The 63,405-nt window shown below is 32.5% G+C and overlaps 1 protein-coding gene across 1 annotated transcript; it reads right to left on the bottom strand.

Moving 5' to 3' along the window:
- Positions 1-23,886: 23,886 nt before the first annotated feature.
- LOC131078776 (germin-like protein subfamily 1 member 16) lies at positions 23,887-25,018 on the bottom strand. The gene is made up of 4 exons (XM_058016540.2): positions 24,770-25,018; positions 24,547-24,683; positions 24,326-24,462; positions 23,887-24,238 (listed from the first exon to the last, which is right to left on the bottom strand). The coding sequence occupies exons 1-4, from the start codon at positions 24,985-24,987 to the stop codon at positions 24,065-24,067; spliced, it is 666 nt and encodes a 221-aa protein (XP_057872523.2). The 5' UTR covers positions 24,988-25,018; the 3' UTR covers positions 23,887-24,064.
- Between the last annotated feature and the right edge of the window lie 38,387 nt (positions 25,019-63,405).

Genomic DNA, 63,405 nt, shown 5'->3' with positions numbered 1-63,405 from the left:
ACAGAGGTGCCATTAGTAAGTTGGCTCGAGTTAACAAAGAAACCGATGCACTTGGGTTCATTATATCAAAGTAAGAATTCAAATATCAGCAACTTGTAGCACTTTCAGAAGTCACCAATGGAGTGAAGGTGTGAAGGATAAGTGACGTATATGAGCAAGTTTGTTTATTTGTGGAAATTACCGAAAGAACGGGCCGGCTATGACAATTCATATTTTGGCAACTTGGTCAAGTTGCGTGACTTGCCGATGCATTTACATATTAGTTAATATAACTAAGTTTGAAATGGATAAAAATACTCATGTTGGCTATTTCGCTAAGTTTCACAAATTTAAAGAGTCTGAATAACTTATGGCTCTCACCAAGTATGTCGATAATCAAACTATATATGAATCGGCTTTGTCAGCTAGTTAGGAAAGAAGCCAAAGTTGCCAATGAATGAACACTCTATAAGTTTTCAATGTGAAATAAAAGGGTGAAAGACAAATTTAGTTATATAACCAACTCATTATAAGGATAAGGAAACTTCTCATGGATACCATTTCATCTTCCCTCTCTGCAAGATGAGAACTTTAGAACTAGTCATGGGCATCCATTAAAATTCATGATATGCATGAGATAGATTTGCTATAAAAAATTTAATAACTTTGAATCAAATGAAAGATGAATGCAAAGTGAGAGAACAGTATTCAAGGCATATGAACTATTTTCGCACAACTCGACCTCATAAATGTGAATGAATGCAAGATTTGCAAAAATCGATTTGTTGAAGATGATTTATAATTTTTCGAGCATTTGCAATTGGTAGGTGCAATGCTAAACCTCTTCTCCTCATGCACCATATTCTCCTCATTAGGATAAATGTGAAAGGATTCATTAAAGGTTATGGGCATCCATGAAAGCACAATAAGAGAGATTTTTGTAAGATTTTATAGCTGGAAATGTTGAAAAAGGCATGCACACAAAATGTGGAATCATAAAGAACAATACACATAAATTGTTTGATGAATGCCTTTAGAGATGTCATATCATGGAATTTAACGATTGTAACGCATGCTTAGAACAAAACTATCGAAGATGCCTCAGGTGGATGTATCACATGGAACGTGAGTGATTTGTCGAAATGCCTTGAGGGAGAAGAGTATTGTGTCAAGGAAAGAAATGAGGTGATTGTAGAGTCTGTATGAAATGAACTGATTGGAAATGTTCAATAAAATGTATATATCTCACAACCTCTACCGACACTTTATTTATTGGGGATGCACTTTCTTGGTGCATATAGAAGAGAGTTAATTATTGCATCCTAGAGAAGACATGTATATTTGACAGACTCCTTCAAATAGACACCAACTCATCAATAGATGATCATGAGAGATGTTCGAATTAAGATATAATTGGATGTGGTGCACATGTGGACATTCTCTCCTAGTGCATTCAAATTTTACATGAATATGAACGGATGATGTTGAAAAAGATTTCAAAACCTTCATGGAAGAAGATTTGTTAAGCGTAAAGCTCATTCTACAGCCTATGTCAACATACTTGGAACCCATGGTAAAGTGGAGTATTGATATCCAACAAACAATGAAAGTGTGTCTACAAGATAGACTCTATGAAAGGAGATCCAAAATATTTCATACGAATGTGCAGATAATGAGTGTAAAGCTATCTTGTCTAACATGTTCCAACATCTTCTCACACTAGAATGAGTACCTACAAACATTAGCGATATTACAATACCATGTGTAAGCAGAGAGTTGATGATGAAATAGTTACAAAGACAAAAGATTCATATGAAGACATGGAGGCCACCTCAACAAAATTGACATCAAGATCTTCCTTCAATGTAATGGGTTTTCAAATTGCCTTTTGCAAAGGTGACTTATGTCACTTTTTGTAATTAAAGTTATAATTGAGCTTTTCTTTTGTGAAAGTTAGGTTAATCCTAACTTGTCTTTGTAAATGGTATTTATTCTAAGTGTTTATTTAGGTAGTTATCCTAAGTGGTTAGACTAAGTAGTTGGGAGGTAGTTATTTTAAGAGCCAAAGTTGGGTAGATACTCTAAGTAACTATTTTTCTAAAAAGAAAGTTAGTTGTTTCAAGATGGTGCACTTAAAGAGTTAGTTATTCTAAATAGTTATAAAAGTGGTTAAGCTAGTTACCTTAAGAGGTTACTAGCCTCACTTATATATAGCTCTTTTTAATTCAATCATGGAGGAGACTCTTACAAAGGGGAGACTATGGAGAAATTCTTAGAGAAGTAGTTTGATGAATTTTGTGTTTGTACTTTATGCAAAAGAGTTCTTGAGATTGTATAATTTCATGAGATAATAAAGGATGTATTTATCGTGTATGTACTAGACGTGCTTCTTGAGTTATTATTACTAATTTTTCATGTGTCAAATTAGTGATATCTTTTGTCTATGTGTAAATCATCTATCATCTATTGAAATGCTTATAATTCATACAATTGATGTAATGGAACACAATCAAGCTTTGGTATCTTGAGTTGGATGTGCTAGAGTTATCCATCTCTTTGTATGTTGAGATATGTCACCCTTCTTTCATCATCACTGTAAGTTAAAACTTGTTTTTTTCTTAAACCCCCTTTGTATCTGTCATCATTTGTGGAATCTCAGTGTCTATTCATATGTCTTCCATTGGGGTTTCTGTTATCTACTTTCATTAGCTTTTTGTTTTCCTTCCATTTTATAATTTCAAGTAAAAAGTACACAAAAATCTTAAAACCCCCATCATACGAGGAAGCTGCCCCTCTCAAATGCAAAGAAAGATTGCAGTTTGATTGCAATCTTTCCAACTGTTTGAATGGTTGTCACTGCTCTTCGGGTGAACATGGTCCATTTTGAAGGAGAATTCATAGTGACAAACTTGTTTACCAACAGGAAAAAAGTGATATCAATTGAATCAATTTTGATGCAATCTACCTATAACCAAACCATGAAACTAATCATATCAACCTCCAGTCTGAAACCACATCAACCCATAGTCCCATAGATTCTCAACACTGTATCCAATAAAAAAAATGTCTGGACCACACTATTTGACATCAATGAAAATCAAAACACATGTTTGTAATAGGATGAGGTGTGTTGAACAAGGTGTATAAGGAAAAGATAAGGAATTGGTGCAAGTGGTGGAAACAGATGGTGATAGATATAGGTTAAGATAACAAGTTATGATGGACAGGAATGAAAGTTTAATATGTCACAATTGGAGTTATATTCATGAGGCAATAGAAAAAAAAGAAATGGTTAGCCTGGTTGAATGCTAAATACAAAGAAGGTTGATATGCATTGGTGGAGGGTGTGGTGAAGGAATCAATCAATTTATGATTAAACGGGTTGCACAAAGATGGAAATGAGGTAGATTTACCAACTAAGTAATTTGATGAAGAAGAATGGAATGTGTAGGTGTTACATTGTTTAGGAGTAGGATGGAATGTGGAGGAGGATAGATGGAGGGATGGAAAATGATGGAAGTGAACTTAAGTAATCAAATAATGGTATAGTGAATTTAGGGATGAACAGGGAGGATGATAGAGGTGAGGTGAGGGTGGATGGATTATTATGGGTCCAAGGATAAAATGTTAGGGTGGGATTGAATTTTTCCCCTAGCCAAGATATGAGTTGTAGATTCATTTTTTGATAATGTTGATAGCATTTCTATGAGAAGAACAATGCGAGGAAAAAAACATCAATGATAAGAAAGACATGAGGATTTAGGAATAATATATTTTGATGAAATTGGCATGGTTGGTTTAGAATTAAATATAAATTATAGAAAGGAAATGAACAAAGCGTATACAATCATTTGAAAATATGTGAAATGTTGGTGTAACCTCAATTAAATTAGAAATTACTATATATGGGAAAAATTTGTCGAGGAGCATGCTTCCAGTTTTCATTGCTCTTTGACAATCATTTTCTTTTCATTTTTATCTCAATGGTAGAACCAATAGTAAGGGGAGAAACAAAAATCAAGGCACAAGGATACTAGTTAATGTGACAGCATGGTAGAGGGATTGGGAGTCAACCAAGGTGAATGTGAGAAGTATTGGCTTAGGAATTTAAGTGGAGATATATAAGGACTAAATAAGGAATGAATGTGAGAATCATTAGCTGGGATATTTAAGTGGAGGTGTCCAAACACTATGCCACATAGTAACAACATGCCCCTATTTGATGCAAATTACTTATGATTATGTTGTGTCATCCTTACATAGGGAGCACAAGATCTAGTATGAGTATTGATAAGAAATTGAATATTACGAAGATGTCCTCAAGTTAAAATAATTAATAGTTTTGCTTGAGCAATAGTGAATAAACATATCATAAATTTTGTCAAAATATCCTTAAGTTGGTCAAAATTTTAATTTAATGATGAAGGAGGTCCTTCCATCTAGGAGTCATTCCAAAAATAAATTCTTTTGTGAATCCCTATGCACTATTTGATTCCTTTTCCAAGGATTTCTTTTATCTTGGGGATATTTTTCCACATCATAGAACCTTTGGGGAGATATTGATTGTAAAGGAGATAACTCTAATCAAAGTTTTTCATATTTATTTGCCTTGATTATAGTCGCATAATCCATATTTTCCCCTTCAGTAGGTACTTACTGAAAGTTTGAAGTTTTTTGATACCAAGACCCTCAATCCTTTTGAGGGTAAACACAATCTCCCAATTAGCTAGAGCCATCCCAAAATGTTCTTCAGTCCCTATTCAAAGAGATTTTCTCTAGATTTGTTCATTTGTTTTAGCGATAAAAGTAGAAATCTTGAAAAGGGACAAATAGTTGACAAGGATATTTGAAGAGTGGCTTTGAGAAGCATCATATTATCTTCATGATTAAGAATATTTTGTTTTCACCCTCATAATTTCTTATGGAACCTTTCAACTTTACTTACCCAAAAAGAGTTAAGAGGAATTTTAGAGATAAAAGTTAGGCCAAGGTAACAATTTATCTTTGACATAGTTCTCAATGTTGAAAATATATAATTTTCTATTATTGTAAACTATATATTTCCCTGAAGATTTGGCATAATCTTCAAGAGTGGACTTTTGATGCTTACCTTCTATGACAAAATCATTTACAAAAAGGATAGTAATATCATTGCATTATTGATAAGTATACGGGGACAAGGATCAAGTAGCTATAAAACATTTAAGAATCCTTAAATTAAGCTTACTTTGAAAGTTTCTTCCCAAAACCTCAACAATAGCAATGAAAAGGTAAGGGAACAAGGGGTCTCTATGTCTTACATTTACCATAACAGAAGTTACCTCTTGGGAATCCATTGACCAAGATGAAGAGCTTAATCATAGAGACATAAGCTTTGATTAGGTTGATAACTTTGACCTTTCAAGTCAAACTTCTATAAAAATGCAAACAAAAAAGGCCAAGAAACCTTATCATACACTTTAGATATATACAACGTCAAGGCCATTCCTAGTTTTTTGTTATATTCTATAGAGAATAATTTCATGAATTGTCAAGGTAGCATGAAATATTTTGTGACCTTTAAGAAACCCCTTTGTAGTTAGGGGATATAATATAATTGAGAACATATTTTAATCTATTGACTAGGACCTTAGAGAAGATCTTTTAGGTGGTGTTATAGAGGCTAATAGGTCTATAGTCCTACAAAGAGAAAGATTCATCCTTTTTTATGAATAAGGACTATAAAGTTGAGTCTAATTTGTTGAGAAACCTCTTACATCTAAAAAAATCTCTTACAATATAATGGTAATCGTTAGCAATAATTTCCCAAAATTCATTAAAAAATGTTAGGGGAGTCAATTGAAGCTTTGAAGGAAGCAAAGAAGAAAACAACATATATTACCTCTATCAACGAAATATAATTTTACAATTTCTTGAGATCATTTTCATTCAACATATCTATAATAACTTCCACAAATTCACTAAAACTAGACAAATCCCGGTTTGGGTTAGTTAGAGTTTCTTTGAAAAAATAAATAACATATTAAGTTATACCACCTTCACTTGTAAAGATGTTTTTCTAAAATATTTTACTATTAACTCATGTGGAAAATCCTTGGATTGATAAATGTGATTTTGGTGAATGATATGGGAAGCTAGTTAATTTAAAATATTTTGAGATAGTATAAAATTGTCATAGAAAAGTTTTTATCTTCTACCTTTTTCAAATGAAGAATAGAGAAGAAACAATCTTTAGTAATATAAACTCTTGATGCAAATATCTAATCTTAAGATAAGCATAAGAAATTATTTTTTGAACTATGAGGATATAATAAAAATATTAAATATGCCTAATTTTGTTACCTTAAGATCATTGATGTAATGCCTATTATAATAATTATCTTTTCATGATTCAAGTGTTGTTATGTAGCCATTGAAAAATTGATTTCTATATAAGAAAAAAAAACTAATATTTTGAAGGTTAGAAGGCTATAGAGGTAACGGGGGATTTTTTCAATTTTCTTTTTTTTTTACTTTTCAAAGTGTAAGGTCAAATTTTCATATAATTTAAAGCATTTAGTTCATGAATATTAGTTGAATTTGTTGTGTTTCATATCACTAGTGTCATATTGACACTATGAATCTTTATGTAGTCATCGCAAACTCTTCCCAACCAATTGTGGGAGTTCTTCTTAAATATATGCTAAGATTCAAGTAGACTATGCAATAGGGCTCATGGTTAGTTTTTGTTTGGAGACTTCACTTTCTTGCATACTCAAAATGCTTCTTCAGACAAATAAAAATATACTTTTACATTTTTTTCTATTCATTCAATGATACATGAGATGTGAAAAATAGATTTAGATTATTATATTAATTTTTCTCTAAAATCTTATATATTTCTATGAGATTATTTTCTAATCTAAGTAAGATAAATTTTTTTATGAATTATACTTACAATTTTCTATTATAAGCTTGAAATCTCACAATTTGAGCTTGACTTTTTTTAGTTTATGATATAAAAAATGATGACATTTAATAGCTATAAATATTTGAATCAGCGTGTGCATGAATGCTTAAGTCTAGAATATTTCTTATACTTTTGCATATAACCAAAAGATTATGGAAAGTTTTTGAAACACCACAAGCCCCTTGACTTGGAATAGCAAAATACATATCACTAATTACTAGACAAATAACTTAGTCGTGGTTCCATAAACCTTGGATTTGTTGATCGTATGCCTTGAGATTGATCACAATTCAAGAAGAGTGAGGTACACCTTCTATTTAACCCATTTTTTTAGAGTGTCAAACCTCTTATTAACAACTTTAAGTGCTACGACATTATTTTTTTCCTAGAGCTCCTATCTATTTTATATCTAGGATCACTATAAATGATAAATGGTCATATTCTTACTATTTTAGTAAAATAAATATATGATATGAAGTTTTTAAAACAATAAAAAATTTCTTGGTAATAACAATTACATAAATATCATTAATTTTGTCATTGATTGACTATTTTTATATAGATATCTAATATAGGATAGTAGTAACCTCTAATGATCAAACAATTGAAAATTTTACATCTCATCTACAACAAAAATTGACAAATATCTAGTAATCAAAATACATCTTAACCATTCAATTAAATGATATTTAAAATTCACAGAAAGATAACACCATTCCTTTATTCTATTATTCCATACCAGCCAAAATGAGAGAATTTGTGGCCTCGTATCATTGTATTCTCTAAGTCAGCTCATTTTGATAGGAGTAACGGACGCTCTTGCTATACACCTGGCGCACGGAACTATATTTGTCACTGAAATATATCTGTGACTGAATTTAACAGTCATTCATCACTTTGCTTGAAATCTTTTCTTCTGCGGAGGAAATTCCAGTTCAGTTCAGTTCGTTGAGTCTGCCAATGTCTAACTTAATCTTAGAGACTTTCTATCCCAGAGGACGCCTTTCACATTAGAGAGAGTCCATAAGTAATCGTTGAGGCATCACTTGCTAGAAGAACTCATTGTCATTATCATATCATTAATTTTTGGCATAAATAAAGCTTAGGTTATATCAAGAAAGTTTTGGTTATAACATAGGACAGTACAATAGTTTCAGGGTAGGAAAATTTTTTATCATTTTTTATTAATATTGATTTCTTTATGCTAGCTATTTTACAGTTGATGTTTGATTAATATTATAACTCTGTTTTTCTTTTTTCGATCAGGGCCGTTTTCCTGCTTATCTAATAAAAAACATCTAAAGAAAAGATTTTCATATCGATTATATAAAGATTTGATTTACAAATCTCTAAAAAAGAGATTACCATGTTATTGAGTAAATAGTTTTATTAAAAATAAGATAAATCACAAATGACAAAACAATTTAAACATTGAGTGCCGTTCCCAATGGATGCCATTTATTTGTGGGGGAGTGGCAGTTAACATATTTTTAAAAATTCTACACTTTTGGGTGTTTTCTTCAGTCCCATTCCACGTAAATTTTTTTTCAATTATATTGACTTTCATCAAATAATATGTTTAATCAAAAGTGGCAATGTCATAATATATAAATTCAATTGTAATTCTTACAAAAGTTAAATAAAACATTTTAAATTACAATATATGAAATATAAATACTTTTGAAATTTCAACAATTCAATTAATTGAGAACACCACAAGAGAAGTCTATAAATAATAGATGTTGTTTTATTAATATTTATAATCATATAAGATTTATTGTAAATTATGACTAGATTATATTTTTTAATATTTTTGAACTGTCAATGATTTCACTTTATTAGTATATATTAATTGTGATGATATCTATATCATTGTTGTAATTGATCACTTCCTTTGATAATAATTTACAATTCACATTATTTAATTTCAAAATCTCTTGAGAATTCTAAAAGCTTAATAGATACACCACACCATATGTACCTAGTAAGAACTCTTTTGTTCCCATTATTCTCAAAACTTAATTTTATATTCATGTTGAACTCGTTAAAGACAATTTCAATTCAATGACCTCTAGACTTGGATGCTAACAAATTGCGCATAATTGTGTGAGATGAGATCATATAGACAACTACCATGTATATTTTTTGAAGATGACAATATTTGTTCAAAGTGGCTAAGGTGGGGGTAATATAGATATCACTCATAGAGGTAGATTATTTTAGTAATGTCAAGTTTTATTTATAATAGCTTATTAATGATTCATAATGTAATTAGTAGGTTTTATCTTTTATATTCACAAGTCATCAAAAGCATAGAATATTCAATAGATTTTTTATTAGTTTTTCTAGTTCATATTAAATGCATACAATCTATACTAGCTTCAAGTTTAGGTCCCATCCATATTAAAAAAATGATGAATAATCATAGTAAAACTATACCAAACTTCAAAAACCTTATAGACATCTTAGTAGTACTTTATATGAATGCACATACAATAACTTTATACCTTGGGCTAGTATGTAAAGTTCAATAACACGATTTGTATTTTATGTGTAATTCATTATGTTATCACAAACTGCAATTTAGGACCCAAAACATCTTTGTGTTCCACATGAAAATTATTTCATAAATAATTGTGCTTGATGAATCCTATCCACATAAAGTTTCATCCCTTTAGAGGACTAAATCTCAAAACTGAACTACCATGCTTTTGCAAGGTTAATTGGTTTTTGACACAAACCATTTCATCTTCTCCTCTTAATTCGTATTCACATTATATACATAGCTGTTTTACTTTTCATATTATGTTGATTGATAAAATAGTATACAAAAACTAGTTATTTGTGTGACCTCATTTTAGATGAGGCTATATTCTTTCCAAGAATTGATATTTATAACCTTTAATTATACATTTTTCATTTATGTTTGAATAAAAGTAATGCAATATTACTTAAAGTCTCCTTAATTATATTTCGTATTTTTATTAACATAATCTAAAAATTCATCTTCCTTCAAGATTGTTTTTTGCGTAAAATCTCCTTAACACCACAATCTTGAGCCAGCCAGCAATTATTACATACATCCCAAAAGTAAATACAATTATTAATACAAAATAACCCAATGAGTCAGACTAAATTTACACCTGATGTTTCCCATTTCTCTCCTAAATAACTATTGTGCAGTTACGTGTACTTCTTTCTTAACGTTTGCGTGAAGCTATGTTCAGAAATTTTACACACGCAAGCCTTCCAGATTTATATGAAGCCTACCTGCTGTATTTATTTATTCCAAATAAAACTGAGATAAAATATTAAGATCGTGACATCACAACCAAAAACAATTGTTAATGCAGTGGGTAATACGAAGGCAGGTATGGCTGCTAGACAAAGATAACATTTTCATATATTATACTGAGATATGAAATACAAATCCCTGAAAAAGAGGTAAAAGTTCGACACAGCACCTTAGTAGTTGGCAGTAATATCTTTTCCCTCGAACACAACCGCTATAGGTTTGTATTTCTTTACTAACAGTGTGATAATATGTAGGTCTGTTGGAGTCTTTGTTCTGATCTTCATTTTCCAACTTCTCGTTTCTTTGATTGGCAACTGAGCAGCACCATTGTAAAAGTGCCAACAACAATAATAATATTGTTCCATATAATTATTTGAAGATAAGATTGTAATATCCCACAGGCAAACGTATGATTGTAATACGTCAAATATGGAAACAAATCTATCCGGGTCCCTAAAAAATCTTGTGGACTCTCCGTGCCGATCGTCAACTTGACGTCGTCTCCAGATATTCAACTTTATTTCCCCATTCGTAGACCATTTCAATAGTTTTTTTTCTCTACGCCTTTACTACTTTAAAGGAAATAAAAGCATCTAATATGCACCATATGATATTCATATGTTATATAATTGAAATTTTGATTTTCTATTGGTGAAGACTATTGTTATGAGATGATAGTATAGTGAACAAACTGCAAACAATCCTCAAAAATTTCAATTATGTAGCATCTAGTTATGAATACCATCATGCATCTTGATGATTGGATAGCCATTTTTGAAATAAGGTAGCTATTTTCAGAAAACTGAAAAACATTTTTGATGGTATATATTAACTGTTTTGTTGTTATTATTTTAAATTTTGAATAATCGTGCAATGTTGTATAATTAAATTTATACTTTGAGAGTGAGTTTTTCAAATTGAATAAATAATTTAATAACTATGAACATTTTATAACTCACATAACCAACTTAGTTGAATATTTTGAAAAAGTGGGCCTCCTATTTGAGCTGCAAATAATGAGTGAGTTGTAATAATAAAACAAAAAAGTCTCAAATAGAAAAGAATACTTGAGATTGGGAAACAATTAAGCCAAAAAACAAATAATGCAAAGCATCAAACCATAAAGCTAGTGGAGTGTGCAAGAAAGAACCAACACAATAGGAATGGTAAGAAAAATGTTGTGCAAAGTGATGTTTTTTCACTAATATTTTTGTGATAGCATTTCTAGTGATTGTTGTGTGAGCATTTCAATGTACTACTCTGTGAGGATTAGTGTTCGATTATAGATGTTGGTGTAAATAATTATTCATCTTGGATATTATTACACCTTACTTAAGTTTACTTAGGAAATGCATTACATAGTAGTTTGGGTATGAGACACTTGGGTGTTTGTGCCACATTGGGATAGTGCGTGTAGGAGAATTTCCACATTTTATGGTGTGATCTTGTTGTTACACTCCACATTCAGTGGGTGATCCACCTCATGTGGACTATTATATTGTTTCTCCTACCTAGCCACACCTATTTCCTACCTACCCTTGTTTCTTATTGAGCCACATGTCATGTTTGTGTGCTCACATATCCATATAGCCTTGCTTATATAAGAAAGCTCATATTCATTGTATGTAACAATGATTGATGATCTAGTTGATTAGTATTTTCTCTTGATAGAATACAATTTATTTCTATCATCTATTTTATCTCTCTTACTTGTGTTTTCCATTGCTTCTTGATCTTGGCAAAATCTCACATGGTATCAGAGCTGGTCCATGTCTCACATGGTATCAGAGCCATTAGAGTGGCATTGGTTTGCTAATTGAGAGAAATTTGATGCTATTTTGGGGTTGTGTATTTTGGAGTTTTCGATTGCATGTTATTATTGAAGCTTGATGGGTTAAATATGAGGTTACCATTGGATTGAGGAGGACCAAGAAAGTCAGTTTTGCCTTTTCTTTCATCTAAATCGGACTTCAGAGGCCAAATCTAGAGGCATTTGAAGTTTGACGCTGCGGCGGAAATTTTCTAGAAATTATAATTTTGCAAGCATTTTTCAAAGCACAATATCTCACTCATCCGGACAAGTTTTTTTGAGAATTTTTTTTTGTTTTGGGGTAGAATTTAGTGACCTATACAGTGGTGGAGGATTTTTTTGATTTTTGGATACATGTTTTTTGGAAATCATGAAATCTCAATATTTACAACTTTGGAGGCTTCGTTTGGGTTCATATGGACTCCTTTTCAGGTGCATATTTTTTCATCGACATTCATAATATACCATCTGTTTGTAGTGATTTTAAGTAGAAATTGTACTTTCAGTATTTGGCCATTTTTGACATATTTGGTACTTGCATTTGGCTTGGATCTCAGTTTAGATCACTAGCAGTATTTGTTGAAGTCTCTTAGATCTCATTTTGAGAAGTTGTAAATTGAAATCAGAAGTCCACTTTGCCTTGTTTTGCAAGTGGCCCATTGTATACGCACTAAGTATAAAGTGCCAAAATCACCATTTTGGGGGGATTTCTTGATTGAGTATTTTGGGGGGGTGTCTTGTGTGATTGTGCCTCTCTCTATCTTGTGTTTTTTCATTTTGGTGCTATGGGTTCTCCTAAATTTCCACTTTAACTCCTCACAATTATGCATCATAGAAAATTAAGGCATGGAGTAAACTAATGGAAAAAGGACTCATTCACTATGTAAATGAAACTATTACATCACCACCTAATCCTAAGGTTGATCCTAATGCTCAAATTAAATGGCTTACTAAGAATGCTATGGCACTTGGAACACTTAGAAAGTATGTATCAGATGACCTCATTTTTCACATTGATAAGTGTACAACAATTAAAGAGGCTTGGGATATTTTTAAGAAATTGTATGGTCAAGTTGATGAGATTAAGGGCTACAAGCTTGATAGTGAACTCACAACTTTGGATCCCAAGGATTTTGATACAATCCAAGATTATGTCACAAAAGCAACTGAGCTAAGAGCAAAGCTAAAGGATTGTGGAATTGACAAAAAGGATGCTAAATTGGTTTATAACTTGTTGGAGAAGCTTCCTTCAGATTATGTAGCCTTTGTATCTAGCTTTCACACCCATAGGTTAGCTCAAGGTTCCTCATACACTTCTCCCTCATTTGATTCATTCACGGAGATGTTGATACTTGAGCAATATAAGTTGACCACGATGGGGATTCTCAAATCTTCAAAGTCACAAGCTTTGGTGGCTAACAAAGGGAATCAAAGTAAACAAGGAAAAGGCAAGAATCAAAAGCAACCTAAGTCTAAACCACAACAAGATGGAGCACAATCTTCCTCTCCGCAACAAGGTGATTCACCATTCTCACCTAAGAGGAAATCATATAAGGACAATTTTTTTTGTGGATATTACAAGAAGTTAGGACATGATGAACATCATTGTTATAAGAAGGATATTGATGAGTTGAAGAATCTTCTTGAAAAGAATAGAATCAACCTACCTTCTAGAATGTCTACATCGGCTTCTTCTTCCAAGGATAAAGGAAAGGATCACTCTTTTGGGATAGATAAAGGAAAGGGACAAGCTCTTTGTGCTACTACAAGTCATGATTCAGGGAGATGGCTTCTAGATTCAAGGGCTTCTCATCATATGGCATCTTTGCAGTCTATGTTTTCTACATTTGAGCCTTGCCACATGCCGCTGATTTTGATGGGCAATCATACATACATAGATGTGATTGGGAAAGGATCTATTACCATTGGGGATAACTCCTTCAATGATGTGTTGTGTGTACCCCACTTGACAAATAATCTTCTTTCCATCTATCAAATTACACATGGGGCAACTAAGAAAATTGTGGATTTCACACATGATTCAGTTATCATTAGAGACTTGGAGAGTGGAGCTATCATTGCGACTGGAGTGGTTGATCATGCATCTCGGTTGTACTCTTTTTTAGATTTTGGTCCTATTGATAAGGTTGGTTTTTCCTATGTTGATGATTCAGATTTTGAGGGGAACTTTGGGCATTTGAACTTGGGGATTCTCACATGTGACCCTATTCTTGAGCCTTGCATTTCATCTCCTTCTATTGATATCACACCACCTATTGCCCCTGATGATGTAGCTAGTGAGACAGTTTTGCCTTCTTATGATTCAGTGCAGCAGGATATTTCATGTCTTCCAGCTTCAGTTGATTGGAATGCCTACTTGACAGAAATTGCAGGTTTTTTTGTGGACTCCTACATTGCAAAATTGGGAGACACCATTCATGACATCCATCTTCTCTTTGATGAATATGATCCTTCTTTTATTGTTGTGAGGGATAACTCTGACCCTCTTGTGCATTCTCTACATGATCAATCTATAGAGGTTGACATGATTGTGGATATTTTTGTACAACACTTGGAGGAGGTCTCTTTATCTTTTGAGGAGACATATGAGTCTTTGGATATTCTTCTACATTCATCTCCACTAGATCTTGGAGTGCCTTTTTCAGCAGTGTGGCACAGTTTACCACCTTTGGAGGGGGTACCTTTCAACATCAACATGGGGACACTTGAGTAGTTTTCAAAGATTCCTTTCATCATGAGTATTTTTGCTTCATCTTCCCTTCATGGTTGGGGAGACTTCATGGATACACCTTTGGTTTTGTTTCTTTCTAAGGGTAGGAATGTTGTTCGACGTTCATGGAGTAGTTTCTTCATTCATCTTCAAACTTCTATCATTGGTGCAGATTCCAGATTGAGGGGGGACTTCCTAGTCTCTCTTCTTCTTCTCTCATATGGGGGGGACTTTTTCCTCACATGGGGTTTTGTCCTTCACATACTTCTATGAGAGTTCTTTGTATCTAGTTTTCATCTCTCTTTTGGGGGAGGGTTTTTTCCCATTGGGTTTTTCTCTCTTTCCCCGATTTGTGAGAGATTTTCCTTGCATTGGTTTTCATGCATTTGCATTTGTACATGGGTACCTAACATGGCATCATAGCCGAGACCCATCTTGTGTTGCTTAGTTGCATTGTAGACTTAAGTGCATTCCCCTAAGTTGCACTTAAGGGGGGGTGTTGGTGTAAATAATTATTCATCTTGGATATTATTACACCTTACTTAAGTTTACTTAGGAAATGCATTACACAGTAGTTTGGGTATGAGACACTTGGGTGTTTGTGCCACATTGGGATAGTGTGTGTAGGAGAATTTCCACCTTTTATGGTGTGATCTTGTTGTTACACTCCACATTCAGTAGGTGATCCACCTCATGTGGACTATTATATTGTTTCTCCTACCTACCCACACCTATTTCCTACCTGCCCTTATTTCTTATTGAGCCACATGTCATGTTTGTGTGCTCACATATCCATAGAGCCTTCCCTATATAAGAAAGCTCATATTCATTGTATGTAACAACGATTGATGATCTAGTTGATCGGTATTTTCATATTGATGAGAATACAATTTGTTCTTGTCATTCTTTTGTCTCTATTTTAATACTTTTCATTCTGCCCTTGATCTTGGCAAAATCTCACAATAGAAAACTAATTGGATATAATGAAATTGATTGATCACATCATTAGGAGAAGATGATGTATTGTATTATATGTTCATATATAAGAGAAATCGATGCTTAAAATGGTCATAGAGTTTAAATCATGATATTTTGCCAATCAAAACTACAACAGTTAAATATTTATGAATTTAACATTCATAATTGTTACTTTTTCATTGTTATGAACTTGCAATGGATAGATATTTAGGTGTGGAGGTTTATTTGAAGTCCATGCTAACTGGGACCTTCATTCATGTCTCATTAATTCAATAACAATAGAGGTTTATATGCATGTTCCTGAGAGTTTCTAAAGCCATATTATGCACATGTCGTGATCATGGCATCCTACAACTGAAAGGAAGCTAAGAAATTGGGAATTCATAATAACGTGTATTTTTTTTTAATATCTAAAACATTTGCATTGAAGTGATAAGGGAAAAGAGTGCAACATGTTATCTTTTTCGAGTGATAAGGATTGCATTTTCTTGCATATTTCAATGGAGATTCCAATAGATGAATTCTTTTATTCAATTTTCATACTTGAAGAATGAAAAAACAATTGCAAATAATGAATAAAAATTTATGAAAAACAATAAGTGGAAAAGAAAAGACAACTATGGATTTCAATCAAATAATTTAGATAAATCATCTAAATTTTTTTTGAGTAATTTGAATAAATGATTTGGACCAAAAGAAATTAATGCAAAATTCTCTCTAAAACATCAATTGTTTAGGTCCAAAAGAGAATATAGAATTCCAATGTCTAATCCAATGTGTAATTTGAGACCTCTCATTAGGCAACTAGCGGAAGTTAAGGCTTCAGTAGATGACAAATATGTTAAAGATATCTCAATGAATGGTTTTCCATCAAAATATAATAATGTTATTTTTACACCCAATGAAATAACTTCACAACCTTTAGAAGATATGGTTTTAGCCCTTCTAGCACTAAATTATGGTCCTCAAGAGGAGAAAACACTAAATTCATAGAGCAATGATAAATGTTTAGGTAACAACAAAATAGTAAATGAATGATTTTACTATAAGAAAAAGTGTTACACACTATAGTTTTGTATAATTCGAGCCAATGATCTTCTTACATGAAATATCAAAGATCAACTAGATGAATGTAACTTAGCTTGCATTGAGTATGAGGATTCATTGAATAATGAAACTTGTATGAATGATTAATTTTATCGCTCTAACCAAAAAATTTTACTTTGAGCTTCCACACGTTGAGGTTGGTGGCACTAAAGGATAGAGGAATTTCCATCATTCTAAGCTAGCTTCTTGCTTTGAGATGGTACTTTGCATGAGAAGCATTTTTTGGCTTTTCTTCCTTGCTTTTCTTTTCCTCTTTTTTATGCTGATAACTTTTTAAGAATACATGTAGTCTAGAGTTTTATTTTTGGCGACAAGTAAGGGATTTTATGTACAAATTAGTATGGATGGTTACCGAGGAGTTCACGAGATTGTGATTGATAATTATCATCATTACAAGAGTCAAAGACAAAATGAAGGAGCCTTATGTGTGAGGAGATTAATATGGATTATTGTTGAGAATAATTTGGTGTTTTTCAATTAAGAGTTAAACACAAAGAGCTTAAGAATTCATCTCAAATCTATGCCTTTATGAGGGTCAAATTTTTGGGTCATGACACAACTTAATGGAATTCTACCTAATTGAATATTTGTTTCTTCAAGAATTTTTTTTCTAAAAAATGTACATTCATATTATGTAATTAGCAAGTTTTTTTATGTAAGCCTTAAGGGTGGTCCATTGGTACCTTTTTAGGGGCAATGTAATAAGGGGGTCAACACTAGCGTAACTATTACACTGGTTACTTAACTTTTTATTGTGTAATATTACTCCTAGTATTTATTACTCTCATAAATGTTCTTTGTTTCACCTAAATTAATAAATTGAAACATTTTCTTTGCTTTCCTTCAATACTCTCCAACTGTTGTCATTTGCTAATGTTAAGTCCATATCCCATTTCCTAGGTCTTGATACTCTACCACCACATTCTCTACTTCTTGATTGACATGATTAGGGAGCCCAACAACCTAGTTCCTACAAAAGGGGTCCAAATTGAATTATGTGTGAGTTTAAGTTGAATCCATCATTTGGGATCTAATCTAATATTTTCATTTCACCACTAGATGTTGATCTAAACTCATAAATACCTTATAAGCCCTGTATAATGAAAAAAAAAATCATTCTTAAGCTAGATAAGAAACTCCAAGAGCAAGTATTCATCAGTTCTAGAGAAAATCTAAGTATAAGGATGAACAAGCTACAACAATGTATCTTTAATTATGATTTAATGATGGATTATTGGACTAGTCTAAAAAGCATTGCATCATCACCTTTCTGTATTCTCCATGAGAGGGTTTCATACCTAAGGTGTAATCATTTCATTTCATCATTTCAATTATTACAAGAACTCTTTTTACATTATTATTATTGTGAATGGGGCAACACTAATGTGTGGTGTGAATTGGACAAACCCCTATACAACACAACTACTTTTCATAGTTGTTGTGTGTACATGTTTAGATCTAATAAAAAAGGAGGTTACATGAGTAAAAAGAAAACTAAGAAAGATAATACCATATTTCAAATAGGGAAAAACCTCTACATTAAGTTTCTATGTTCCCATGTTTGGCACTTTTTATATTTTTTTTTGGAGAGAAATATCTAGAGAGTCTTATGAACTAGAATCTTTAACCTTCTATTGACGAAGAATCCCTCATACTAGGAAATCCCACTCTTTGGCTCAACATATTCAACTTTATATTGTAGCTACTAGCTCCTTGTTCATTCTCATTCACAAATTTGGCTTACTATGTTTATTTTTAGTTTTAAATGTATTTTATTGTTTATTATGAAAGTCATAATTTGTTTATAATTTAAACTAGTCTATTTATATACTTTGTAATACCAAATCCATTGTAAAAAATGAATCATAAACCACAAGTGTTCATCTCTCCTATTAGGACTATATATAAACCTACTTATGATTCTAATGATATGCCATGGGGATTTGAGATATTAATTTGTATACATAGGCTAGGACCTCATTTTCTAAATGTCACTTAAAAAAGGGTTGTACCATATAGGGGCATTCCCCAAGTCAAATTATGTTAGTGTGCTCATTTCCATAATTCTAATGATGTCATCCGATGTGTACCCTCACAAGAACATATGCTAAAGAAATGATAAAATATTATAATTAAAGTTTTTGACCTATTCATGGAATCTAACACAAGGTTTTATGTGATTCTGATAAAGTCAAACAACATATTAATGCATTCTTACAATATGATATTACTTAGCATACTTGATCATGATTGTTGTTATAGAATTGAATGCTTAAATACTTTATTGCTTTCTAGAATCATAGTGAAATAAGAAAAGGAGTTGCATTTATATGAAAGTTACACCCTTCCAAATTAACTCACATAAATTCCATAGCAAACTTCTATCCCCTCAAAACTTCAATCCATTTTGTTGGGACAATGGAACTAGGCATCCTTGTATTTGCAAAATGTGCAAGCAAAAAGGTTATAATAAAGTAATAAACCAATTATTCCAAAACAAACTTTAAATTAGGAAAATTCATTCATAAATCAAGCACATATGCCAAAATGAATTTTACACCTAGTGTGATATTGTTAAAGTCAACAATTTACGACACTACAAATATATAGTCTTTATAACCTCACATATGCAACAAACTCCTTGGTGTATAAATTTTTAGAGGATATTCTCTTCTTTCTTATCCATATATTATTAAATGAAATTATATTTGATGGTTGTAGAAGTATATTTATTATTACTTTAAAAGAGATGAGGTATAGAATCTTCGTGTGTCTTCTATGTCACCTTAGATAAGAACAATATTTTTTACATATAAGGGTGAATTTCAAACATATTATAGCTAATGTGGAATAAAAAAACTGCTACTCAAATTAGGGAAGAGTTGTATTTTAAACTTTTACTATTCATACATGTGTGAACACTTGTACTTGAAGTCAAATAAGGGAGTAAACTGGTCTTGAAATTAGATAAAAAATTGAAAGGGCCTTACAAATTTTTCCATCTTCTACTTCTTTCGAATTGAAAGACGAAAAGAGAAACTTTTCTAAAAACATAGAGTCTCCTAGATAGGCTCAATACTAAGAAATACATAAGGTAGTACTTATCCAAATAAGAGAATATGATACAAATATTAAATATGTCTAATTTTGTGATGTCATGATCATTTAAATTTGAACAATTGATACAATGCCAATATTTAATATTATTCTTATCATTCAAGAGTTATTATGTAGCCATTATAAGATTGATTTCCATATAATAATAATAAATTAATATTTTATGAGATGTACACCTATAGAAATGAATGCATTTCTTTGAATTTTGTTTTGGTCATTTTAAAACTCTAAGCTCAAATTTTCCTTCATTTTCAAACATTTAGTAAATGAATAATTGATGAAATTTTTATGTGTTCCATATCATTGATGTCTTGTTCATGCTAAGCTAACCTATGTAATTAATTTAAACACTTCAAAAATCAATTATTCAATGGATGTGGTGTAAAATATGGACTTTTTTTTCTAATTATTTAGTCATGTTTTCCTCTAAAATATAATAATTTTTTTTATTATAATTTTCTAATCTAAGAATAACAAGGTTAGTATTAGGAATCACAAATGAAATTTTCTATGACAAGGTTGAGATCTAGTCTTTCAAGTTGATTTTTTCTAGTTTATGAAATCAATGGTGACATTTCATATCTATAAAAATTTGAATTAGCCTGTGCATGTATAACTAAATCTATAACATTGATCATATTTTTGCATCTAACCACTTGATCATTAGAATTTTTTTAAAACACATGAGCCCCTTGATTGGGAATAGTAATATACATATAATTGAATCATCCTTCCATAGTTAACATATGCTTACATAGACCTTAGAGTTTGTTATCTTATTCCACAAGATTGATTACCATTGAAGAGGAGTGAGGTACACCTTATACTTAACCAAAATCTTTAAGAGTGTCAAAATATTTATTAATAAAACTATGTCACGTTTCAGGCTAACTTATCAACACAAGTAAATTTAAGTAATTCTAACTAAAAATTAATTTTAGTCAAACATATGGTCTATATAGATTCATTATAGCTAAGTTATATATGGGCCACAAATTTTCCAATTGGAAGTGTCTACTAAATGTATATTTAATACTACTTTTGGTCTAACTACAAAAAAAAAAAAAAAAACTTGATGTTTCAACAACTCCTACTCTTATGTAAAAATACCCTTTTATAGATCTATAAGTGAATTTTCCAAAATATATATCTTTTAATATTCTAGTTAGTTTTTATATTTTAAATTGATTTTCTATTAAAAGCAAGTCATCAGCACTAAAATACAAGGTTGATTATCTTGTCAAGGGAAAATACAAAAATTTATTAAAAAAAAATAAAAAAAATATGATGCAGTAGAGAAAAGAATCTTCCTCAAGATGATATAATTCTATTCTAATTTGGATAAATAATTAAGAAAAAAAGGTGGTGGGAATTGGAAAGAGTTATATTTCAGCACACGCAACTTTTCAAATTTATTGAAAAATATATATTTATAAAAAATAGTTAAAAATATATCCATGCCCTAAAGTTTTAATTTATAAATATAAAAAAGAGAAAATCAAGAAAAAATGTAAAAATTACTAAATAAAGTGTGGTGGCTTCTGTAACTTCAATTTCAACATTTTTTCAGCAGCTAAATTATAGTGTTTACTTTATAAAAAACTATATTCAAATAATTTTAAATTTTTTTATTAAAATTACAAACATAAAATAGACATAAGAATATAAATTTTATTAGTTTACATCATTTAAAAATTCAAAACATATATTTCACTTTCTATTGATTTAATTTAAAAATTTGAATCAGCATTGACCATTTCCTTTATAAAAGTGTGACACAACTTTGTACTTTTACCCAACATTGAGTTCTAGAACACTATCTTTATCCTTCAAGACTTAACATTGAGTTCTAGAACACTATCTTTTTCCTTCAAGACTTATCTATTTTATGCATATGAGAAACTAAATTGCTGACGATTATATTCCTAATATTTTTGTATAACAAATTCATTATCTAAGATTTATAAAATTATAAACATTTTCTTTATGTTCTCAATTATAGAAATATCCTTCACTTGTTCATTGCACGAATATTTATCTAAAGATATATAAAGTAGGGCAGCACTAATTCAATTATATATTATTGAAAATGTTTAATATAAATATGTAAATAACACCCTTACCTTGTTTCATTATTTCATGCAAACCAAAATGAGATAGTTTCTAGTTTCCTATCATTGCATACTCTAAGACAACACATTTTGATGAATAACATATATTCATTCTACATGTGTGGCACATAAACTATTTGTCATTGAATGCAACAATGTATGTAACAAAGACATCCTCACACAAGGAATGATTTAGATATTATAGAAAGTTTAGAACAATTCATAAGTAATCAACGAGGTGTTTCTCTCTAGAACAACTTTCTATAATCATAATAAATAAGTATTTTGTGTTGGAGAAACTTAAATGTCTGTTTTGTGATATTTTTAGTATGCAAATGTGTTGTATTTTATAGTCCCAATAAAATTTTGCTTAAACTATATGATAGCACAACACTACCACAAAGTAAACAACAACAACAATTATTTACGTAATTGACTATGTGTGGGCTAAAGAAAATATTTTCATACCCAACTATATTAAGATATGGTTTACAAATCTTTGACTAATTTTGCTACAAATAGTTCATGCTAAGATAAGCATATCAAGATACTTTTTCAACATAGGGTGTACTAATACTATTAAATATTTCCAGTTTGATGACCATAGGACAATATATGTAATGTCAACATTTTTATATCTTTCTCATGATTTAAGACCTATAATGGAGCTGTTGTAAAGTTGATTTCGAAACAAGAATAACAAATTAATATCCTAAAGATTGGAAATCTATAGAATTGAAGAAAATTCTAAATTTCTTTATTTTCCTTAGTTTACAAATTCTCAGTTCAATTATTTTATTTTAAAGCATTTAGTTCATTAATATTTTATGAATTTGTTGCATATTTTATATCACTAGTGTCTTGTTCATGCTAAGAAATATTATGAAATCAACGTAAACACTTTCAAATCAAATGTGAGAACAAGTCTTTAATCTATGCTAAGAGTCAAGTGGTTGTAGTAGCCCTCATGGTTGTTATTTTCTTTGGAGATAGCATCCTATTGAACATTGGTAGTTATTTCTTGAATCAAGTTAAAAAAAAAAAAAATTAAATATAATTTTTTAGTCAATGAATTCTATGTAAAATGTGCAAAATAGGTTTAGATTATTTAATTATTTTTTATCTAGAATTTTAAATATCTATTAATGATTATTTAATAATTTGAATATAATAGAATTTGCTTTTAATAAATAAAATTGCAATTTGTATTGTAAGATTGAAATTGGATTATTGTGAAATCAATGATAAAACTTTATAACTATAATGTATTTAGTTAACTTGTACATGTCGATTATATCAAGAACGTTAATTATATTTGTGCATATAACCGCTTGATTATCGAAAAGTTTATTAAACACCACAGGCCTATTCATTTGAAATAGAGACATTTACCGTACAAAATATTATCCCATGAAATCGATTTCCTTTCGAGACGAGTTAGATACAAAATATTATACCTAAGTTTATGAATGTGTCAAAAGACTTATCAACAACTCCATGTGCTACATCAATTTCTTTAGCAATAGTAGATTGTATTTTGTGTGGGACAAGCTTTGCCATTTCCTCTGCCAAAACTACGTTTGTTTATTGTTTAGCGATCTGTTATGAGTGTTTTAAACATAATGCTTGTTTCAGGCAAGGTCTGATATTTTCAGTAAGCACGCACTCCATTTTATAATCCCAATAAAACTTTTCTTAACCTATATGACAGCACAACACTAGCTTGAATGGAACGACAGAAATAATTGCTCACACAATTGGTAATACAAAAACAGGTAGTGGTTGCTGGATAAAGAAAATAATTTCATAATGACTATATACAGGTATTGTTTATTGTTTACAAATCTCTGAATAGAGATTAAGAGGTTATATGGTAAACAATTATATTTAAGAGAAGATAAGTCACAGATGATCATCAATTCAAACATTTAGCACCGTTCCCCATAGATGCCATTTATTTGTGCGGCACTAGGAAATAACATATAATTTAAAAGTCTACAGTAATATCTCTACCTGGAACACAGTCGCTTTTGGATGTTTTCTTGAGTCCCACTACACTGGCATATATGGTAGAATCTAATTTCTTTACAGCCTGTTGGGTGATGTTAAAAGCAGTCGCCACACTTCTCAATGGAAGCTTCAATATTGACACGCTGCTTGTCTGCCAAGATAAATAGCAAAGGATTATGATAGTACTGAAATTGGGATATTTGGCATATTGCCATGTAAATATATGTATTGACCTTACCACAACACCAGGATTTTGACTGTTGAGAGCAGAGATATAGTTAGCTTCTTCACTTCCAACATTAAGCTCAAAGTGCAATGTTCCCCTCGGAAATATGGTGACATCTCCAGGATGCAGAATATCGATGAAAGCTTGACCTAATTTAATAAAAGAGGTATGTAATGATTCCGGGAAAACAAAAAATTGGGTCATGAATGAAGCAAGGCAGAAGTCTGTTTTACCTTGAGTGTCAACAAAGCCAACTTGAAGTGGCCCTCCTGAGATAAGAGTAAGCATTTCCGAGGCTCGTGGATGGGTATGCGGCAAATTCGCCCCACACGGAACCATCTTGAACCTCACATATTCGAGGCCCTGTGATCTGCAATGCCACACTCTGTCACTGAAACTGCAAAACGAATAGAATTTGAAATAACAATAATAATAATTATAATAATTCAATCTTACGCAGCAGCAGGAAACTTGGCTACTGAAGTGGCAGCACGTACTCCTCCGGAATCGACACTAACATCTCCATTAGTGAAAACGTCGCGAAGAATGAAGGTTTTTAGTCCTGTAGCGAAGTCTGTAAGAGGATCAGGGTCTGCTCCATAAACACCTGCAGACATTATGCTAAGAACAACTGCAATGACGAGTAACTTCATCCTGAATATTATGATCTCCATCTCTGCAAGCTGCCTCCGCTTTTTCTTTCTCAATGTTAAGGCTTGAATGATGAATCCATCTTTGCTGGTGTATTTGTAGGTGTCATATTGGAGGCCTTTTAATTATTTAATGTTGCATTTGATGTTATGTTTTGTCCGGAAGTCTTTAGAAGCGTAACCTCAAGAAGATGCCTCGTATACAGCTTAAAATTTGTTAGGACAGTTATACCTATATTTAAAAGAAAAAAAAAACACAACTTACACATATTTTTCTAAGACTTCAAACTTTTTTTTAATTAGAATTTGTTTTTTATAATTTAAAAAAAAAAAAAAAGATTGGCATTCACAAAACTTAAATTACTTTCTAAATGAAATAAACTTTTATAAGCAATAAAATTTATTCTTAATTAAATAAACTTTCATAAAAAATAGAATTCTTTCTTAATGAAATTAATGTTCATTAAATTCAAATATAACATTCAATGAGGAAATTTTTTCATAAGATCATAAAATTATTTTTAATTGTATTCAATTCACAAATGAATTAATTAATGAAAATTGAAAAGGTCAAAATAGAAAAATAAAGTTGTAACCCTTATAAAAATCAAATAAGACATCTAAGACTACAACATATATAGTAAAGATGTTTCTACAAATTTAACAAATTATTTTACTTAAAACTACACATAATGTGCATGAGTAGTGGATGATGTTTCTATTACCATCTACAAGCATATAGGAATTATTGTAAATTACAAGTCTTATATTTTATTTTATTTTTTTGAATTCATACAACAATATTTCATTTTTTTTCACTGTGGCTGAGGGTAGTACAAAGATTTTTCTAGGAGGTAGATCTTTTACTACTATCATTTTTATTCCTCAGATATTATCAAAGGTGTACACAAAAATATTTAGTAGCTTCATGCTTAGTTTCCATAAGTCATCAAATGCAAAAGTATTTAATATCTTTCTGACTAGTTTCTATACCTTATCAAATGAATCAATCTTTAGTAGTTTTAATTTTAGTTTCCATCACTATTCAACACAGATAAATGATCATAGTGCAACTAAATGAGACATAGAGAACTTTGAATATATCTTATTACCACTAAAAATGGATGCACATACCTTAGTAGTACTTTGCACTACTATGTAAACATTAGTAACATGATATGTTCCTTATGTGCAAGTCATTATGTCATTACAAACAACCATTTGAGACCCAACACATCTTGGTGCACCACATAAAAATCATTGCACAAATAATTGTACTTCATACATGTTATCCAAATAAAGTTTCATCTCTTAAGTCACTAAATTTAAACTCGGAACTCAACTACAAAGTAGTTGAAATGTGAGTTGGTTTTTGACCTATACCATATTCTCCTCTTAATTTGTAATAACATTGTACACACAAGAATTTTGTCATTAATGTTAGGTTGGTTGATGCAATAGTGCAAGAAAACTAGTTAGAATTGTTACCTTTGTTTCTTTGGGAGAATTTTCATTTCATGTATTTCTATAAATATAACATCTAATTGCACATTTTTCAATTTATGTTTCAATAGAAATAACATATTTTTAGCAAAAGTCTATCTCTCATTAACTAACTATTTATATTTCTTACTTTTTTTTACATAATCTATAAACTCATCTTCCATTAAAATTGATTTTTCCTTAAATTCTCTTTAAAATTGGATGGATTCGTTTTCTTTCTGATTTATTTCAGGAAGCTTCTCTGTAAATCAACTTTATATACTAATAATATTTAAATGACTTCATCTACTTTTATTAAAAATAAAATATATAAATATAATTATAATTAAAACATCGAAAAATATTCTAATCCTATGATTTAAAACCCAGCTACCATCTGAAAAATCGTATCCATTAAGAAAAGCAGAAGTCTAAGATTAACATCGTTATTTTCTTCAACAAGTTAGGACTCGTCAGATTATTGAACAAGCAAAGCATCATTAAACAGTCTGACGAGAGAAAGACAAAAACTAATTAGATAATATATGGCCTTGCCCTTCAAATCCATTTGAGAAATGTTATATTAACGAGTTAAGAACGACTCATAAGCCAACAATAAAGCATGCCTTGCTTGTAGAATGCCGCAATCTTGACTCAGCCAGCAATTATTACACACTACTCAAACATAAATGCAATTCTAAACACACAAATAACCAACGAATTCATACTAAATTTATACACGTTGTTTGTTATTTCTCTCCTAAATTTTCTTTTTGTCGAGTTACGTGTGGTACTTTCTTAACGTTTGCGTAAAGTTAACTTAGGAAATTTTACATGCGCAAGCCTACCAAATTAATATGATATTATAATCCAGATCAAACTATGATAAAACTTAACCCGTGACAGCACAACCAAAAACAATTGTGTATCTAATTGGTTATAAGAGTACATCATGGCCGCTGGACAATATCTTTTCCGACTGCTATTGGATTAAATTTCTGTACAACCAATGGTTGATTTTTAAGATTCTTAAACATTTTGTTTTTAATCTTCATTGTCAGACTTTGGGTGTTTCTCTAAAAGAAAGGTCACAAGTCTAAATCTCTTACGGGGTAAGGTATGTATATCTTGTTTGTAGAATAATTAGGTGTCTCCCGCGAGGAGTAGGAGGTAATCTGATTTTACTATAAGCCATTCGTAGATCCCTATATAGACCACTTGGTATCTGTAGCATTGTAAATTGTAACCATTACAATTCACACCTCATATTTGTGCTCCTACTTTAGCATGTCCTATCTCTATTCCCCCTAGGTTCATTTTGGCCCCATTTTACTCTTGATCTGATGTCACTTGTTTACATGGCTAGGCGGACTCCATCCCATGGCTATGTCCCGCTCATTTATTGGCTACTTGTCCTATTTCTAGAGGACACAGGTGTTGTGATTCCCCCTAGGTGCCCTAGTCCCACTGAATCAAGGCCCATTTTAAATATGAGTTAACACTCCAATGTGATCGTTGGAGGTCGGCCTAATCAGTAAATTTACCTAGGGAACCTGATATAAAAGAATCCTATTAATTCATTTGCAATCCAAGACTCCATCTATTATCATACCCCATCATTCCTGCATTCATTAAGCATTCATCATCAAGCACTTTTAGGCATTCAAGTTACCATTTTATCTTTCAAGCATTATAGTGAAAAGTTACATCAATTTTCATGCAAGCATGTGTGTTTGATATGGTCTTTCATGTTCATGTGATTTTCATGCTATTACATTCAACATTTGTAATCATATCTAAAGAGCATTGCACCATCAATCTTCTTATCAAACATTGTGGATCTGAGGTATATCTCCTAGCATTTACTTTATTATTTACATTGTATATCTCGTAGCATTTACTTCAGTATTTACATTATTCAATTCAAGGTTAATTCCTAAACTAGGGTTTGACTTAAGGAAAACCCCTATCCACAACCTTTTTCCTCTCTTTTTGCATGCGAGGAATTGACTTGAGAGCTATAATAAAAAAATTTAATAGAGTTGATGACAATGAACAAGTTCAGATTTCGATGGAGCAAAAAGCAAAGGACCAAGGTGACCTACCTACCAGATGCCAAAAATTCTACCCAATCCTCTAATAGTGAATCTAGTGCATCTCCCTGATCTAGAACAGATCCTAGTTGTCTATCTCAGAGTTAAAGAACTAGGGTGACCCACTTACTCGATCTTGGAGAATCAACCTAAACTTTCAAGAACATGTTCTAATCTTCTTTTTCTACCTAGATCTCAGTCTATGGCTCTATCTAATATCTATAGCACTTCATTGTTAATGTTTAATTTTAATTACCCATTGCTTCATCCTAAACCCATATAATCCAAAAATCCAATTTCAACTAAAAGGGGGTGGGAAACAAAACTAGTGAATCTAATCCGAATTTCAACCCTTATCCTAATTGAATTGTGTCTAGATCTATTGGATTCACTCCTCTTTTAATGTATTGGCCCCTTAGTAAGATTAGTTGTTTAATTATCTTAATTAGTGAAACCCTAATTTTACTCCAACACCTTTTGGTAAACTCGACTTCTTTCATGCTAATTTATGATTTGTTATCTCAAATATGGTTTGTATGCACATAAAAATTGTTATTTGCATTCCTAAATCATATTTACAATTGAATTACATAAATTTAGAGGTCAAATTCATAAAAACACTAATTTATTTTTCTAAATTTGACTTGTGGGTTGCATAATTTTTCGATTGTGTCTTCGAATCTGATTTGGGGGTTTTTCATAATGAGATTTACAAAATCATATTGGTTTTCTATTTCAGATGTGATTACATTTCTTCTTAGTTACATTTACTAAAATCATGTGTTGGATAATATCTTCCTTTACTTTACGTTGCTCCTTTTCATTCATATTAGTCTTGCATATGCTATCATTAGAATTTCAAAGATATTTCCTACTTGCAAATTGTATCTCAAAGATTTTATTAATGTTGTATGCTATATTATGATGACATTCTTAAGATAATGTATTGCATATGTAGATTACATAAAATATTTTGTAGACAATGATAATCTTAGAGATGATATTGAAAAGACTAACACTTGTACCTCTCCTACGGTATCTCATGAGAATGAGGAAAGAGTCAATATTCATATCAATGATCTCACTAATGAAGAGAAAGAATTAAAGAGCAATATGACACCATCTTCTTCTAGAGAAAGGGGGACAATGTCAAAATGTTGGTGTTTCAATCTCTTTAGATCCTCCTTATTCTCCTAGAGCTTATCTTAATTATCAACATAATTGTAGGGAGAATGATTTTATGCATTTTATTCATGATCTATCTCCTCACATAACATTAAGAAAATATTAAGACTTAGATGATAAGAACCCTTCTTTCCAGCCTACGAAGGAGGAGATGAATAATGATGATAGAAAGGAGAATCATCTCACAAAGGATATTCCTTCTTAATCTACTCATCCCTTTGATCCTTTAACTTGTCCTTACACTATAAATTTTGAAGGAATTCATAGTGAAAACCCTTCTCCTTCACAATTCAGAACATCTTATGAAGTTGGATATAATATTATTTCAAAACAAGGCTATAGAAGACAAGAACTTGGAAAAATTGAACAAGGAATTAAGATCCCTCAATTCAAAAACATCTATGGTGGATTCTCATAAGGTTCAAATGCTAAAGGATTATTTTGCAAGACATATAAACTATCACCCATCCAAACATGCTTCTGCATCAAATAATCCTCCTCCTTCTTTACCAAATCTTTTAACTCAACAAAACAATCCTTCTCCTTTCACTAGCACATATTGTCTTTCACCTCAAGGGACAAGACGTAGTCATGTTCACAATCCAAAAAAAATAGCTACAAGAATATTTTGGAGATTGATGTATGATGAGCATGTTACATTTCCTTTCATAAAATATTATAACAAGATCAGATAAGGTGATAAGTATTGTTTTTCTCATCACATTTTTTTTTTGATAAGTCACAACCAAAGTGGTATATTTTTAGCTTTTCCCTAGAGTTAAGAGCTATCAAGTAGACTCGAACCCAAGACCTCACATTTAGGAGGCTTGCAGCTAACTACTCTAATGTGCGGTCATCCCCAATATTTTTCATCATTATTATTCTCATTCTCTTAGAAATTGTGAAGCTTTTAAAGAATTTTTACAAGACGAATACGATTGAGCTTGCCTAGCTTTTATAAATGATCTTGCAATTTTTCTAGGTGAAGAGGTAGTGTCTTAGCACTCCATTAATATTATTATGTTTCTCTTCACCCTATCACATTAGGATTTTAACTTTATTGGGGGCTCTTTGTCATGTGTTGTGATGCATTTTCAATTTCAGTAATTCTTGGACAGTAACATAATTCTTCCTTTTCTCCTCACTTGGGGGGAAAGGATAGTAGATTTTCTCTCTCTCATTTTCGAAGATTGCCTCTTCTTTTTATTTATATTTTTCATATATTGGTGTCTTTCCTCACATAGAACTCTTCTTCATGTGAGTAGACATGTCTTCCATTTTTAGGACCTATTCTTTAGTAGAAGCGGTACATCTTTTATGTATAATCTATCTTTGGAAGGAGTGTAATCCTTGTAATTGACCCTATGCTTGGGGGGCATTGATTTTGTCTTCTATCTCCTATCCTCTCTAAGGATCCAATTTTTGTAGGATGAGTGGTGTTTATTTATGGTATGATGTTATTCTTTGTGTGAAATTGTTTGTTTTCTCAAGGATTCTCTCTTATGCAAGAGGTGTGTATCCTTTAGTACAACTTCTTCTTTAGTAGGCGATGTATGTCTATTATAAACAAACCCATCACTTAGGGTCAAAAGTGTGTTATCCTTCATCAAGAATCCCTTTACCTATAAATTTAGGGCGAACCTTTGAATTCTTGTTCTCCTTTATTTCTTATGGTCAATGATGTTATTTTTCTTCAAAATGTCCTCTTGAAGGTAGATATCTTTGAGAAATGATCTCTTCCTCCTTTTCCTTCAAGGATTCTCTTTACACATGTTGCAATATATCTCTTTTACAACTATCTTTTCCTTGCTTATAAGAGTCATGCCTCTTTAGGTTGGATTTATGTCCATTGTTGCCTAGCCGATATCTCCTTGGTGATGAAGGTGTGTATCCTTGTTTCTAGCTTCATTAAGACAACTTACATCTTAAATAGGGGGTGGCACATACATATCACCGTCTTTGTACCATATTTTTTATTTTGCATATCTTATATCAGTTGTTGCATATTCACAACAAGAACTAACTCTTAGATGAGATACTTCATTCCCAAAACTCGATGTCATCATTTTATATGTTTTCTACAGGATATACATGCTAGAAACTAGCGCTAACTCTTATATGAGATGTTTCAAAAACCATACATATTTGCTTTTCAATTGCATATCTTGCATAGGTTGTTGCATGCTCAAAACTAGACCTAACTCTCAGATGAGATGATATATGTAGAAGGGTGAGTTGACTAGCATAACATAGCTTTTGTTTTTCAGCTTCTTTGAGGTAGGTTGACTAGCATAACACAACTTTCTAGACTATTCAACCCTCTTTGTTCAACTTCTTTTGATGAGTGGAACTAGCATAACACAACTTGCTAGACTATTTTGACTCTCCTTCTCTACATCAATCACACAACATAAAATAGCATGTTATCCCATGAGATCGTGTATTTGTGGGTCACCTAGCATAACACAACTTGCTAGACTATTCCACAATCTCTTTTTCTTTTCTTCACATGGATCACCTAGTATAACACAACTTGCTATCTTGTGGTGTATATGTTCTCACATTTCTCTTCCCCATGAGCTCATACCTCTTCTCTTTGTTCGATCATGGCTCATCATTTCATGCATTCTCTTTCTCTTTTCATGTGACCACTTGTGCTCTTGTGATAGCATTCCAATATTGAGATTAAAGGCTAAGACATTTTGACTATCAAGGTCTCTTTAACTAGTTGACTTAGATATTTTTGTTTTTAGTAATAACCCCTTTTGTTGTGTTTATTTTGTATTTGTCTTCCGTTTCTTTGGATTTTTTGTATTTTTCTTGTTTCATGTGTCTGTGCATGTAATTGCATTAGCTAAGGTCCTTAGATTAGGGGCTTGTTTCTTTTAAATTAGTGATGTATTATCTCTTTTTGATATCGATCCTAGTTTCTCCTCCCTCTCTTCCTTATATATCTACTTTTCCGTGAGTATTTGCATAGGCTCATACTCCCGTTCAAGTGGGGGCTACATGTAGTGTCATAAATTGTAACCAGTATAATTGACGCGTCATATTTGTGATCCTACTTTAGCATGTCCTATCTTCATTCCGACTAGGCCTATTTTGGCCTCATTTTACTCTCTATCTAATGTCACTTCTTTACATGGCTAGGTGGACTCCATCCCATGGTTGTGTCCCCCTTATTTATTAGTTACTTGTCCTATTTTTAGAGGACAAGGGTGTTGTGGCGCCCTTGTGAGGACCAAGGCACCATGGCACTCTAATCCCCCTTAATCAATAGCCATTTTAAATATGGGTTGATTCTTCCCCTCCCCATTGACTTTGGTTCCCACGCCTCAATGTGACCATTTGAGGTCAGCCTAATAAGTAAATTTACTTAGGGAACCCTATATTAAGACATACTATCAATTCATTTGGAAGATAAGATTCCATCTATTATCATACCCTATCTTTCATGCATCCGTTAAGCATTAATCATCAAGCATTTTCATGCAAGCTTGTGTGTCCGATTAGGTCTTTCATATTCATATTTTTTTCATGTTATTAAATTCAACAATTTTTAATCATATCTATAGAGCGTTGCACCAATAATCTTCTTATCAACGATTGTATATTTGAGGTATATATCCTAGCATTTATTTAATTATTCAATTCAAGGTTAATTCATAAAATATAATTTGACCTAAGGAAAACCCCTATCCACAACCTTCTTCCTCTCTTCCTATGTGTAGGGAATTGACTCTGGAGATGTCACTAGAGATTCTGATAGAGCTAACAATGATGAACAAGTTTAGGTTTTGATGGAGTGAAAAGTGGAGGATCAAGGTGATCTACCTACTAGATCGTTAATTTTTTGCCCAATCTTCTAACAGTGAATCTAGTGCATTTCCCTAATCCAAGTCTGATCTTGCTTGTCTACCTCAAAGCTAAAGGACTAGGAAGCCCACCTACCTAGTCTTGAAGAATCAGCCCACACTTCTAAGAACAGGTTTTAATCTTCTTCTCTTGCCCATTTTTTAATATGTGGGTTTGTCTAGTATCTATAGTAGTCTATTTTCATTCTTTCATTTCAATTATTCATTGTTTTATGCTACACCCTATAATCTAAGAAGCCAATTTCAACAAAGGGGGAGGAAAAATAAAACCACTAATTCTAGTAAAAATTTCAGCCCTTTAAATTATTGAGTTGTGGCTAGATCTATTGGATTCACCTCTCTTTTAATGTGTTGGTCCCTTAGTAAGATTAGTGCTTTTATTATCTTAATTAGTGAAACCCTAAGTTTACTCCAACATAGTATCATTGAACCCAGAAAAATCTATCTAGGACCCCAAAAAATATTCGACTTGACATCTTCTCTAGATATTTGACTTGATTGGCCCAGATGTAGAGAATCAACATGCTTTACTATTATTCCTTATACTACTTTAAAGAAATAAAATTCCTTTGAAATACATATAGGCTAATAAAAAGAATGCACATAAATTCAAGCATAAATTAGCTTATTTAAAATTTCATCTTGGATTTATAATCATAATCACTTGATGAAGGAAAATTAAATTAGGAGAATTAACCACTTGTTGAAGAAAACCAATTTATGGTAGATATAATTTGGTCATTTCTTATATAAAAATGTGACACTTGTTAATTTATTATTTTGGATTTTGAGTAATCATGAATTTTTGTATGGTAAATTATATATTGTTTTAGATTGAGTTCTTCAACTTGTACAAATGGTCTAATACGTGGGAACACTTTTTAACTTACATGATTAATTTGGTTGATTTGAACTATTGAAAAGTACATTAACTCAAACTTTGATGTCTATTGTTGATGTGTAATGACTAGTAATATTTTGATGTTGTGGACCATCTAATTGAGATGCAAATAATGATTTATATGTAACAATGAAACCTAAGATCAAATAAAAAATGATATTTGGCATACAACAATAATTAAGGCACGCAACAAATAATGCAATGTATCACAAAAAAAGTACAATAAACTTTCATTAGATTGAATCACATGTGATCCAAGATCAAGTATGGTGTAATGTGGATTCTTGGATTCTTCTCTTCCACCTCAAGGGACAAAACGTAGTCATGTTGACAATTTAAAAAAATAGCTCCAATAATATTTTGGAGATTGAAGTATGATAAGTATGTTATATTTCTTTTCATAAAATATAATAACAAGATTAAATAAGTTGATAAGTATTATCTTTCTCATCATTTTTTTTTTTGATAAGTCACAGCTGAAGCAATATATTCTTGGCTTTTCCCTAGAGCTAACAGATAAACAAGTAGACTCGAACCCAAAACCTCCCATTTAGGAGGCTTGCAGTTAACTGCTGTAATGTGGGGTCATGCCCAGTCTTTTCATCATTATTATTCTCATTCTCTTAGAAATTGTGAAGCTTTTAATGAATTTTTACAAGATGAATATGATTGAGCTCGCATAGCTTTTACAAATGATCTTGAATTTTTTCTAGGTGAAGAGCTAGTGTTTTAGCACTCCATTCACCTTATTATGTTTCTCTTCACCCTATCACATTAGGATTTTAACTTTATTGGAGGCTCTTTGTCATGTGTGATGATGCATTTTAAATTTCAGTCATTCTTGGACAGTAATATAATTCTTCCTTTTCTCCTCGCTTGGGGGGAAAGGATAGTAGATTTTCTCTCTCTCCTTTTGGAAGATTGCCTCTTCTTTTTATTTATATTTTTCATATATTGGTGTCTTTTCTCACATAGAATTTTTCTTCATGTGAGTAAACATGTCTTCCATGTTTAAGACCTATTCTTTAGTTGAAGCGATACATCTTTTATGTATAACCTATTTTTGGAAGGAGTGTAATCCTCGTCTTTGACCCTATTCTTGGGGGGCATTGATTTTGTCTTTTATCTCCTATCCTTTCTAAGGATCCACTTTTCATAGGATGAGTGGTGTTTTTTTCTGATACCATATTATTCTTTGTGTGAAGTTGTTTGTTTTCTCAAGGATTCTCTCTTATGCAAGAGGTGTGTATCCTTTAGTACAACTTCTTCTTTAGTAGGCTATATATGTCTATAATAAACAAACCCCTCACTTAGGATAAAGAGTGTGTTATCCTTCATCAAGAATCCCTTTACCTAGAAATTTAGAGCGAATCTTTGAACTCTTGTTCTCCTTCATTGCTTATGGTCAATGATGTTATTTTTCTTTAAAATCTCCTCTTGAAGGTAGATATCTTTGAGCAATGATCTCTTCCTCCTTTTCCTTCAAGGATTATCTTTACACTTGTTACAATATATCTCTTTTACAACTATCTTTTCCTTGCTTATAAGAGTCATGCCTTGTTAGCTTGGATTTATGTATATTGTTGCCTAGCAGATATCTCCTTGGTGATGAAGGTGTGTACACTTGCTTCTAGCTTCCTTGAGACAACATACATCTTAAGGGTGGGGGGGGGGCACATACATATCGCCCTCTTTGTACCATATTTTTTATTTTTCATATATTATATCGGTTGTTGCATGTTCAAAACTAGACCTAACTCTTAGATGAGATTCTTCATTCCCAAAACTGGACATCATCATTTTATATGTTTTCTACAGGATATACATGATAGAAACTATTCCTAACTCTTATAGAAGATGTTTCTAAAACTATACATATTTGTTTTTCAATTGCATATCTTGCACAAGTTGTTGCATGCTCAAAACTAGACCTAACTCTTAGATGGGATGCTTAACTCCTGAAACCAAAAGATGACATATGTAGAAGGGTGAGTTGACTAGTGTAACACAGTTTTCTAGACCTTTCAACTCTTTTCTTTTCAGCTTCTTTAAGGTAGGTTGAATAGCATAACACAACTTTCTATACTATTGAACCCTCTTTGTTCAACTTCTTTTGATAAGTGGAACTAGCATAACACAACTTGTTAGATTATTTTGACTCTCTTTCTCTACGTGAATCAAACAACATAAAATAGCTTGTTGTCCCATGAGTTCATGTTTTTGGGGGTCACCTAGCATAACATAACTTTCTAGAATGTGGATTCCACAATCTCTTTTTCTTTTCTTCTCATGGATCACCTAGTATAACATAGCTTGCTAGCGTGTGGCATACATGTTCTCAGCTTTCCCTTCCCCATGAGCTCATACCTCTTCTATTTGTTGGATCATGGCTCATCATTTAATGCATTCTCTTTATCTTTTCATGTGACCACTTGTGTTCTTGTGATAGCATTCCAAGAATGAGATTAGTGGCTAAGACATTTTGACTATCAAGGTCTCTTTAACTAGCTGACTTGGATCTTTTTTTTTTAGTATTAACCCCTTTTTTTGTGTTTCTTTTGTATTTGTCTTCCATTTCTTTTGATTTTTTGTATTTTTCTTGTTTCATGTGTCCCTGCATGTGATTGCACTAGTTAAGATCCTTAGATTCGAGGCTTCTTTGCTTAAGATTAGTGATGTATTATCTCTTTCTGATAGCTATCCTAGTTGCTCCTCCCTCTCTTCCTCATATATCTACTTTTCTGTGAGTATTTGCATAGGAACATATTCCCGTTAAATTGGGGGCTACATGTAGTGTCATAAATTGTAACTTGTACAATTCATGCCTCATATTTGTGATCCTACTTTAGCATGTCCTATCTTCATTCCAACTAGGCCTATTTTGGCCTCATTTTACTCTAGATCTAATGTTGCTTGTTTACATGCCTTGGTGGATTTCGTCCCATGGTTGTGTCCCCCTTATTTATTAGTTACTTGTCCTGTTTTTAGAGGACAAGGGTGTTGTGGTTCCCTTGTTAGGACCAAGTCACCATGGCTTTCTAATCCCCCTTAATCAATACCCATTTTAAATGTGGTTTGATTCTCCCCCTCCCTATGGACTTCGGTTCCCATGCCTCAATGTGACCATTTCAGGTTAGCCTAATAAGTAAATTTACTTACAGAGCCCTATATAAATACATCCTATCAATTCATTTGGAAGCTAAGACTCCATCTATTATCATACCCTATCATTCATGCATCTGTTAAGAATTCATCATCAAGTATTTTCAGGCATTCAAGATAGCATTTTAACCTTCAAGCATTATGGAGAAAAGTTACATCAATGTTCATGCAAGCACGTGTGTTTGATTAGGTCTTTCATGTTCATGATTTTTTCATGTTAATACATTCAACATTTTTAATCATATCTAAACAAAATTTATATTATTATTCAATTCAAGGTTAATTCATAAACTAGGGTTTGACCTAAGGCAAACCCCTATCCACAACCTTTTTCCTCTCTTTCTATTTGTAGGGAATTGACTTTGGAGATGTAACTAGAGATTATGATAGAGATAACAATTATGAACATGTTTAGGTTTTGATGGGGTGAAAAGCGGAGGATCAAGGTGATCTACCTACTAGATCCTAAAATTTTTGCCCAATCTTCTAACATTGAATCTAGTGCATTTCCCTAATCCAAGTCTGATCCTACTTGTCTACCTCAAAGTTAAAGGACTAGGGAAACCACCTACCCAGTGTTGAAAAATCAACACACACTTTTAGGAATAGGTTTTAATCTTCTTCTCTTGCCCATTTCTTAATATGTTGCTTTTTATAGTATCTATAGTACTCCATTGTTATTGTTTCAATTCAATTATCCGTTGTTTCATGCTAAACCCTATAATCTAAGAAGCCAATTTCAATAAAGGGGTTGGCAAACAAAACCACTGATTCTAGTCAAAATTTTAGCCCTTTTCATAATTGAATTGTGGCTAGATATATTGGATTCACCTCTCTTTTAATGTGTTGGTCCCTTAGTAAGATTAGTTTTTTAATTATCTTAATTAGTGAAACCCTAATTTTACTCCAACATAGTATGATGGACTATAAAAGAATCATTCTTTCTTTCTTCCTTGAGTGAGTGAGAACTAAGAAACACCTTTGTAAAATAGCCCACATTAAAAATAATATTCATGTTGAAGACAATCATGAATTATACACCCACTCTAACTAAATTTCCATGTAGCTAAATGTATGGCATAATACATTGAACACAAAAAAATCTATCTGGGACCCCAAAAAATATTCAACTTGACATCTTCTCCATATATTAGACTTGATTGCCCCACATGTAGAGAATTGACAAGCTTTATTATTATTCCTTATACTAATTTAAAGAAATAAAATTACTTTTAAATACATATAGGCTAATTAAATGAATGCACATAAATTCAAGCATAAATTAGCTTATTTACAATTCCATCTTGGATTTATAATCATAATCACTTGATGAAGGAAAATTAAATTGGGAAAATTAACCACTTGTTGAAGAAAACCAATTTATGGTAGATATAATTTGGTCATTTCTTATATAAAAATGTGATGCTTGTTAATTTATTATTTTGGATTTTTAGTAATCATGAACTTTTGTAAGGTAAAATATATATTGTTTCAGATTGAGATTAAACTTGTACAAATGGTCTAATATGTGGGAACACTTTTCAACTTACATGATTAATTTGGTTGATGTGAACTATTGAAAAGTATATTACCTCAAACTTTGATGTCTACTGTTGATGTGTAATGGCTAGTAATATTTTTAAGTTGTGGGCCATCTAATTGAGATGCAAATAATGATTTAAATGTAACATTGATACCTAAGATAAAATAAAAAATGATATTTGACATAGAGCAATAATTAAGGCAAGCAATAAATAATTCCATTGTATCACAAAACATGAACAATAAACTTTCATTAGATTGAATCACATGTGATGCAAGATAAAGTATGGTGTAATGTGGATTCTTGTTTCCTAGATATTACTAGACCTTATAGCATAAGGATGTTATGTAAATGATGCACTAATTTAACAATATAATGTTTGCACATGATTCATGGATATAAGAGGTTGTGTAATGCCACATTTGAAGAAACAAGGTAAAGTTTGTAAGAGTATAATTATTTTTTAACACAACCAAAACACACGAGACATAACATAACATGTCACACTTGAACCACTTGTAAAGGTGGTGTCGTGAACTAGTTGCTAGGCTCATGTGTGCCAGAGTTAGAGAAATCATCAATCTAGTTGTGATAAAAACATTTTTTATTGCGACATTCATTGATTTGTTTGATTAGAAGTAAATTTTTGTCTCTTTTCATTGTTATTGTTTTTATTTAGGTAAAATTATATCACTGTAGGGACAATGATTTAGGAAAAATTAATAGAAAAACCATTTTAGTAATTTTGATACAAATCTCAATAGAGAATATAGATGTAGTTACAATTCCCAATCAGGGATTCAATAGAAAAACTAAAAAGATAACATTGTCAATGAAAATCTATTAGTTATAAAAGAACAAATATTAGTTGAAAACAACGTGCAATTAAATCTATTTAGTTAAATAATGAACAAATACTTGAATGTATTCCATTTTCAGCTAAGATTGAAAATGAAGATACAAAGACTATTTTACTGAATGCATAAAAATTATTTATACTATGTCTTGTTCATACTGAAGTTCTATAAATCCAAGAATGTATAAAAATCTTCATACCTTCTCTACTTATCTATTTTTTATGAAATCTGAAGTCTAATTTTGTTAATTAGCTTAATGTTAGTAATATTTTTAGACTTGCATGTAGAAACAATCATGTAAGTGCACCATGATGAAACTATAATTACATATAAGTGCATTCAAGATGCATAATAAAAAATACTAAAATAATTATACACATAATGCTAGCCATATAGTGAATAAGTACAAATATAGTTTTACTTTCAATACATACATGATGCATAGCATAAGAAAATAAATACAATTCTATAGTTTTAAACATTATTTATGAATCTAAGTTGCATTCATATTCAACAAAATTCATTGAATAAACAAGGGTAACTAGATCTACATTGGAAGAGTCATGTAGGAGCTAAAATTATAAGCATTTCATTATGATTTGAGTGTATTGAGTAGCCTTTTTTTTGAGATGGGGTGCCAAATGAGGACCTATAGAGATGGAAGATCCTCTTTATAAGAAAATCCCACTATAAGTACTTTATCTAAAGCCATGACATTGAAATTGATGTATAAACTGCCTAGCAAATTGTTATTAAATATCTTCCATATCATATATGCATTCACAATAGTATGAACATGACATATTTGGTTGCACCATGTGTTCCTACTATTGTATTTCTTGGTTCCTAGGCTTTCTGAGTAGAGTCAATGGTTCTTTGAGGTAAAAAGAACTTCAAGGAAGAAAATTGCTTCATGGTTGGGTAGTAATGCACCTCAGCCATGCTCTCATCCCCTTGGCATCATGGAGATATGTGGAGACATATTTATATTTTTTTATTGGTTGTTAAAGTATGTAAAATTTGGAATGATAAGCCACAATTCAATTGCAAGTGATAACTTGGATTAAGGACATATGGTTATTGTAATGGAATTATATCTGGTTGTTGATAGAATTAACATATTTAATTTTTTTTTCTTCAATTTGTTTATCTTCAAGCAAGTTGTTTCTTTGTTAAATTTAAAATTAGTAATTTTTTTGAATATTAAATTAATTAATTGAGTAATTTGAGTGAGGTTAATACATGAAGCTTCTATGAATGATTCTTCATTTCTTGGCTCTAGCCCCAAATGCTTACTTTGTGCCTCCACACTAGGAAGTTGGTGGCACCGAAGGATGGAGGAATTTCCATCATCTCAAGCTAGCTTCTTGCCTTGAGATGGTGCTTTTCATGAGAAAAAATTTTGACCTTTTTTTTTCATTCTTTCCTTTTCATTTTTTGGCATTGATGGATTTTGAAGAATATATGAATTATGGAGTTTGATATATGTCAGCAAGTAAGGGGTTTGGTGTATAGGTTAGTATGGATGGTTGCCCAATGGTTCATGCAATTTGAATTGAGAATTATGACCATTACAAGGGTCAAAGACAACATGAAGGATATGTCTATGTGTGGAGATCATTGTGGATTTTTGTTGAGAATAATTTAGTGTCTATGATTTGAGAGTTCAAGAATTCATCTCAAAGCTACACCATTAGAAGGGTTGAGTGTTTGGGTCAGGAAGCAACTTGAAAAGGTTTTGCCTAATTCAAGATTTTTTTCTTGAAGAAATATTTTTCAAGAAAATATTTTTAAAAAAATGTGTATTCATATTATATAATTAGCAAGTTTTGTGTTGTAAACCTTAAGGGGTTTCCTTTGTAGCTTTTTAGGAGTAATTTAGCAAGGGGAGAAATGTTGGCATTGTTAGAAATTGCATGCAAAAAATATCAAATATATGGAGATAAATTTTAAACAGAGGAATGAAAAACAAAGAAATAATAACAACGAAGAGATAGATAGTCCAATATTATTATTAGCAAATTGAACCGATTACAACTGACAATCCCTTGCAACTCAATACCATTGCAAAAATGCTACAGAATTATCTACAATAAAAAACACCAACCCTTAGCCTTTTATCAAGACTTATGTCCATTACAAAATTAGGGTTACAACATGTCAACCAATACAAAAATAACACCTGACGCCTTTATTAAAATAGGGAGGAAACTACACTGATAAAAGTATGGAAAATTTAACCTTCAAGTGTGATTAGGCTCCATATAAAAACATTCTTTCACTTGGAGACTGATCAAACTCCACAACATGTCATCTCCCACTTAGAGACTGATCATAATACCACTGACCCTATAACTCCCACTGGAATGAAACATCTTGGACTCTATTATTGTATTATTATTGTTTTTAGTCTTCAAGACCAACCAAAGTGGAAGAGGAGCTCAACTTCTCCCTTGTCACCAACTTTGTAAACACATCCATTGAAATTTCATTTGTATGTATCTTTTCTAGCCTCAACTGGCCATCATCCAACAGTGACTAAGTGAAGTGATATCTCAACTGTATGTGTTTTGTCCTTGAATGCAAGACAAAATTCTTTGCAAGATGGATGGCACTCTGGCTTTCCATAAACAAATAACTATTACTTTAGTTATTTCCCCAATTCTTCCATGAAATATTGCAGACATATCATCTCTTTTCTTACCTTTGTTGTAGCTACATAATCTACCTCTATGGTAGATAAAGGAACAACCTTTTGTAACTGGGAGATCCAAATCACCACTGAATCTATATAACCTTCTAAATCAGTATTAGAGCCCCAAAACATAAATGTTTATTGGATGTACCTCTCAAATACCTAAGAACCCATTTTACTGTATTCCAATAGTCCAATCCGAGATTACTCATATACATGCTTAGGACTCCAACAACATATTCCATATTTGGTCTCATGTGTACCATGACATATACTAAACTTCCTACAGCTGAAGTATATCGTACCTTGGACATTTTTTCTTTCTCCTCTTGTGTCTTGGGACACATCTCCTTAATCAATTTCAAATGACTAGGCAAAGGTGTGTTGACAGCATTTCCATTCTCTATATGGAATATTTGCAACAGCTTTTCCACATAATTAACCAGAGATCAAGTCAATTTTTAGTTTTGAGTATCTCTACAAATTTTCATACCAAGGATTTATTTTGCTGCCCCCAAATCCTTCCTAGCAAGTGATTTTGCTAACTGTTGTTTTAACTCTTTAAAGTGATCCATGTTAGACCCTGCTACAAGCATGTCATCAACATATAAATATTAAATAAACACAATGGTCATAATTAAGCCTACTATAGCCTTGATAAACCATTAAACTATCAAATTTCTAGTACCATTACCAAGGTGTTTTTTTCAAGCCATATAAATTCTTCTGCAATCTGCAGACCAATTTCTCCTTACCTTTGACCTCAAATCCTTAGGGTTGTTCCATGTATATCTCCTCCTCCAAATCAGCATGGAGAAATCCATTTTTCATATCTAGTTTTTCCAAATGCAAATCTTCAACACCCATAATACTTAAAATAGTACGAATAGAAGTCATCTTAACAACTAGAGAAAAAATATCAGCAAAGTCAATGCCCCTTTTTTGTGCAAATCATTTACAAACTAACCTGGCTTTAAATTTGTGCCTACCCCCATCTTCCTCTTTTACCTTATAAACCCATTTTCTTTCTAAAGCCTCTTTACCTATAGGCAACTTACATAATTCTCAAGTCTAATTTTTTTGCAAGGAGTCCATTTCTTCTTTGATTGCAAGCTCCCACTAAACCTTTGTATCCACCTGCATAGATTCATCATATCCTTCTGGTTCATAATAATTTATTGACAAATATAATACAAAGAGGGAGAGAACCTTTCAAGAGGTCTACTTAGCCTTGTTGACCATCTAACATTCACTAGAGTTTGTGGTATTTTTGGTTGTTGTTGTGGAGCATGAGGAACCACTAGAACATCACTATCTAGAGTATCATACAACATCACATAATCCATTTCTTTCTTCTCATGTTGTTGCAACTGATCTTTGTACAACACCTTCTCATTGAATACAACATCCCTAATTCTCACAATTTTCAGATTTTCAACATCCCAAAGCCTATAACTAAACTCATCAATGCTACATCCAATGAAGATACACTATTTTTATTTTGCATCCAATTTGGTTCTATTTTCAGAATCTACATGTGCAAATGCTTCACATCTGAAGGTTTTGAGAAAATAATAACTCACCTTTTTATCTATTCATGCTTCCTTTGGAATACCATAGCCCAAAGGAACTGAAGGACCTCTATTAATTAAATATACAGCAGTATTGATAGCCTCTACACACATTTTTAAAGGCATCCCAACATGAAATATCATGCTCCTTGCACGCTTCATTATTGTCCTATTCATGTGCTCAACCACTCCATTTTCTTGTGGAGTCCCTGGGACTATTTTCTGCCTATGAATTCCATTAAAGGAACAATAATCCTCAATTTTTTTTCTTCAATACTCACCACTATTATCAAATATGAGACATTTTAGTCTTTTACCTATTTCATTCTCAACCAAGCTTCTCCATTTCATAAATATTTTAAATACATCATATTTCTGCCTAAGGAAATAAATCCAAACCTTCCAAGTTGCATCATCTATGAATGCATCATATTATTGAGAGCCATAGAGAGAATATACCTGAGTCGGTCCCCATCAATCTATATGCATAAGCTCCAAATTTTCATTTTTCTTCTACTTCCCATCCTTGAGAAAACTCTCTTTTATTTGACATATATACAACTTTCACAGAAATCCATTTTAATGCATTTATGACCCGGTAAAATATTTTTATATGAAATACCTTCATACCTTTTTTAATCATATGCCCAAGTTTTTTATGCCACAACATTGTCTCAAAAACTGCAACAACTATTTTAGTTTTTTTCCGGTGAACCTGCAACAATTGTTCCTGAATCTGTTTGGGTTTTCTTTGCAACGACTAATGTAGAAAGAACAGTATGACCTATACAAATATATAAGGTGCCTATTTTCACATCTTTTTCTACTATCAAAGCAACTTTTGAAAAATTCTAATTTTTATCATTAAAAGTAACTATGCAATATTCATCTCCTAGCTACCCTGCTGAAATTAAATTCTAACTTAGTCTTGGAATGTGCCTTACCTCTTGTAGTAGCTACTCTACTTAAGTAAAGTAACTATGTAAGAATTAAGTAAACATCTACTTAATCTTAATTCTTCCCTTTGCAACGATTTGATAGGGTTCATTATCTCTCAAATAAACCTACCCAAAATCCGCTTAGACATAATCAAGAAAATAACTTCTATGGGGCATAGCATGAAATGAAGCCCTTAAATCTAAAACCCATGACTCATAAGAATTATCTAGGGAAAGAATCAAAGAATCTTCTTCAGATTTATTACTTATCACATTCTCCTCCTTATTACCTTCTTGTTTGTCTCCTTCATTCTTCTGAGACCAGCTCTCTTTCTTCAAATGACCTTGTTTCTCATAGTACCAGCAATCTTTTGGTCCTCTAGATTGAGACCTCTTGTCCTTTGATTTTCCGCATGACTTCCCATGACCTCCAGAAGCTTTTCCTATCTCCTTTAATCTACGCCTGCTTTTTGCATTCAAAACACTACCTGATGTGGATCCACCTAGGATTTTCCTATGAATTTCCTTACTTAGAATAACACCAACAACATCATCAAATTTCAGGGTATTTCAACCATAAATAGAGTTACTAACCGCCATTACCAAAATATTTGAGCTTTCAGGCAAAGAACATAATAACAGGTGAGCCCTAACTTTTTCATCAAATTTTTACCTTTACAAAAGTCAATTGATTGTTAATCATATTAAAATCATTTAAATAATCTGTCACAGATCCACCTTCAATCATTTTTCAGATTAAACAAACACTTCAAGAGAAATATCTTATTGAGGCTGAGGCTTTTTCATACAACTTAGACAAATATTTTATGAAATCTTCTATTGTCTTAACTTATGTTATATTTAACGCCACATCTATGGTTTCCAACATAACCGAATGGTTCCCAATGCCTTTCTATCCAAAATATTCCAATCCTCATCACTTATTGTTGATGGTTTCTTGGATTTCCCTTACAATGACCTCCACAAATCCTTCTAATAGAGATAATCATCCATCTACATCTTCTATAACTGATAGTTTTACCCATTGAATTTATCTAACTTTAATTTATCCTTGTCTTCCATTGCTCCCATTTAATTATGAGACACCCACTCAGCCATGAGACCTTCTTGTAAATGATAATCGAATACAACCCACTCTACTACAACTTGTTAAGAATTGCATGAAGAAAATATCAATTATATGAAACAAAGGAATGAGAAACATAGAAATAATAACAGCGAAGAGAATTTTTTTAACGTGATTCACCCAAACTTTGGCTATGTCCACCAAATAGAGAGTCAAATATTATTATCTAACAATTCAAACTGATTACAACCAATAATCCCTTGCAACTCGATACTATTATAAAAATGCTACAACATTCTCTACAGAAAAAGACCCCAACCCTTAGCCTTTTATCAAGACTTATGTCGGTTACAAAATTAGGGTTACAACATGTCAGCCAATAGACAAATACCACTCGATGCCTTTATAAAAGTAGGGAAAATTTATTGCCCGTTGACGTCCTCTTGGGGGCACCACGACCAAAACCCTATCAAATAATTAGGGGGGAAACTACACCAATCAAAGTAGGAAAAATATAACCTCTGATTCTGATTAGGATCCATATAACAATAGGCATAACTATTACATTGGTTGCTTAACTTTCTTTTTATAAGGGTAAAAACAGGTTTTGAAGGGACCCAAAACCCTTTACAATAGGTCAACACCAATATAAAACATGAAAAGCGTAATGATTAAACAAAATGTAGCCTAACTAGAAAAAAATGTTAGCTAACTCTTTGTTGTGTAATGTTACTCCTAGTAATAGTTAATCCAGCATATGTATTTTTTTTTTCTCTTAAATGAATATATCGTAACTTTGTTATCCTTTAATTCTCTCCTATTATTGTCATTTTCTACTAATTTTGAGTCTAGATCCTATTTCCTAGGATGTGATACTCCACCACCACATTTTCTAGTTCTCAATTGAGAGGACTAGGCCACCCAACACCCTAATCCCTCAAAAATGCGTTGAATTTCAAATTTGCATGACTGTCAACATCCATTATTTGTGATCTAATCTTTTTTTTTTCATTTGACCATTGGATGTTGACCTAAATTTATAAATTCCTCAGTGAAAGCTCTGTCAGTAAATCCTTAAACTAGTGTCGGTAAGGGTTTACCAGAGTGTATGATAGGATGCGATTACCAATTCAATACCATCTGACCAAGACATGCACTAGAAGCACATACCACATGTAACCAAACATATTCCATAGATCCAAACATGTCAGAAGTGTCCAACAAATAGTCTCTTCTACCAGTAACACTATATATTCTATCGATAACCAAAACCTGTCTATCAATAACCAACCATAATAGCTAGTGTTGACATCAATGAAAAAATAAATGCAACACATAATCTATTGGTAGTGGGCTAGCGTCCCTCGTGGAGGTTCACAACATGGTTTAACAGCCTCCTGTGGATTCTATAAGTCTGGTGGTTGTATCGGGCATTGATAGGTCAATCTTTTGGTGCAATGACAACCCTAGCTTGTAACAAGTGGTATCAGAGCCTGGTCATAGGTTTGAATCATGCAGGCCACAACGAGTGATGTTGGGACGGGGATTGTTTGCAGTGGGCCAGCATCCCTCGCGGGGATTCGCGACATGGTTTAACAACCTCTTGTGGATTCTATAAGTCTAGCAGTTGTATCAGGCAATTATAGTTTGACCTTTTGGTGCAATGAAAACCCTAGCTTGTAACATAAACAATTCATCCAATAATGCCAACAATCTCCCCCTTTGCCATTGATGGCAACACTAGATGTGGAAAACATCTAAGTACGAAGAAATGCCAAAGAAGTCTCCCCCTGTGGAAGACAACCAAAAATCTCCTGAATATCAATAACTATCGCCCTAATGTATACAACTTCTTTTATCATTTTTCACATCAATGTCTCTCTCGCTTTGACATCAATGCAAGAAATCTGACAAAAAATCAAAGCAATAATGTAAACCTCTGAATTTTAAAGCTGACTACTCCCCCTGAGTAGTAGCACCACTCATCAGTGCCGGAATGAATAATATCTCTGATAATACATGTCAGACTGATGATAAACTGAATCAATCACGTCTCTTCCAGAGAGACAGAAACCCCTAACCTATCTCTCAAATTATCAAATGATTCCTTAGATAACATTTTAGTGAATATATCTCCAATCTGTTCTTTAGTGTTCACATAAACCAATTTGACTTCCTTTGCTTCTATCTTGTCTTTCAGAAAGATGTACTTTATTGATATATGCTTAGTCTTAGAGTGAAATACCGTATTTCTAGATATGTCAATAGCTGCAGAGTTATCACAGTAACTATTGGTTCCCTACAATTTACCCTAATATCCTTCAACATTTACTTCATCCACAAGAATTGAGTGCAATTAGTTGCTGCTGCAACATACTCAGCTTCTGCAGTAGATAAAGAAATGCATGGTTGTTTTTTCCTAATCCATGAAACCAGTTTCTTACCAAGAAAGAAAGCTCCACCAGAAGTTCTCTTGCTATCATCAGTATCTCCTACCCAATTTGAGTCAGTATATGCACATAAAGTGAAATCATCATTTTTAGAATACCATAAACCATATTCTGTTGTTCCTTGCAGATACTGAAATATCCTCATTACTACACATTCATGAATTTCTTTAGGATTACTTTGATATCTTGAAACAATACTTACTGCATTCATAATATATGGTCTAGTCTGAGTTAGATATAACAGACCACCAATCATAGACTTATACCTTGTCAGAATTACCGATGTAGAAGTATGCTTGATAGATAATTTCTTATTTCTCACCATAGGAGTACTTACCGGTTTGGAATTATCCATACCAAACTTCTTCAACAATTCCCTTAGATACTTAGTTTGATAGATAAAAATACCTTTGTTACTTTGAGTAATCTGCAAACCTAAGAAAAATCTCATCTCACCAATCATGGACATTTCAAATTCATTCTTCATATTGTTAGCAAATTCCATGCACAATTTATCTTCTCCTGCAAAAATGATATCATCAACAAATACTTCAATAGTCAGAATATCATTATCAGTGATCTTATAAAATAAATTACTATCAACACTTCCTTTAGTAAAACCAAGCTTCAAAAGATATTTATCCAACCTTCCATACCAAGCTCTAGGAGCCTTTTTCAAACCATATAAAGTTTTCTTCAATCTACAAGTCATATCTTTATCACATGTCAATGAAAATCCATCAGGTTTCTCAATCTATACTTCTTCCTCAAGTTTAGCATTCAAAAATGCACATTTAACATCCATTTGATAAACCCTATAGTTCTTATAAGCTACATAGGCAAGAAATAGCCTAACAACTTCAATTCTAGCTACAGGTGCAAATGTCTCACCATAATCAATTCCTTCCATTTAAGAATATCCTTTACAATCCAATCTAGCATTGTTTCTTACAACTTGACCATCATCATTCAGTTTATTCCTAGAACCCCATTTAGTTCCAATAACATTCTTATTTTTAGGTCGGGGAACTAAAGACCAAGTCTAATTTTTCTCTATCTGATCTAATTCATCTTCCATAGCTTTTAACCAATGTTTATCCTACAAGCTTCAATAACAAATGTCGGTTCAATTTAAGAAATAAGACATGCCTCTTCATTTGTTAGTCTAATTCTTGTCATAAGTCCCTTGTTCCTATCTCCAATAATTTGATCTTCAAAATTATTTAATCTTACATACCTTGGTGTCTTCTGAACTTCAGGTTCATTGCTTTGATCATCAACCACAGTTGAATTCTCTGATTTTGTTGGTGTAACTGTCTCAGTTTCTTGTATCAGTTGAGGCATTGTCGGTTTAGTTATGATCATTTCCACTGTTGGCTCCCTATCATATGATATAGAATGATTTATGTACTGATCATCCACTTTCAAATTAGCACTCTCTCCACAATTTTCTGCAATATTTTGTTATAACATGTAGTACCCCTGCCCCAATCAATTTCTAATCTTGGTTTAATCTTGGTTAGTTTATTTTAATATAATGATTATAGTCAGATGTTTGATTTAATGCATAGCTATTGATGTGATTTTCACACTAGTTGTATGCAAGTTGTTTAGTGTTCCTATTTCGTGGTATTAATATCGGGCTAACGCTTTCATTAAGTTTATATATGTATGCATGTATGACTCTTGGTTGCAGGAGATTTTAGGTACAATGCCACATGAGTGCGAGGTTCGTCTTCACCTGGATTTGCAGGTTTGAGTGTACCTCTTTAATTCTTAGAGTTGGATTAGGTGGTCGTAAGACCCTAGTTGACCTTAGCCGTGCTCAAGTGAGCATCGTCAGTCGCCGTCGGTAATCCCTTTTTGTTCGGGTTTGCGAGTCGTCTGTCTGACCAACTTTCTTGATTTGCGTGCTTGGTGTGAATGGTTAAATTGATTAATTAGTCCTTAGTAGTTAATTTGATTAAATATGTGTTTATGCATTAAAGATTAATGGACTAAATTAATCGGGATTTCGTTATGCGATTATCGTTGATATTGAATTGCTCGTCTTAAATTGGGAGTAAGTTCAATTAAATGGTTGATTTTGAATATTAAACGCATTTTGTATATGTTATTGAAAAAGAAAGATTTAATTTTAATTGAAATAGAAAGGTTAAATTTCAATTGAGTGGGAAAATCAATTTTAAATGGGAAAAGCAATTCAATTTATTGATATAGTTGGAAAAGAATTATTTTTAAATAAAAATTTTTATTCCAAAAAAAAAAGAATTTTTGGTCAACTCTTCCTTATAACCTAGACTTTTGGAAAATTTTAGGGGATGGAATTTTTTTGTTGGAAAATATTTTTGGGAAAACATTTTGGATGAAAATTTGGGGGTTTTGGAGGAGGAGAAATTTCTTGAGCCTGCAGGTTGGGCTCCTCACTGAATCTTTTCCAGGATTGCTATAAGAGGTAAGATTTTGGTTTATATTTTGGTTCTTTGCTTATCAGAAATTGTTTTGGATTTTGAGGAAATCTGTTTGTGGAGATTAAAAATAAAAATCTCAGCTATTGGGGAAAAATGATACAGTTGTGTTTGTAATTCCCATCCAATCCCTTCTTGTTCTATTTCCATTTCAATTCTAGATTATGGTTGCTCTGGTTGTTTTTAAAATTTAAAAAAAAAACAAACTTGAGAATGGCTGTTCTTCAATGAAATTTGTTAAACTTCTAAGTTAATGCTTTCTCATTCAAGTTTTAAATCAGAAATATCTGCCTTTTGGTTGATATATGAATGTTAATCAATTTTATTTGGCATCTATGCTGTTGGTTTTGGAGAAATTTTCCACTTCCCTGATCTAGGTATTTTAAAATTTCAATGGGAGAGAAAAAAAATAAAATTTATTTTATTTTAGTCTCTGTGAGACTGTGTTTTTTTTTGCTGTGTATGTATTTTACTTACAGCAAATTTTTTTCAAAAAAAAAATACAGAAAAATAAAAATATATATATATATATTTTTTAATGGGGAGCTGCGTATCCCATTGGGATAGCAGCGCAACCCAAGGGAGCTGCGTGCTTCCCTTTGGGAACAACAACGCTCCCTTAGGGGAATGTTGCGTGCTCCCTTGGGAAGCAGCGCATTACCTTGGGGGCTGCGTGAGCTTTCCAAGGGGGACCACGTGGAAACCCCCCCCGCCCCTCCCTTTTTAATTTGCATTTTTATTTTTATTTTTTTCTAGTTAAAAATAAATAAAAATTAATAAATAAATTTATTAAATTAAAAGTATTTTTGTTAAAATAAAGTTTTCAATTAATTATTATTATTATTTTTTATATATATATTATTAATGGAAATTAATAGATATATATATAAACTAATCGATATTTAATTTGAAATTTGTGCAATGCATTAATTATTAGTAAAATATATTTTATTAATAAAGATTAATAATTATATAATAACTAATAATTAACTGGGTTATTGTGCACTATTAGTCATTAATTGTGTATATTTTATTTATCGTGGAATAATAAATATACTCATTAATTAACAGTTAATTTTGGATTCCCTTTTATATTTATATTTTCGTGATCCGTATAGAGCATCTGGGCTTGGAAATATGATACTGTAGAGGTTGGTTTTGAACCAGTATGTCAATGATGTTTTAATTGGAGATTAAATATCTTATTTAATTGATTAAAGGTTGTCTGAGTTTTATTAATATGAATTTGGCTTAAGAACTCATTATGGCTTAATATGTCTGTTCGATGCTTTGAACCTTAGAGAGTTAGAAAACCAAGAACAACCTATTCCTAGATGAGGTAGATAACTGTAATCTGATATAGATCTTGTAGAAAACTTGATCGACTTTTAATGTTTAGATCAATTCGGAAAAGATTGTATCTGCTGAATATTACCTATGTGAGTTTAATTTCTGTATTCGCTTTTCATTATGAAATGGCAAGTCGTGCTTTGTTTGATAGGTCCCTATTGTGTGGAATGATTTGGGGTCCCTGTTTCAGTCCTCTGTCCCGAGTTGACTATTGTTTTGTGGTAGTGTTGCATTTGATCATATCCTTTGTGTGGATGTCGAATGTTGAATTGTGGTTGACCATTGTTGGTCGGGTCTCTAGTTAGAGTACCGTCAGTAAGTGTACATCTTGAGTCGTGTTTGACCAGATGGTTGTTTCTCCCTTCTTGAACTCTGTTCATCTGACCATGTCTATTCCTTGGTTTTTGAGTTTGTCTGAGTTTAGTCTAGTGTCGTATGGGAAAGTGGCTTTCGATTGGGGGCCGCACCCAAAGTGGCTGCTGGGTAACCCGTCGAAGGTGAGTCTAATAAGTGATAACCTATCAGTAGATTTGAATGTTAATCTCTAAGTAAGATAATTGTGCCTCACACATGGGACGAGTGCTAACACAGACTTGACATGCTGTGAGAAGGCCTGAAATGGCAAACCACCATCCTTGTCTTCACGAGAGGATGTGTTGGTCCACATGAGGCTTGGATGGGCCAGAAGCTCGGATTAGGTTGCCAGGATAACCCAGTGTATGGGGCTGGGGCCTATGAAGACCTGCCATGGTAACCATACCAGGTTGTGTGATGACACTTGTCCCTACGTTCGCTAGTGTGTTGTCATTTTGTCCTGTTAGGAGCACTTTTGTGGGTCACCCTATTGTCTTTGCCTTTGTAAGTTCTTGGTTTCATGCTAGACCTTGGGTGGTGATGTCTCAGTTTTGGGGATGCTCTCATGGACCTCTTGTTTTAGCTTTGATTATGTTCAGCTGCATCCTTTCCTTTTCAAGGATCGTTTATGTATTATTGACCGATGCGGTCGTTTGTATATTGTTTAAATTTTGCCTTAACGGCCGGATTGTAATAGTGTAACCTCTTGTATTCTTAACTTTATTAATTATCAGAGGGGTCTTGCAGTTGAGCAGACCCGGAGATGTAGCCCTTTAGGGGTGAACTCCGAGATCATTATGGTGTTATGTGAAGTTATTCTCTTATGTTTCCCTTATTCAACTTTATCATGTATGATTAGCTTATGTTAGAATGGATAAGTGGATAATGGAATTAACTTTAAATGCTTATTTGCAGTCTTCTTGAATGCCATTTTGATCGAATGCATAAGTGGTTTAGATGAGATTTATCATAGATGCATGTATGCAATCGTCTTTTAAATGCAATAAATTGGAATATGAAGGAATGTAACTTAGAGTAATGGAATATATTCAGTTGTTGTTAAGGAAAATTAAGTATGCTTGAAAAGATCTCATATGTTTATGATGAAATTCTAGTGTGTTAGAATATTAGATGTATGGCTTGTAATTTTAAATGAAAAGCTTGAATGAAGATTATGAATAGATCTTAATGGATGAATCTTTGCTTGTGATTTATATTTCCATCTTTTGAAAGAAATTATCCTGATTAAGAATTATCTCGTTATTAAGATAATCAGCTTATTGGATTAATTGTGTGAGTTAAGTGAATTGTGAAATTTAAGTAATCTCGTTGGGAAACTCTTTAGGTGTTAGTTGATGTCTTCCGCTATGTAATCTAAATCTTTGTTATCTTGTTGTAACTTAATGTGGTGTAACTTTTAAAAAAAAAAATTTATTGCACTCTATCCTTGTCTTTTGGCTTAATCCCTTCGGGGTTTCCTGGCGGGGCATTACATTTGGTATCAGAGCCCATGTTGCAAACACTGGGATCTCTGGTGTCGCATGTGCCGTCTATTGGTGTGAGGTGTATCGACCTTATGTGTATGCTTGTCCTCCTTTTGCATTTGAGTGATTGAGCAGACCTTAACTTGTGTGTAACGTGTGTGTTCACACCTTGTTTTCACCTTCTTGATGTTGGTGTTTGAGTGTTTATATGTGCATTGTTTGCTTATTGATGTCTGGGTCTACGATTACTCTTATTTTGAAAGAGAGTCGTATGTACCTTCCCTTATTGAGTGTTGTACTCTTTAGACTAATCCATTTGGGTTGGTCAGTGCTTGTCTGGAATCTGAAAGTGTGTATCGTGCTTGTTTAAGATTATGATCTAGCTTAGTGTTGTCCACTTGAGGGACTAGTATGGCAATTATTGAATGCTTATTTTGTAGAAAATTAAATGATCATCACCATTCCTCTCTCTCTTTCTGGAAATTAAAATGATTAGGATATGTGTAATTATCTTGATTTGAGTTTTCTTGTTTGTGAGAGAGAAAAGGCTATGACTTCTTGAACCCTTGTGTGAGCTTTATGACGATTTATGTTTTTTAGATTATTGAAGGGCTATGGATTTAAAAATTTATTTTGGTTATTGGGAGAAAACTGTATGTGTACATTTAAAGTATTCTCCATGTATTTTGTAGGAGTAACATAATTAAATTCTATCTTAGTAAGGTGCATTACTATGCGAATAGTTGAATTATGTGGAACTGCTTGGTTTGTAGAAGAAGTATTAAAAGGGGCATGTTATGGTAGCTTCGAGAGAGTATTAATGTGTTCCCCGAAAGATTGTTTTATGTGTTTCATTAAACCAGTATGATTGAAGATTTATTTTAGCAAATGCTCTATTGAACTCACTTTTGGGTATATGTAATTACCTTAATGTGTTTAGAAAGTGCGGATGAAAAGCTTGTTTGATGTGTATGCATTAATATGTTTTATTTGGGTAATATCTCCTCACTTACTTTTGATCGTAATGGGATTTCTATAATAGGTTGCAAATTATGGCACGTGTCTGTATTGTATTAGTATAGTGAGTGTTCTTAAGAGGTCTTGCATTATCGAAAAGATTGCCTGTCTTGATCTCTGTTTTGTCTAGAAAACTAGAACCTCCTGTTGCAACCATAATTATTGGAAGTTTTTTGTTAGGCTGTTTGGTATCCTTCTAAAATGGTAGTGAAATGAAAACCGTGTAATTAAAATGATAGGCTTATAGTGAGAAATTTTATATTATAGTGTGATCTTGTTTGATCTTGTGTCTTCATAGGAAATAGTTTGGTTATCAAACTCTCTTTCCCTTCTCTTTACCTAATCATAAGATTTTTAGAAATGGTATTAAAGAATGCATTGATTTAAATAGAATGTTTATAAAACATGTGAAATTGTATGTTTGCATTTGGCTTCATAGTGATAGATGAAAGTCCTCTTTGGGAAGAGAATTTGCTTAGTTAGTAATTTAGTTATGAATGCTTAGTGAGATTTGAGAAAGCTATAAGAATGATGTTATTTCCTTATGTAATTGTGAATTGTTAATAATTTTAGTACTTGTATCTAGAGTAAACTTGATTCAGTTATTTATGTAGAAAGCATAATTAAAATCTTCCTTGAATAGATGTTAGCGTACTAAAAAGTACTCCCCGTAAATGTGACTAAACCAGTACTGGTGTTTTCGTGCGTATTGTAAGAAACCCCTGCTTATTATATGTGCCCATGGTTTGGTGAAATAATCAACCATGGAGGATATGTTGCTTATGAGTATGGGAAACCATACTGTTTATGTGATGTTGCTTAATTGTTTCCCTACTAAGTACCAAACCTCGGGTTGTGGGTAACTCAGTATGTTAAGGGGTAGTATTCGAAGTAACCGTTCCTTGAATAGTATGGATTAGCATACGAGTAATGTCGGCGCGAAGCGACTTTAGCTTCTCTACTTCGAGGAATGATATAGTTGTGCTATTAAACTATATCAAAGGTGTACTCAATACTTTCCCTTTTTGATGAATCTATTTATAGGTTTATATGTGACAGCCTATTCCTTTCCCTTATTTGAGCATATGGATGTTGATTCTTGTGTATAGTGATGGTGTGATTTGGAGGATCCTTTGCCTTGTCTTCATGAAAGGTAGGTTTATTCACATGTGCTGCCAGTTAGTTTGTGTTGGTGGGCATGTGGGTGGACCCTAGTCATGTATACCTCTGACTTACAGTGAGTATCCTTCTAGATACGTCGCTATGCGAGATGTGACCTGCACGTGCTTTTTCCGTGAGGTACACTACCATGCGGGATACATCCATTGTGTGTGTTCTCTGCTTGGGGTATTGCCATGCCGCGTGACGATGTGATGCGGGGTGATGTCGAGGTGCACACCGCCATGCCATGTGGGTAGTGTGACTATGTTGCACCACATGATGAGCTACTGCAATAGCTAGTCAGTTGTTCCTTCCTTCCTCGTTGGTGGCTAGATGCTAGTCACACAGTGATGTTATGTGCAATTGTGATTTTTTTTATGTTTCTTTGGGGACCAGCAATTTATTTTACTTTGACTTTGAAGGTTTAGCCACGATCTTGTGATCTTTTGCACTTTTGATTTGGTGTTGCAATTCCGGATTATTTTCTTGCCTTACTGTTGGAATTGATGATTTATTACCTTTATTCATCTATACTTTGGTGGCTAAACTGGTTTATCCTTATTGTTTTCATATGCTGGTCTTGTGTTGAAATGTGAAATTCCTCTCCAAGGACGTATGATACGGTCTTGGCAGAGTGTGTGCGAGGAAGTTGATGTAGGGAACCTTGAGGATGGGGGTATGTGAGGCTGTGATGCAGCTAGGATCCACTACCTACCTATGTGTGGTGACTATCTCTTGGAGGCTAACCACCTTGCTCAACAAGGGATATTCACAAAGGTCTTGTATGGAAGGTAGCACCGCTATGGTGTGCCTAGCACCATCGAGCCTTGAGTGAGATATTGGATATTTATGATCATATTGTTGTTCTGCGACCAGGCATAGAGATGCTGATCATGCATGTTATCTTTGACCGAGCATTAGGCATGCTCACATGTGGCCTTTTGAGTTATGTATTCCAGTTATGTGGATGGCTATTATTTGTATCATGGAGTAAATTGTGTTAACTTGTCACTATGTTATGGGACATAGTCATTAGAAAGGTGTTCTCATGCTTGGCAGGTGTAATCAATTGAGTTATTTCGTTGCTCTTATTTTATGAAAGTTAATTTGGTTGTAGAAATTGATATTTGAAGCTAGTTCTATTCAATAAAATTTTATGATCAGATGGATTGGTAAAGGAAATTGATCTTGATGGCATGTTTTCTTGACATGTTTGATAGATGATTATGGTAATTGTTGTTTACCTCTTTGTAATGCTTTAATTTGGTGTAATGAAAGGAAGAAAATTCTTGTTTCTCTGCTATGATTGTGGATAATTTCTAGAATGTTATAAGAAATGTATGGATTTAGATGTATCTTGCCAATGGATAATGGCGTTTGTTAAGGATTTTGCAATAATATTTCATTTGATTATGGAAAGATTTCTATGTGCAATTTGATCTTTGTTGAATGAGTTTCAGGGCTGATGAGTACGACATGTTCTCCATCTAGCCTTACGACTTCCAGGAGTAAGTCGGAACCTAGGGGGGGAAAATGTAGTACCCCTGCCCCAATCAATTTCTAATCTTGGTTTAATCTTGGTTAGTTTATTTTAATATAATGATTATAGTCAGATGTTTGATTTAATGCATAGCTGTTGATGTGATTTTCACACTAGTTGTATGCAAGTTGTTTAGTGTTCCTATTTCATGGTATTAATATCGGGCTAACGCTTTCATTAAGTTTATATATGTATGCATGTATGACTCTTGGTTGCAGGAGATTTCATGTAAAACGCCGCATGAGTGCGAGGTTCGTCTTCACCTAGATTTGCAGGTTTGAGTGTACCTCTTCAATCCTTAGAGTTGGATTAGGTGGTCGTAAGACCCTAGTTAATCCCTTTTTGTTAGAGTCGTAACGCCGTGCTCAAGTGAGCATCATTAGTCGCCGTCGGTAATCCCTTTTTGTTCGGATTTGCGAGTCGTCTGTCTGATCGACTTTCTTGGTTTGCGTGCTTGGTGTGAATGGTTAAATTGATTAATTAGTCCTTAGTAGTTAATTTGATTAAATATGTGTTTGTGCATTAAAGATTAATGGACTAAATTAATCAAGATTTCGTTATGCGATTATCGTTGATATTGAATTGCTCATCTTAAATTGGGAGTAAGTTCAATTAAATGGTTGATTTTGAATATTAAATGCATTTTGTATATGCTGTTGAAAAAGAAAGATTTAATTTTAATTGAAATAGAAAGGTTAAATTTCAATTGAGTGGGAAAATCAATTTTAAATGGGAAAAGCAATTCAATTTATTGATACAGTTGGAAAAGAATTCTTTTTAAATAAAAATTTTTGTTCCAAAAAAAAAAGAATTTTTGGTCAACTCTTCCTTATAACCTAGAATTTTGGAAAATTTTAGGGGATGAAATTTTTTTGTTGGAAAATATTTTTGGGAAAACATTTTGGATGAAAATTTGGGGGTTTTGTAGGAGGAGAAATTTCTTGAGCCTGCAGGTTGGGCTCCTCACTGAATCTTTTCCAGGATTGCTATAAGAGGTAAGATTCTGGTTTATATTTTGGTTCTTTGCTTATCAGAAATTGTTTTGGATTTTGAGGAAATCTGTTTGTGGAGATTAAAAATAAAAATCTCAGCTATTGGGGAAAAATGATACAGTTGTGTTTGTAATTCCCATCCAATCCCTTCTTGTTCTATTTCCATTTCAATTCTGGATTATGGTTGCTCTGGTTGTTTTTAAAATTAAAAAAAACAAAAAACTTGAGAACGGCTGTTCTTCAATGAAATTTGTTAAAATTCTAAGTTAATGCTTTCTCATTCAAGTTTTAAATCAAAAATATCTGCCTGTTGGTTGATATATGAATGTTAATTAATTTTATTTGGCATCTGTGCTGTTGGTTTTGGAGAAATTTTCCCCTTCCCTGATCTGGGTATTTTAAAATTTCAATGGGAGAGAAAAAAAAAAAATTTATTTTATTTCAGTCTCTTTGAGACTGTGTTTTTTTTTGCTGTGTATGTATTTTACTTACAGCAAATTTTTTTCAAAAAAAAAAAAGAGAAAAAATAAAAATATATATATATATATATTTTAATGGGGAGCTGTGTATCCCATTGGGATAGCAGCGCAGGCCAAGGGAGCTGCGTGCTTCCCATTGGGAACAGCAGCGCTCCCTTAGCCGAATGTTGCGTGCTCCCTTGGGAAGCAGCGCATTCCCTTGGGGGCTGCATGAGCTTCCCAAGGGGGACCACGTGGAAACCCCCCCCCCCCCCTTTTTAATTTGCATTTTTTTTAATTATTTTTTTTAGTTAAAAAAAAAAAAAATTAATAAATAAATTTATTAAATTAAAAGTATTTTTGTTAAAATAAAGTTTTCAATTAATTTTTTATTTTTTTTATATATATATTATTAATGGAAATTAATATATATATATATAAACTAATCGATATTTAATTTGAAATTTGTGCAATGCATTAATTATTAGTAAAATATATTTTATTAATAAAGATTAATAATTATATATTAACTAATAATTAACTGGGTTATTGTGCACTATTAGTCATTAATTGTGTATATTTTATTTATCATGGAATAATAAATATACTCATTAATTAACAGTTAATTTTGGATTCCCTTATATATTTATATTTCCGTGATCCGTATAGAGCATCTTGGCTTTGAAATATGATACTGTAGAGGTTGGTTTTGAACCAGTATGTCAATGAAGTTTTAATTGGAGATTAAATATCTTATTTAATTGATTAATGGTTGTCTGAGTTTTATTAATATGAATTTGGCTTAAGAACTCATTATGGCTTAATATGTCTGTTCGATGCTTTGAACCTTAGAGAGTTAGAAAACCAAGAACAACCTATTCCTAGATGAGGTAGATAACTGTAATCTGATATAGATCTTGTAGAAAACTTGATAGACTTTTAATGTTTAGATCAATTCGGAAAAGATTGTATCTGCTGAATATTACCTATGTGAGTTTAATTTCTGTATTCGCTTTTGATTATGAAATGGCAAGTCGTGGTTTGTTTGATAGGTCCCTATTGTGTGGAATGATTTGGGGTCCCTATTTCAGTCCTCTGTCCCGAGTTGACTATTGTTTTGTGGTAGTGTTGCATTTGATCATATCCTTTGTGTGGATGTCGAATGTTGAATTGTTGTTGACCATTGTTGGTCGGGTCTCTAGTTAGAGTACCGTCAGTAAGTGTACATCTTGAGTCGTGTTTGACCAGATGGTTGTTTCTCCCTTCTTGAACTCTGTTCATCTGACCATGTCTATTCCTTGGTTTTTGAGTTTGTGTGAGTTTAGTCTAGTGTCGTATGGGAAAGTGGCTTTCGATTGGGGGTCGCGCCCAAAGTGGCTGCTGGGTAACCCGTCGAAGGTGAGTCTAATAAGTGATAACCTATCAGTAGATTTGAATGTTAATCTCTAAGTAAGATAATTGTGCCTCACACATTGGACGAGTGCTAACACAGACTTGACATGCTGTGAGAAGGCCTGAAATGGCAAACCACCATCCTTGTCTTCACGAGAGGATGTGTTGGTCCACATGAGGCTTGGATGGGCCGGAAGCTCGGATTAGGTTGCCAGGATAACCCAGTGTATGGGGCTGGGGCCTATGAAGACCTGCCATGGTAACCATACCAGGTTGTGTGATGACACTTGTCCCTACGTTCGCTAGTGTGTTGTCGTTTTGTCCTGTTAGGAGCACTTTTGTGGGTCACGCTATTGTCTTTGCCCTTGTAAGTTCTTGGTTTCATGCTAGACCTTGGGTGGTGATGTCTCAGTTTTGGGGATGCTCTCTTGGACCTCTTGTTTTAGCTTTGATTATGTTCAGCTGCATCCTTTCCTTTTCAAGGATCGTTTATGTATTATTGACCGATGCGGTCGTTTGTATATTGTTTAAATTTTGCCTTAACGGCCGGATTGTAATAGTGTAACCTCTTGTATTCTTAACTTTATTAATTATCAGAGGGGTCTTGCAGTTGAGCAGACCCGAAGATGTAGCCCTTTAGGGGTGAATTCCGAGATCATTATAGTGTTATGTGATGTTATTCTCTTATGTTTCCCTTATTCAACTTTATCATGTATGATTAGCTTATGTTAGAATGGATAAGTGGATAATGGAATTAACTTTAAATGCTTATTTGCAGTCTTCTTGAATGCCATTTTGATCTAATGCATAAGTGGTTTAGATGAGATTTATCGTAGATGCATGTATGCAATCGTCTTTTAAATGCAATAAATTGGAGTATGAAGGAATGTAACTTAGAGTAATGGAATATATTCAGTTGTTGTTAAGGAAAATTAAGTATGCTTGAAAAGATCTCATATGTTTATGATGAAATTCTAGTGTGTTAGAATATTAGATGTATGGCTTGTAATTTTAAATGAAAAGCTTGAATGAAGATTATGAATAGATCTTAATGGATGAATCTTTGCTTGTGATTTATATTTCCATCTTTTGAAAGAAATTATCCTGATTAAGAATTATCTCGTTATTAAGATAATCAGCTTATTGGATTAATTGTGTGAGTTAAGTGAATTGTGAAATTTAAGTAATCTCGTTGGGAAACTCTTTAGGTGTTAGTTGATGTCTTCCGCTATGTAATCTAAATCTTTGTTATCTTGTTGTATCTTAATGTGGTGTAACTTTAAAAAAAAAAAATTTATTGCACTCTATCCTTGTCTTTTAGCTTAATCCCTTCGGGGTTTCCTGGCGGGGCATTACATTTGGTATCAGAGCCCATGTTGCAAACACTGGGATCTCTGGTGTCGCATGTGCCCTCTATTGGTGTGAGGTGTATCGACCTTATGTGTATGCTTGTCCTCCTTTTGCATGTGAGTGATTCAGCAGACCTTAACTTGTGTGTAACGTGTGTGTTCACACCTTGTTTTCACCTTCTTGATGTTGGTGTTTGAGTGTTTATATGTGCATTGTTTGCTTATTGATGTCTGGGTCTATGATTACTCTTATTTTGAAAGAGAGTTGTATGTACCTTCCCTTATTGAGTGTTGTACTCTTTAGACTAATCCATTTGGGTTGGTCAGTGCTTGTCTGGAATCTGAAAGTGTGTATCGTGCTTGTTTAAGATTATGATCTAGCTTAGTGTTGTCCACTTTGAGGGACTAGTATGGCAATTATTGAATGCTTATTTTGTAGAAAATTAAATGATCATCACCATTCCTCTCTCTCTTTCTGGAAATTAAAATGATTAGGATATGTGTAATTATCTTTAATTTGAGTTTTCTTGTTTGCGAGAAAGAAAGGGCTATGACTTCTTGAACCCTTGTGTGAGCTTTATGACGATTTATGTTTTTTAGATTATTGAAGGGCTATGGATTTAAAAATTTATTTTGGTTATTGGGAGAAAACTATATGTGTACATTTAAAGTATTCTCCATGTATTTTGTAGGAGTAACATAATTAAATTCTATCTTAGTAAGGTGCATTACGATGCGAATAGTTGAATTATGTGGAACTGCTTGGTTTGTAGAAGAAGTATTAAAAGGAGCATGTTATGGTAGCTTCGAGAGAGTATTAATGTGTTCCCCGAAAGATTGTTTTATGTGTTTCATTAAACCAGTATGATTGAAGATTTGTTTTAGCAAATGCTCTATTGAACTCGCTTTTGGGTATATGTAATTACCTTAATGTGTTTAGAAAGTGTGGATGAAAAGCTTGTTTGATGTGTATGCATTAATATTTTTTATTTGGGTAATATCTCCTCGCTTACTTTTGATCGTAATGGGATTTCTATA

The sequence above is a fragment of the Cryptomeria japonica genome, chromosome 7, assembly GCF_030272615.1.
Source record: "Cryptomeria japonica chromosome 7, Sugi_1.0, whole genome shotgun sequence".
Lineage (NCBI taxonomy): Eukaryota > Viridiplantae > Streptophyta > Pinopsida > Cupressales > Cupressaceae > Cryptomeria > Cryptomeria japonica.
This window is presented reverse-complemented; position numbering and strand designations above follow the sequence as displayed.

Coding starts and splice junctions, on each gene's coding strand:
- LOC131078776 (XM_058016540.2), bottom strand. CDS start 24,987: ATGGAGATCATAATATTCAGGATGAAGTTACTCGTCATTGCAGTTGTT. Junction 24,463..24,546: donor TGGCTTTGTTGACACTCAAG/GTAAAACAGACT, acceptor TTATTAAATTAG/GTCAAGCTTTCATCGATATT. Junction 24,239..24,325: donor GTCAAAATCCTGGTGTTGTG/GTAAGGTCAATA, acceptor TTATCTTGGCAG/ACAAGCAGCGTGTCAATATT.